At 42.1% G+C, this 72,089-nt stretch overlaps 2 protein-coding genes and 1 long non-coding RNA gene across 6 annotated transcripts; 1 reads left to right on the top strand and 2 right to left on the bottom strand.

The window, feature by feature from the left end:
* Positions 1-33,906: 33,906 nt before the first annotated feature.
* Positions 33,907-34,841, bottom strand: LOC308645236. The gene is made up of 2 exons (XR_014021170.1): positions 34,711-34,841; positions 33,907-34,032 (listed from the first exon to the last, which is right to left on the bottom strand). It is a non-coding gene; the product is annotated as an uncharacterized lncRNA (long non-coding RNA).
* Positions 34,066-41,286, top strand: MTIF3 (mitochondrial translational initiation factor 3; the record flags this gene model as incomplete). Of its 4 annotated transcripts, none has more annotated exons than XM_081287292.1 (4): positions 34,066-34,450; positions 37,542-38,002; positions 39,837-39,994; positions 41,030-41,286. In XM_081287292.1, 3 exons carry the CDS (start codon positions 37,543-37,545, stop codon positions 41,246-41,248), a joined length of 837 nt encoding a protein of 278 aa, XP_081143418.1. In that variant the 3' UTR covers positions 41,249-41,286. The 4 variants fall into 4 exon arrangements, with proteins under 4 accessions (XP_081143418.1, XP_081143420.1, XP_081143419.1 ...); XM_081287294.1 differs by having other exon boundaries at positions 34,382-34,462; XM_081287293.1 differs by lacking the exon at positions 34,066-34,450 and adding an exon at positions 34,972-35,111.
* Positions 41,228-53,254, bottom strand: GTF3A (general transcription factor IIIA; the record flags this gene model as incomplete). Its single annotated transcript, XM_081300635.1, has 9 exons — positions 41,228-41,488; positions 41,705-41,764; positions 42,783-43,012; positions 43,757-43,837; positions 44,913-44,986; positions 46,066-46,154; positions 46,565-46,661; positions 50,728-50,828; positions 52,946-53,254. Coding segments are annotated over 9 exons (1,206 nt in total), but the record flags the coding sequence as incomplete, so codon positions are not given.
* Between the last annotated feature and the right edge of the window lie 18,835 nt (positions 53,255-72,089).

Here is a 72,089-nt window from a genome sequence, read left to right as displayed (position 1 = left end):
GGACTTCTGCTGCCCTAGGACACAAGCACTAAGTCACTCATTGCTGAGCAAAGGTCCCCTGGTGCTGTTGATGGCTTACCCAATAACTAACCATCTCTACTTTTTCTTGTTCTTAGAATCCAGATTCAGTCTGGTCAATAGTATGCTTGGTCTCGTGAGTTGACATGTGATTGGTCTTGACAGTCTCTTCCTAGCCATTGTTTAATCTGAGGTTGGGCTGTGGTCCAGTTGTGGCAATGAGAAAAATAGGGATATAGAGTGGGGACTTCTTCTCTAAAAGAGGAAGATGGAGGAAGAGACAGCCTTTGAAACCCATCTCTTTCCTTCATGTGCTGGGCTTCATAATGGGAAGCTGATGCTCGTCCATGAAAGAGAAAAACACTGAAGCTATTGAAGCTCTTATCAGAAGCAAAAGTCTCATCCTTGAGGGTATTGTTGAGGTGCCAAGTCAACCCCTGGGCTGACCACTTCCCAAAGTTCTTGTTAAGTAAACAATGTGTCTTAGTTCATTTTCTGTTGCTATAACAAAATACCAGAGACTGGGTGATTTATAAAGAAAGAAGTTTATTTTGATTCATGGTTCTATAGGCTGGGAAGTCCAAGAATATGGTGTTGGCATCCACTTAGCTTCTAGTGAGGGCCTCATGCTACTTTAATTCATGGTGAAAAATAGAAGGCAAATAGGTAATGGTAGAAGAGATAAAAAGGATCCAAATTCCTGAGATGAAGGCATTGATCCTTTCATGAGGACTTCACCTCCATGACCTAAACACCTCCCACTAGGCCCCACCTCCCAATGCTGCTGGTGGAAGTATCAAGTTTCCAGCACATGAATTTATGGGGACACACCCCAAACATTTCATACTACATAACCTTTCACTTAAGGAACATGTGGCAAAATTTTCTGTTCTTTACAGCCAGAGGCAAATGTGGTGTGAAGAATGGGGGAGTGGGTCTGGAATGAAGCTTCAGTTATGGCAAAGGCAGTTCTGGGGTCATGGGCTCCTCCCACCATAGCTGTGTCTCAACCACAAAGACTGAACAGCAGCAAAGAGCACAGGAGTTGAGCACATACACAAAACAAGGGGGTCTAGAGGGCCCAGGGAAAGACAAAAGCTGGGCCTGAGCAAAGGAACGCTTTCAGGTTTGGAAGTATTTTTAAAATATTCACATTGATCCAAAAATTTGGAGCTTTGTGGTTTGGGCCAGTGCTGGGTGTCTTGGCCCCAGTCACAGCTGCACATAGGATGCAAAAAGAAGCCCATGTTCTTGGTGAAGAAACTACAGCTTCGAGTGTCAACTCCTACTTCCTGGTAAGCACCAGAATCCGAGTGTTAACACGCTGCTGAAAGACACTTTAAGACTCTGTTTACGAAGGCTTTTGCAGTTAACATTTGGAGGAGGTATTGGGTTAAAACGAGGTTTTCTCTGTGGCTGGGAGTTTTCACTGCACAAGCTCCGGGGTGTGTGCAGGTGGCAGCCACCTGCTCTGTCCTGTGGAGCTTCTTCTCTCTGTTGCTTGCCAATCTTCATTTGCAGATTGGTTCCAGGTGTGACTGAGACCTTGATCCCTTCTTCCCCTGAGGCACCCAGGTGGGACTTAAGCCAGCCATTGCCCCTGGGCCTGCTTGTCTGATCTTTGATAGCATCAAACACATACCCCTATATGCTACCCAAATGTTATCCTTTTCTTTTTATTTTTTGGTACTGGGGGTTAAACCCAGAAGCACTTAACCACACTGACCTAATTCCCCAGTAAACCCCCATTTAAAAAAAATTTGAGACAGGCTTTTGCTAAACTGCCTAGGGCCTTGCAAAGTTGCTGAGGCTGGCCTTCAACTTGCCTCAGCCTCCCAAGTCACTGAGATTACAGGTGTGCACCAAAACGTCAGCTATTAGCATTTTCCACAGTAAGATGTTGCACAAATATTTGGGAAGCCTGCTAACTGACTTTTGGTCTTCCAGCTGCCTTTGTAGCTAGGGACAGTCAAATGGCACAGCTCTGGCTAATGGTCTCAAGTTGATGTCACCCAGCACTGACTCCTGTCCTCCTTCCTTCTCCAATTTGAATACAGAGACTGGCCAACTGGTCTGTAGGTCACATTCCACTGGCTGCCTGTTTTTGTAAATAGGTTGTTTTGCAACACAGCTAGCCCCTGTGTGTATGTATGTCCACAGCCGCTCTTGTGCTACAATGGCAGAGTTGATTAGCTCTAAGACCTGTGACCCATATGCCAATGCCTGACCCCTTCAAAAAAGTTTGCTGACCTCCGACGTAAAAGATGTACGTTATGGTCATGAGGACAAAAGCACACACTGAAGACAGTAGAGCAGGGTAAGAAGGGAGCCAGAGTCCTTCATAACACCACTGTATCCATCCTAGGCCACCCAAGTCAAGACTGCCTGGAGCACATAGCTAAAGAATACTTTCTCAAAAAAAATGAAAAGGTCTTTATTTTGCTGAGATTTAAAAATTATATTTTCCAGTGAGCATGTATTACTTTTATAATTAATAACCCATTAAATCTTTAAAAAATACATATTTTTTTGTGCCAGGGATTTAACCCAGAGGCACTTAACCACTGAGACACATCCCCAGTCTTTTTAATTTATTTATCTTTATTTTGAGATAGGCTCTTGCTAAATTGCTTAGAGCCTGGCTAAATTGCCAAGGCTGGTCTCAAACTTGTGATCCTCCTGTCTCAGTCTCCTGAAACACTGGGATTGCAGGTGTGTACCATCACACCCAGCTATAAGAATCATAAGAGAGCAAGAGAAAAAAAAAACTATTGTTTCAGGAATAATACAGTTCATTGTAAATAATTATTTAAATATGGTAAAAATCTGTATTCTTTTTTTTTACTTCTTGGAAGGGTTTTTTTGTCCTGTTTCTATTTTAATGAATATATTGAAAAATGTAATTTTCATCAATGTCAAGAATTACATAATATGCATAATTTCCCCAACTTCAAAAAAAGTGTGCTAGTTAGCAATGTTTTACTTCTTCTCTGCTTCCTTCCTCTGAGTATTTCAACCTCTGTTGAAATCATCTAAATATTTAGACTTACATTGTTATTAATTTTTACATTCATGCCTGTTCTATTTTAAGAATACTTTTAAAATATGCCACACTTAACCATGCTATTGATAATTACTTGAACTTAACTTCAGGATTTATTGTTTATCTCTGATTCTTGTCTCCTTTTCTGAATTATTTATTTGGGTGAATTTTTTTATTACTCTCTTGAGGTTTTTGTTGTTCGTTTTTAGCAGAGGAGAGATGTGGTAGGAAGTCACAATCCCTTCCTTGACCCTCACCCACAGCAGGTGAGTTGAGCAGATATCGCATCCCTCTCTCAGTTCCCTGGGGACAGTGTTTCACAATCTTAGTTTTTGATGTTGTGAGTCACAAATCTGATTCTCTTTTCTCTGAAGATATATTTTTTCCTGCCTTGAAATTTTATACATTTTCCTCCTTCACCTTGGAATTGAGAGCTTTCCTCGGTCTATGCCTAGCTAATTTTTAAAAATTCCTACTTGGCATTCTAGGGTCCCTTTACCACTCAGAAATGATTACATATTTTCAATGATTTTTTTCTTCAATTCCTCTATTCTTTCCTCACCAAGTTTTCATTGTATAAGTGTTGGTTACTCTACATTTTTTTTTTGTTTTTGTTTTTTAGTTGTCAATGGACCTTTATTTTTCTTATTTATATGCAGTGCTGAGAATCGAACCTAGTGTCTCACACATGCTAGGCAAGCGCTCTACCACTGAGCCCCAGCCCCACCCTGCCCTAGGTTTTTGTTTCATCATTTCTCATGATTTCCATCTGCCAAAGCCTGGCTGGCTGGGCAAAATAACTGGGGGGTGACGAACAACTTGTGTACGTTGATACAGCAGGAGTGGGAGCCGTTTATTGTAGGACAGGAGGGGTATATATACATTCCACACAGCTTATCTAATTAACATAAACTAGATATAGCAGTCAACCAATAAGGAATCTCCACACTTAATGGCTCGCTGGCATTACTTCACAAACCACTCCCTCTGGCAAAATGCCAGGCGCCATCCAGACTTGTTTACAGACTCTAACATCCATCCCCCCATCCCTTCCCCCCCATCCCTCTCCCCTCCCTGCCCCACTAATTTTTTTGACTGCATTTTCAGCTGAATTACAAATTGGTGTCCATTAGGATATTTTTTTTGTGTGTTGTTTATAAGAGGGGAGTCAGTTCATTTGGTCTTTGTATACTTTTTAAATTACTGTATAATAGTCATACAAAAAATTATACAAATGTGTGGGTGCAGTGGCCTTCGCCTGTAATCCCAGCTCTTCTGGAGGCTGAAGGAGGAGGATCACAAGCTTGAAGCCAGCTTCAGCAATTTAGCAAAACCCAGTCTCAAAATTTTATAAAAGGGCTGAGGACGTAGCTTAGGGGTGAAGTGCCACTGAGTTCTCTCTCTAATACCAAACAATTAAAAAAAAAATTACACAAATTTCAAATATATAGTTCAAGGAAAACAAGTGCATACCTATAGCCATATAAGCCACCTGATTGAGAAAGTATTCCCACCACCTCAGAAAATTCTTCTGACCTTTTCCTGTCAATTCATGATGCTTCCCCAGAAATAACTAATGATTTGTGTCACCACAGATTAATTTTACCTATTTTAGAGTTTCATGCAAATGAAACCACGAAACATGTATTCTTTTGTGTCTGGCTTCTTTAGCTCAACACCTTATCTGTAGGTGCCTCACTTGGAGAGGGGTCTCTAGAAGTGGCCTTGGCACATTTGCCCTTCAACCATCCCCCCACATTCATGATATCCTGTGACCAGCCTAAGCTTGGGTCCACTAGGGAAACGTACCCAGCCATTTCCCAGGACGGCCCTCCACTTCTTATCCCCTGGGAAACAGAAGGCTGAGGGCTGTGTGGCTTCCCTGCAGACTGGTTCCATCTGCTGTAGAGCTTTCATTTCTGCTATGGTTTTGATCTGGTTTGTTCCCCAGGGGTGCATACATTTGGAAGCTTTGTCCCCAGTGGGGTGATGTCAATAGGCAGTCGGAACTGAAAGGTGGAGCCTGGTGGAAGGTTGTTAGCTCACTGGGAGTGTTGCCTTCAGAAAAGATTAAAGTTGCTCTACGGGACCCTGCTTAGTTCTCTGAAGGGGGTTGTATATAAAACAGCAAGACTGGCCCCTCTCTCCTCCCTGGCTTCCTGTCTTGGCTACGTGATTTCTCCTTCTTTCTGCACTTCCATCATGAAGCTATGTATCATGATGTGACAGGCTAAGGGACCCTCACAGGAGCTGACACCTCGATTTTTGGACTTTCCACGCCCAAATTTGTAAGCTAAATAAAACTCTTTTTATTATATATTACTTTGCCTCAGGTACTTTGCTATATAGCAACAGAAAACAGGCTCCTACAACCTACTATTTATCTCACAGGGTTGCCAAGCATATTAAATGACATGATACCTGCCAAGACATTGCACAATGTGCATAGTAAATCCACATAGCTATTGTCATTATGTCAGAATGTCTTTTCTATCCATGGTGTGCTTTCCAAATATCTATCTCTGGCTTAGATTCTTCCCATCTGGTCTCTTGGGATACTTGATTCTTTCTCAGTCCCAAGAGAAAAGATATCAAGATAACAAAACTGGGGTTCTCACTCTCTCCTACTGTTTACATTCCTTCATTGTTTACTTTAAAATTTTATTTCAGTGAAGATGTTGGGAAGGATGTAGAGATAAACACATGGAAATTCGTCAATTTTAAGCAAGAAGTCAGCATTATTTATTATAGTTTTCAAAACATGACAACAGCTTATAGTCCAGTAATAGGACCACAGTTGGGTCATGGGGTACTTGAAGGATGAGATTTTTATGTAGAAAGGAGTTTTAGAATAAGTACAGAAAATCACAACTGAAGTAGCTCTTCTTCAGACTGCAAAGAATTATGTCAACGAAAGGATGACACAAAGCATGTCATACTTCTAAACAAATCAGCAGAATCTTACACACTCAATTTGTAGAGTTGCTGGCTGGAAATGAAGTAGACTGATCTGCCTAAGAAGTCCAGGGTTCTCCAAATCAATCAATGATTCCTTTAAATTTAAACTTAGAAAGCCTGATCAGGTACAAAGGTGAGAGTGGGGGGCTTAAATCTAGCTGCAGGTAAGTGAACAAGATCTTGAAATAAAGTTATTCTGAGAAAAGAGAAGTCTCAAGTCCCAAGTTCGTAGGAGGGATCTAAGAATTGGGGGTGAAACTGGTTTCAGAGCAGAATATGGCTGATCTTGGAAGCACCTCAGACCCTAAATGTTGCCAGTGACTGTGGCTTAGAGGGAAATGGCCGAGCGTGAAACAGTGAACTACAAAGACATCCTGGGAAGGACATCCGGGTTGGGTGGTCTTTGCTGTTGAGAGGGTACAGGACTACTCTTCAACAGTGACACCATGTGGCATCCAGGAGGAACTTCAGGGCCGGAGCTCAGGCGCGCAGTTTCACTAGTTGGTTATCAGGAGTCCTCTTGAGACTGAGGAGGGATCCAGCGTTCTTGAACAACCTGGCAGAAGGGTTGGTGGGAAGGGAATTTTGACAGGGAAAACAATGGACTTTCTACTCAAAGGACATGGGCTGCTCCATCAATCAATTCTTAAAAAAGAACATAGCACAGGTATGACCATGTTTTTTTTTTTTTTTTTACACTGTGCTTATGAAACAAGCCTCAAGATTCACATCGAAATTTTTAAACAACCATTAAAGGGACTGCTATAAGCCTATTAATATAATGCTTTAGATCAATAATTAAAGCTTTAAACCATTTATAATATAATGTCAAATTTTAAAAGCAGAATACATTTGTATTTTATTACATTATCTATCAAAAACAGGACCATATGAGGAAGTACATGTAAACAAGAAGCTGATCAGAGATGAGCCCTCCGTTGCAGGATGAGGGGCTCATTTTCTCCTGCTCCACACTAACAGAACTGGCTTTCCTTTTCCCCAGGATTTCAACTTCAACGCTGAAGCAGCTCTCCTAAGAACACAAGTGTGGGGTGGATGTGGGTATGAGAGAAGACCTCCCTCTTTCTTTTATTTAATTATTGCTTGATTCAAAACAAAGGTCCTTTTACCTACGTTTTTATCACATAGGGGAGTATCATAAAGAGAACTTCAGATTCTGCACTTCAGATTTCCCCCTCTCTCCATAAGAAAATAATGGAAATTTGATTGGCAAGACCCCTCCAGCTATTGCACCCCAACAGCAGCAGGTAAGGTCGTTAGGTCACAAAAGCAACACAGCACAACACCAGGCCTCAGTGTCATCTCTTGCTCCTTAGGTCTGTTTGCTCTCGGGGACGCATCCTTCCGTCTTGGTCTCTTGCCCTACTCACCCTGAGCCCCTGAGTTAGAGCACGCCCTTCTTCTGCTCTACCGGCTGCTAAGCAGAAACCTTTAGTTTGGGACCTTGGGAAAGAAAGGAGAAAGCCCTATCTTGTCCAAGGTACATTCATTTTCAAACCAGTTTTGTTGCTTTGAAACTGACCCTCTGCTCCCATCTGACTGGAAGCTATTCCTAGTTGGCAGAACTTGAAACCTTGGCCCTGAGTGGCTGGCAACCTGAAAACACAGCACCCTCATTTAAAACAACAACAACAAATCTACATGGTCCTTTTGAAGTAATGTCACATTTTCATCTTTGCACTTTGGCAACTTGTATACACCAGGAAAAAAAAAATCACCTGACTTTATTTGAGTACATCCAGGTAACAAGCACGGACATGGGACAGGGAGGGAGGGGGTGAGCTCATAGCACATAGTCCCTTTGGCCCAGGGACAGAGAGCAACTTATCTGCCCTCTGATCCATTGTTCCTCTCTGCTCTGCTCAGTGTCACTGTCACTGCAGGCTTCAGGGCGGATTGCTGCCTGCCAGGTGTGGCATGGGAGGCACTGGTGCTGGTGCAGAGGGAGAAAGACAGGACCCCAGTTTCCTTCCCTCCTTCAGGGCCTGGATCCACAGGAAGGCCCACGGGCTCCCCACAGCCATTGGCTCCCTTTGTCCCTGCAGCCTAGAGTCACGGTCCCTTCCTGTTCGCTTATTTCTCAGTGGCTTCATGGTGCCCTGTTGGTCTCTCAGCTCTTGCTTCACCCGTGAAGCTGATTTCTTCTATTTATTTCTTCCTTCCTTAAATACTTGGAGACATTTCCATTTCCTTGGTTGGACTTTGATCATATCTGCTTTGTTCTGAACGTGTCCCCCAAATGCACGAGTTGGCAGCTCAGTCTCCCAGGCAACAGTGTTGGGAGGTGGGACTTTGAGGGAGGCGTTTGGGTGAATGGATTATGAAAGGGCTTCATGGAGGGAGTTTGGCCCTTTCTGCCCTTCTGCCTTTACCACGTGGGGATATGGCAAGGCCTTCACCAGATGCCAGCACCTTGATGTGGAATTTCCCATCCTCCAGGACGGTGAGGGATAAGCTGGTTTTTAAAATAAATTTCCCAGTCTCAGGTATTCTATTACAGCCACACAAAATGAATTAAGGCAGTGAAATTGTCATCTTAAAGCCTAAGCATGGAGGTTCTCCAACTGCGGGACTGAGGGCTGCCCACAGTTCCTACTGTCATGGGATATGTGGAGATGGAGGACAGGTATCTATATGAGACCCGGAAAAGCATCACTAGGAATGCCATGATGTTGGTGAGGTTACCCTGTCACTGCTCTTGGTCTCTTCTCCAGCCTCAGGTATTAATTGGCATGTTTTATTTCTCCATTACCTGGTCTAATCTGGCTGTTAATTAAGTCCTCTGAAAATGTTGCCAGATGACTACTGAAGAGTTAACCAGTTTCAAGGGTATCTTTGAGGAGGAAATAAAATGTTTATTTCTTTTGGGATTACAAAAGTAATATAGGCTCCTATAGACACTTTGATTAAAATGTAAAAAAGGAAACTAAAAGCCAATTATAATCTCAACCACCTAGAGATAACCTCTTTTAACATTATGGCTGTGAAGTTTTATTAATTTTTAAATGCACATGTGCATGTATGTGTGTGTGTGCGCGATTGCGCATATGCATGCATGCACTGAGTGTGTGAATGTATTCATAGCTGAGCTTATATCTTATATATAGTTCAGTTTTCTCATTTTTATTATTTAAGAATCAAAGGCTTATCAAAACCAGAAACTCTCTACCTCCCACCCCAGAGCAAGAAATTAATTCATGTTAACACACGCTGATCCAGTGTTCTCCTGTCTGCCTACTAAGTGCTGGGACATATTAGCACAAAGAAAGGATGAAATTGGAGACAGGCTGACAAGTACCCCACACAGCATGTAAAAGAGTGGCCCTGAGTATAGTTAGTGTGCAAACAAATTAAGGGACAAACTGTGACAATGTGGCAATCAGGGTAAGTGGGCAGGAGCAGAATAGGTGTGGAAGTATCTTCTCTTTGTCTCTACCCCAAAGAGAAATAAAACATACTTTCCCAAAGAGGAGGTGGTGTAAACCTCTCCTCTAACACCTCCTGCACACAACAGATTCTCCACTCCAAGGGGATGGGTCCTTGGTAATGTGTCTTTGCAATGAGAACATCCCCTGCACAATTTATACTCATGTCCTACCTAGCATCTAGATACAAGCATGGTATCATGGGGGGGAGGGTGCAAACAGGTCGAATTTCAAACCCCTTGGTGATTCTGAGGCGTCTGAATCCAGGAATAGTTAATCTCAGCTTTATTTTGTTCTTCATTTTAAAAAAAGAGAGCATTTTGGATTTGGATGAAGCATCCAATCACATGTACCAGGCAGGGGAGAAGGAATAAAGACCCTACCTCCTTAACAAAGATGAGATCTCTCCCCTTCTCCTTGCTGAACTCTTCTGTTTGTGGCATGTTCTGATCAGGGTGATGGCCCAGGAGATATCCTATTAATGAAAATCAGAATAAATGCCAAAAATGATTTACTTAGAGGAGACTGTCCCTACTGATATTTGAAGAGGAAGTCCCAGGGGAGGTGCCCCACATAATGGACCTTCCTTTGTCACCTTGAATTTGAAAGAAGCAAGTCTAGAAAAACTAGTTGCCAGTTTCCCTCTCAACCAGGGAGCATTGGCAAGACTCCCTCCTGTTTCCAATTGGAAAAATCATTCTGCAAGTCATTCCACAAGTGTGTGTGAATTTGTACTCCTCTTTGCTCTAGGAATGCCCAATAATACCCCCAGGGCCTGCCCCAGGGGGACCAGGAATGGAGCTGCTGCCAGATGTGCAGATGCTGGGCTCTGAGCTCAGCCAATTTAGGATAAGGAAGGGGAAATGAAAACACTGTCCTGAGCCACTGGTGATGATACACAACCATGTTGAGCCCTCCTCCTGGTGGCAAGAGCTCCATCACCAAGTTTCCAAATTCTAGGAAGGATTCCATGCTTCCCGCATCTTCCATAACCACCAGGGTCTATGGCTGAGATGGAGTTCAGGTGTTGGTATTGCTGAGAAACAAAGGAGATGTTCAGGTCTTGCAAGATGTCTCTAGACCTTTTAAGGTGCCCAGGGCTCCAGAACCTTCCATCATCTTCTCTCTAAGACAAATTTCACCTCACCTGGGAGCTAGTGATTTGGGGGTGATTATGGAACCAAATGTGTTATGATTCATAGTTAACTTCAGACTGGATTTGGGGTAAGAGGAAGAAGGACAGTGACATTACTAGGTAACTACTATGTGCCAGGCACTGTGCTGGTACTTTGTTCTCTAAATTCTCCCAACAAATTTACAAGATGGGTATGATTATCCCCTAATGCAGATAGGGACACTGAAGCCCAGTAAAACTAGAAGCCTCACTTAAGGTCATCTGAGCCAAAGTCCAAATCTAAGTCAGCCTGGTTCAGTCTGAGAACCTTCTGACATTCATTCTTCCATCTCATTCCTCTTGGTTGAGGGCTACTGAAATTGGAGACAGGCTGATCTCACAAAGCAGATGTATGAAGACAGGTCTGTGCCATGCAGTGAGGAGACATCAAGGTGCCCGAGAGAGAAAGCTGTACTACTGACTAGGATGAGATCTCAGATCTGGGTTGTGCTGCAGGGTGGGTCAACCAGGTAGAGACAGGTGAGAAAGCTACCTGGGCTGAGGCTCTGAGGGGTTGAGAGGACAACAGGGAGTCTGGAGGGCAGTGCCCCAGGGATGGAGGGAAAGTGATGAAGTCGTTCTGCACAGGAGGCACAAATAGCTGGGCAAAGATTTATGCCACCTGCAGGGATCTAATTGGATTCCAACTTAACATTCTGAAATGATCCAAGTGTCCATCAATAAATGGATGGTTTAACAAAATGTGGAATGTTATTCAACCTTAAAAGGAAGGAAATCCTGTCACATGCTGCCGCTGAGTGAACCCTGAGGACATTATGCTAAGTGACTATGACAGTCATATAACAACAAATGTTGTATGATTCTACCTACAGGAGGTACCCAGAGAAGTCAAAATCACAGGGACACAGAGTAGAATGGCAGATGTCAGAGGCTGGAGAGAGGGGAGAATAGGAAGCCGTTATTTAATGAGGAAAGAGTTTTCATCTGGCAAGATGAAAAGAGTTCTGGAGATGGGTGGTAATGCTGGTTGCACAACAGCATGCCTGTACTTATGTCACTGGGAAATAGTTACAAGGATAAATTTTATGTGCATTTTACCACCCCGACAACAAACAAGCAAAACCCCTCCTAACTGCCAGGTGGAGAGCAAGTGGGAAGGAAGGTTAGTTAGGGAAGAGCAGAACTAGACATGATACTTTTCAGGAGACCAGGTGAGAGATGGCACTATACTCATCTCCTCAATGGAAATATCTACTATCTGGTTGGTGTTCATCCAAATGAAGACTGTATTTTTAAGAATGAACTCCTATTAAAACACACACACACACACACACACACACACACACACACACACACACATCAGAGGGTTCCCTGTGGCATGAAGCCCTGCAGACAGTGCAATTTGATCTTTCAGCTGCAGGCAGCGGGCTGTCTTTACATGACAGTAGGGTGGGTCTGGGCCTGGCCATGTCTGTCATCATAGACCTTTGAGGATGAAAGCAAAAGATTCCAGGTAGCATTCCAGTGAATCACTTGGCACAAGTGTCTTCTACAGTTTGGGGGCTTTGGCTATTTAAATATAAAAAGGACTAAGTGATGCCAATCCTGGGCAGGAACCCAGCACCTAGTGGGAATGTGGGAGGTTTAGCTTCCCCAACTCTGCCAGACTTCTTGGGTTTCCATTCCACGATGAAGGGATCCTCTCCAGGCAAGATCCCTTTCCCTCCTCTGTGTTGCTGACTTCCTGGACTGAGGCTACAGTGTGTCCTGGTGCTGCACTCTCCCTGGTGTGCTGGCCAAGATGTCCAAGACTGGTCTCCCATAGTGAGGCAGTGCACAAGTAGGAAGAAGCACTGGTCTTAAAATACATATACAATAGTTCCCCCTTATCTGCAGTATTAATTTCCACAGTTTCAGCTTCAGTTATCCCCAGTCAACTGTGGTATGAAAATATCCAATGTAAAATTCCAGAAATAACTAATTCATTAATTCAAAACACTTCAACTCTAATGGTAGAATTACTCTACTTTATTATTAGTTAATGTTGTTAATCTGTTACTGTGCCTAACTTACCAATCAAACTTTATAATAGGTAGGTATGCATAGGAAAAAACACATTTTGTGTGTGTGTGTGTCTATGATTCCATGCTATCCACAGTTCCAGACACCTACTAGGCATCTTAGAACTTGTCCCCCATGGTTAAGGTGGGGGCTGGCATATGAGGCCTGTTCTCATGGACAGATCAAGTTCTGACACATGGCATGCGTGCTTCTTGGTCTTGGTGATTCCTTTCAACCCTGCCTCCCTTTCCCATTACGACAGCAACCTCAGGCTCTCTGTTCAGGGATGGAGGAAGCAGCAGGAAAGCAGAGGCCTATGGTGCCTGTGCCTGCCGTTCCACTCCAGTAGCCAGAGCTTTTGTGCATCAAATGCCCAGTTTGTGAAGACATCACATTCAGGAGAAAATGAAGCAGTCAGACTCAGTTTCCCATGCTCTGGAAGATATAAGAATTTATTTTGCTGAAAAAAAGAGGAGAGGCTGACCATTTGAGTCTACCACCAACTAGTTCTGTGATCATGGGTAAGTCACATTACCTTTCTGGGTCTCGGTTTCTTCATTGCTCACAAAACCAGAGAGTTGCATGCCATTCCCCCAATTCAGGAGATCACACACCATCCTCAAGCAGAGAACGTGCATCACCCTCAAATCCAACAGATCATACACTAGCCACTCAAATGAGCTGACTGCCCATGGATCCTGACATCGGAAAAGCCTCAATTCAATCATTTTATCCAGCTGTGGCAGTCCGAGTCTATCTCCAAAACAACTTCACTTCCTGCACATTTTGAGCCAGTTCTTGCCTCCATACAGATGCTGCTTCTGCCACGGGACAGTGAGGTATAGGGGATGAACGTGACCGTGGCACAGGAGTCAGACAGAGATAGGTTTAGAAATCTGAGCCAAACTCTTGTTAGCTGTGTGACATCAATATAAACTATTAATTTCTGATCCCTCATTTGTAAAATAAGGTTAAAACAATATATTTCGGGGTCATCGTAAGGATGAGAAATAACACAGCCACCACCCTACAGTCAGTGGCAGCATGATAGCATAAAGGTCAAAAGCTCCCAGTTTTGAGTTTGGAAGATTTGAAATAAGTTCACTTCCATCACTCCTGGCTGAGAAGTAATTGGCAAACACTAAATAAGATTAACTATTTATTATTTGTTATTATTGGGGGAAGTTTCTAGCAAAGTGTACAGGTTAGAAGAACTTCTTGTTTCCATGTAGCATTTGAGGACACAAATCACAATGTGCGACGGTGCTCCGAGTTGCAAAACTAGGGCACAGGAAACTTAATCTAAAGGAGAGTAGCATATGATTCCGACAAGCCTGCTTCTGATAAAATCAAAAGTTTCTTTCAGCCCAATAATCTCAGTGTCTTTTTAAAAATTATTTTTTAAAAATTTACTTTATTTTTTATGTTTTTGTTCTTTTTAGTTAGTAGAGTGTATTTTGACATGTCATAGATATATGAAGTATAACTTCCCATTCTTGTGGTTGTACATGATGTGGAGTTACGCTGGTCATGTATTCACATATATCTCTTCTTTAGGGTCGGGATTATTTCAGCTCTTGGGGTCTTGCCTACAAAACCACCTGAAAAGAAGTGTTTTCGATAAAGAAGTCAGTGTTGAAATCCAGGACCTTTGCCATTGATGGTGTGGCCATCCCCAGGGGCTGGAGCTGCCACAGGGACACCTAGTGGTCAATACCCTTGGTCACTGGGGCCTATATGGATGGGTGCCCCAGGTACATAGCATGGAGATGTGGCTCCAGGCTACACCTGCAGGCTTCTGCTTTGTTTCCCAGAAGCAACAGTGTGTAGGTCTGGTCCAGCCTCAGCAGAGGTGGATCATCAGCAAATCTTCCCTGTTAATGCACTTTCTTTTTTTTAATATTTATTTATTTATTTTAGTTTTCGGCGGACACAACATCTTTGTATGTGGTGCTGAGGATCAAACCCGGGCCGCACGCATGCCAGGCAAGCGCGCTACCGCTTGAGCCACATCCCCGGCCCTGTTAATGCTCGCTCTTCCTTCCTTCCTTCCTTCCTTCCTTCCTTCCTTCCTTCCTTCCTTCCTTCCTTCCTTCCTTCCTTCCTTCCTTTCCTCCTTCCTTCCTTCCTTCCTTCCTTCCTTCCTTTCCTCCTTCCTTCCTTCCTTCCTTCCTTCCTTTCCTCCTTCCTTCCTTCCTTCCTTCCTTCCTTCCTTCCTTCCTTTCCTCCTTCCTTCCTTCCTTCCTTCCTTTCTTTCTTTATTTATTTTAGTACCAGGGATTGAACTCAGGGGTACTTGACCACTGAGTCCCACCCCAGCCCTATTTTGTGTTTCATTTAGAGCGAGGGTCTCACTGAGTTGCTTAGTGCCTTACCTTGGAACTCGGGATTCTCTTGTCTCAGCCTCCCCAGCTGCTGGGATTACAGGTGTGCAACCCCACACCCGGCTGTTAATGGACTTTCTGTATTAGCTCTGTGGCGGGCCTGAAAGCTCGTCTTTCCAGCTCCCAGGTCATGTCTACAGGCCCAGAGACTGAGACTGTCCTTGAGACTGTCCCAGGCAAGACCAAGGCAATCCAGGCGGAAGGGAAGCCTAGGAATTGCCTCTGCTGTTCTCAGAGAGCACGGAGTCTGCATATCAGCATCAGCACATGGACCTTCTTTACTGGAAGGTGAAAAAGAAATCCCAATGGATTTAAGGGAATGGATGGGTTTTGAAGGATATGATAAAATTGTTTTGTAAGAGATTCTCTCCCCAAAGCATCTTAAAAGATGACCCATTTATTTATTTAAAAAGAAAGAAAGCAGAATCCCATCCATTTCTGGTTTGTTAATCCTCTTGGGAGACAAAACTGAAAGATAAAAATTTTCAAGTTCTTCTGTGGTCCCTCCATCATACGGCAAGGGGTGGGGTTGTGATGGGCTCTGTATCCAGACTGACTACTGTTAGTTCTTTCTTGGCAGCAGGGGTGGGTGCAGAGCTGAATTCACATCCACGTGAGTCCACAGAGCTTGGTTGTGTTCCTTCTAAACCCTCTGTCTTATTTTCTCTTCTTGAGTATTGACTTTTGTTTATTAATCATTCTGGGGACTTCCATATGTAATACATAAGCAAATATAAATAATAAACTCAGAAGACACCAACCAATTATTAAAATAGATTAAAAGAAGTTAATTATAATCAAACTCTTCAGGTTTTTTTTTTAAGATAGTCATTATATTTAAGAGCAGTTTTAGGTTCAAAGCAAAATTGAGCAGAAGGTACAGAGTTCCCACGTATCCTCTACCTCCACACATGGCCAGTGTCCCCCACTGTCAACATCCTCAGCAGAGGGGGACATTTGCCACCATCTGTGAACCTACAGTGACACATGGTGATCACCCAGAGTCTACACTTCTCACTCTTGGTGCTGTATATTTGGTGGGTTTGGACACTGTATGATGATGTGCATCCACCATGAGAGCATCACACAGAAGAGTTTTACTGCCATAAAAAAAAAAAATTCCTCTGTGCTCCACCTACTCATCCTCTTCTCCCCCAAGCCCTGACGACCACTAATCCCTTTGCTGTCTCCATAATTTTGTCTTTCCAGAATGATGTATACTTGGAATCAGCTCTGCTCTGTTTGCCAACTCAATAAAAGTCAGGAATCAAGATTAAAAGGCAAGTTCAAGCTCACCCTCCTCATGCTTCAGTTTCTTTGTCCATAAAATGAGAGGGGTGCATGGCTAAACCCTGACACAGCCTCAGCGTTCGAGGGTGGTACGAATTTGTTTGAATGTAGGAGTCCCTTGAAGGCGGGGCTCGTGACATTCTTCTACACGATGTGCCCAGCTGCTAGAACAATGCCAGAAACAGTGAGCACTCATGAACCGAGTGCCGAATAAATTTTATTTACATGATTTGATTTGATTAATCAAATGGTCTTGAATTATTTAAACAATAAAGAAAGTGATATTAAAACATAATACCTTTCCAAGCCAAGCTATAAATTTCATCATGACTCTTTTCTTCTCAAATAATTTCAACTCTATTAAATTTCTCTTCTCTACCAAAAAAGGTAAAAATGGTCAAAATTACAAGTGCATCACAAGACTCATTCGAATGACTAATACTTCACATGACTGGATGTCAGAAAAGAGTTATAAATTTTATTTAGGGGGGGTGACTGCATGGTTACCATTTTACAAATACAGAAGACTGGAAAAAACTCAATCTGGTCCCTTGGACTGCAGACAGAGTTATAAAAATAAATCCACAGCATTGTTGCTTCATCCAATAAAGACTGACTACAAAGTACTTTCTTACCCCTTCATGATTTACTTTTATAAGTTTCTAACAGGCTTGGTGAGCAAAGTTATTCCTTAGTCCTGCCTAAATATCTCCTGTGTCCTCAACCAAGAAGTGAATTTAACATAGATGAGTGAGGGACCTCAGGCTTGAAGGTGTGTTTGGATGGCACTACTAACAGTCCTCACTTGGTGGTGATTAGAATTGTTTTTGTTTTATTTTGTACCAGGAATTGAACTCAGGGGTGCTTTAACACTGAGCTACATCCCCAGTCCTTTTTTTTTAAATATTTTTTTTCTGTTGTAGATGGATCAAATACCTTTATTTTATTTATTTATCTTTATGTGGTGCTGAGGATCGAACCCAGGGCCTCACATGTGCAAGGCAAGTGTTCTGCCACTGAGCTACAATCCCAGCCCTCCCCAGTCCTTTTTATTTATTTATTTATTTTTATTTTGAGACAAGATCTCATTAAGTTACTCGAGGCCTTGCTAAATTGCTGGCCTGGAACTTGAGATTCTCCTGCCTCAGCCTCTCAAGTCTCTGGGATGACAGGTATGTACCCCCTCATTATGCTGGAACTGTTTTTTGGAGATAATCATCAGTCTTTGCATCTTGACATGTCTTATTCCTTTCTGCCTTCATCACCGTTCTGCATTCTGTGTTTATTCATTTAACATTAAAACATGATGTTTCTATATCATAGTAGTGTTCATGTTTAGAACAGACCACCTTTTTACTGCCCTCCCCTCAACCATCCATACACGGCACCCACAGGTCTCTTTGGCCTTGACTGAGTACACTACTTGATGACCCAGAGTCAGGGACATTCTGAGCATTGGAGACTGATCTATGCACACCTGCACACTTCTGCTGTCACCTGTTGGATAGTCCTCTGATCAAAAGTCCATTTTCCCCCCGAATCTGTTCTTGTCAATATTATAATCACATGATTTAATTAAATACAGTCATGCACTGAAAATAACATCTCAGGCAATGGCAGACCACATACATAGTGATCCTGTAAGAACACATAGCCCAGGTGTGTAGTAGCCTAGGTATGTAGTAGGCCATACCACTTAGGTTTGTGTGAGTGTACCCTAGCATGGTTGAACAATGACAAAGTTACCTAATACCCATTTCTCAGAACAGTCTCTCTGTGGTTGATACACAACAGTATTACATAATTCATTTAATTGTGAGCATAGAAAGAATCATAAAAACTTAAGTTGCAAATCTCAATAAAAATGAGTCACTAAAAAATAAAGATTTTTGTCATAGGTATAGTGAGAAAACTAAAAACCTTGGGAAGGGGAGATCTAGACCTTTCTGTATTCAAATAGATTCTCAAATGTCTTCAATTTTTACACACAGTAGTGTATAGACATAATTATGCAAAAGACAGTGTGGAACTCCAGGCAGCAAAAAAAAAAAACAAAAAAAAACTGGCTTTGGCTCTGCATCAGAGGCAGGCATGTAAATGTAACTTTGTATTCTTTAAGTAAAAATAAGTATTTAAATAAGGATTCATTTTTTTTAATCTTTGGTTTCAGTTGAGTTCATAAGAGGGATTCTATTGTATCATTTTAAAAGACAGAAATTACCATTCCTATGCATTGATGTATCACAATTTAGTGAACCTATAATTAATTTCTGCTCCATTAGATTAATTGTAAGTTTTTAAAATAATAATGCCAAAATGAACACTTTTCATGTTTCTGTTTCTGTTTGTTTTGGCTTGTTGGATCAATTTTTAGGGTCCTATTAGAAGACGAGCATATAAATACCTTTCTGGATTTGCTAAGTAGTACCTTTCTGATTTCCCAAAAAGTAATTTTTCCATGTTTTAATATTAGTTTAGTGGATTATGTTTTATCTGTTACTAGTAACATCATGGCTTAGACCAACCACCATGCATTATTACTCATGGCTCTTAAAACTTGCCTTTAAGATCAAACATTTCAATCTACATTTTTTCCTTCCCACCCCCAGCCCCTACCCCAGTTCTGTGGGACAGTTGTAAGTTCAAACAACACAGTGCAAAAGTCAGAATGTGGCCCTGGTGAGCCAGTGTGGATGGATTTCAAAGGCAAGGGAGTCCTTAATTTATTTCAAGAACCTGCTTCGAGAACCGGCTTTAGCTTGACATGATGAGGGTTCCAGAACCCCCTGAAGCAGTGGGAGTTGGAGGCTCATGTGGAAGCTTTTGTTCTGTGCTCATCCTCATCCCCGCATCTGGGTGTACAGTTCATAATTACTACTTTCTTTTTTAAACACTACTTCAGCGAAGCTAGAGTGCCACCAGTATCGGAGGCGACTCTGAAAGGAAGACCAAAATGTGGAACAGCCCCTCTCAGAGCACAACAAAAGCTGGGCTGTGACCTTCACAGGGGAACCAATACTTCAGAGGAGCCTGTGCACTTCTGGGAACATAATTCTATCTAGACGCCCGGGTCCCATCTCCACCCTCTTCTGCAGTTTTCTCCACATGCCACACCTCCTCCTCACCAGCATCCTCCCCACTCCCCACCTCCAAATAACAGTGCAAAAAAGCTCAGCTGTCGCTGAATAAGATCTCCAGTAGCATCGCCATGACACAACTCTCAGATGAGAACTTCTGGAAGGAATAGGGACCTTGGTGGAGGGCTGTGGCATCCGCCATACCTTAAATTGGCAATGACTTAGAAGAGTTTCAAACTATCAACCCATCAAAATAAATAAATAAACAAACAAACAAATAAATAAATAAAACTGTCTTCCCCTAATGCAGACCTGAAATTCTCCTGAGTGTAGAGTGCAGAAGGAAAAGAAGGAGGGCTGTGGGTGAGTGGCAGCATCCTGATGTGGGAGAGGAAACAGAGTCCTTCACAGGGAGGCGATTTCAGGGGCCATCAGACATGAACTTGCCCAGCTGGTTCTGGCTCCCGGTGCCGTCCTGCTGAAGCTCTTCCTACTGGTCAGATGCAGTAGTGGTTCTTTTGTAGTGTTCCCAGTTCCAAAACTGAGCTTTCTGGAGGCAGTACTCTTACGGGGATGTTGTTTACCTCAGTTTCCTCCTTCTGTGGCCCTGATTCTGGATGGCAGTCACCAGAGGAGAACTGTCAATTTCAGTTATTAATTATTACCACTACCGAGCAGAGATCCTGAACCTTTCTCTTACGAAATAAGGAAAGGGATAGTTGAACATGATTGCATCTGCACTGTAGATTGAGAACCTTATGCTGCTTACTATATAGACCACTTAAATAAAAATTTTGTACCAGGAACTTCAGTGATAAGAATTTTGATATTCATTGTCATTTCTCTTCTCTGGAAAGCTGAGTTGAAACCTTATGCTACCTGGACTCAGGAAATAGCCCCTCTTTGGAATTTCTTTCACTTTCTTTTTTTTTTTAGATTCTTTTTTTTTATTGGTTGTTCAAAACATTACAAAGCTCTTGACATATCATATTTCATACATTAGATTCAAGTGGGTTATCAACTCCCATTTTTACCCCAAATACAGATTGCAGAATCACATCGGTTACACATCCACATTTTTACATACTGCCATATTAGTGACTGTTGTATTCTGCTACCTTTTCTATCCTCTAATATCCCCCCTCCCCTCCCCTCCCATCTTCTCTCTCTACCCCATCTACTGTAGTTCATTTCTCTCCTTGTTTGTTTTCCCATTCCCCTCACAACCTCTTATATGTAATTTTGTATAACAATGAGGGTCTCTTTCCATTTCCATGCAATTTCCCTCTTCTCTCCCTTTCCCTCCCACCTCATGTCTCTGTTTAATGTTAATCTTTTTCCTCCTGCTCTTCCTCCCTGCTCTGTTCTTAGTTGCTCTCTTCTTTCACTTTCTGTTAGGGTCTGTAAACAAGTCGGGATGGCGCCTGGCATTTTGCCAGAGGGAGTGGTTTGTGAAGTAACGCCAGCGAGCCATTAAGTGTGGAGATTCCTTATTGGTTGACTGCTGTATCTAGTTTATGCTAATTAAGATAAGCTGCATGTAATGTATATAAATGTATATATACCCCTCCTGTCCTACAATAAACAGCTCCCACTCCTGCTGTATCAATGTACACAAGTTGCTCGTCACCCACCCCACCCCCACCCCCGGTTATTTTGCTGCAGCCGGACTGCCTTAACTTTCCTTCTTCATCCAAGTTTTGGGACCCTGCTCTCCTGACCCTGCCTATCTGTTGCTGTGGGATTTTTTTTTTTTTTTTGAGTCTGCCCTCTCCCCGGTGAAGTAGTGGCCACCACTTCTAACACAGGAACTTGAAGTTGGAGGGGTCTTTCTCTCTGCCAGATTAAGAGTTGCCTAAAGGCAAGGAGGAGGTCTTGTTCACAGCATCTGAGTCGCCATACACAGGATAGATGGGAAGTAAATATTCAATGAGTTTAGCATTTGCAGATAATTGCTATAGCAAGAACAGTCTCTTCTACCCAAAAAGACAAAATTCATCCTGTTTGCAACTCAACAAATGAGCAGAGCTGATGCCTAACAAAGGGAGAGAGAGAGAGAGAGAGAGAGAGAGAGAGAGAGAGAAATTCCAGCACATCACCACATTCTATCAATACCCTCCCACACTCTCTCCCTCGTCCCCTTTCATTCTTACTTCATTCTTCTTCATTCTTGTCTTTCATCAGTGCACATTCAAGAGCCCTATCCATCTAAGTATTGAGCTCTTGGGCTGGGGCCATGGCTCAGTGGTAGAGTGCTTGCCTAGCATGCATGAGGCACTAGGTTCAATCCTTAGTACCACATAAGAATAAAATAATAAAATAAGGATATTGTACCCATCTATAACTAAAAAAAAAGATAAATAAAAGCATTGAGCTCTGAAAAGAAGCAAAAGAAAAGAAAAAGCAGGCTAGTTTAGGAGTAAAACCAAACATAAAACATTTTACCATCCAATCTGAGAGGTAAATAATAGAGGTACCAACAAAATGCTGAGAGGTAACCTCCCATGTGGAGGGGAAAGTCTTCATCTGAGATGTCTTGAAGGATGCCTAGGGGAGATGTAGGAAGGCTTGCAAGCAGAGAGGTCAACGGGCACAAAAGCATCATGGCCAGAGAGAACATTTTGGAAGAGCATTTTGGAATGATTGGAAGATAATGGTGGTTGGGAACAGAGCAGAGCTGAAAATGCAGGTAGGCACCTGTGTCCTGCTGCAAGGGGTGTGGACCACGGTCTGGTCCACTGTGGCAGTGCTGTGCCTGAGTTGGCACTGGAACACTATCTCAAAGGGTGAAAAGGAGTTCATTAAGAATATACTGTCACTGAGGATAGCAACTACGTCTTGTCTTCCCAACAGTGACTGGCCTTTTCTAGAGACAGCCCATAAGTATTTATCGAATGAGTGGATGAACCCCATGTTGGTACCTCTGAAACTGCAGCACACATCCAAATCACTGCTCCATGCTCATGGTTTTAGAATCAGTATGTCTGAGAAGTTGCTTTTCTAATGAGCTTCCCAGTAATGCTGATGTAGCTGTTCTGTGGACCACATTTTGAGGAGCACTGATTTTACATAGTATATCTCCCCTTCAGTTTACATTCAGAAGTTAGAAAATACTCTGAATGAATATTTTAAGAAGATTTTACATTTTTCTTATAGTTTTCCAAGTAGTCTCTCTCTCTCTTATCTCTCTCTCTCTCTCTCTGTCTCTCTCTCTCTCTCGACCCTTGCAATTCATTCTTTCTTCTTCTTTTTTTGTTAAATATTTATTTTTTAATTATAGGTGGACACAATGTCTTTATGTTATTTGTATGTGGTGCTGAGGATCGACCCCAGTGCCTCACGCATGGTAAGCGAGCGCTCTACTTCTGAGCCACAGCCTCAGCCCCCCTCCTTGCATTTCGGAGACACTGTTGTCTGATGTTACAGAAGACATCCAGAGAGTCAAAATTACTTGTGAAAGGACCCACCACAGGTAAAATATGGAGCTTGGAAATAAATACAGTTTCTCTAATTCCTACTATAAAGCCTTTTTCTCCATACTGAACACAAATAAATTGGAGAATAAAGGAAATACCAATAAAATATTCCTTCATAGTAGATGATTTTCAGTATTATTCTCCTAACAGTATTTTTGAGAAGTTAAGGAAGTTCTGGAACTCTAACGTACTTTACGATAGACCTAATGCAAATGTATAACTTCAGTTTAATAATAATATATTATAATTACATAAATAGCATAGAACAGTCTTAGCTGTGCTATCATTTGTAGTGCAGTAGCTAAGAGCATGGGCTCTGGAGACAGACTTCCTAGGTTTAATCCCAGCTCTGCCATCTATTAGTTGTATGAACTTAGACAAGGACAAACTTTCTTCCTCAGTTTCCTTATCAATGAAAATTAAAACAATAATAGTAATTGTTCACAAAGTTTTTAAAAGAGAGCTAAATGAGTCAATTTTTGTGAAGTGCTTGTAAGAGTGCCTGACACACATAATCAGCTACGTACATATGTATGTGTGTGAATAAGTAAGTCATGTTATTATTTTAACATGTGCCCTAGAGTCATTTTGTCTTCAATTTGGGGGCCAGGGATCTGTAGGAGGCCAGAATCTGTTGAGCACCAGGACTCCTGAGTGTTGAGGCTGTTTCCTGATCCTGAGTTCCCTTTCTCAAAAACAAGGTATAATATTCCTTTTTTTTTTTTTTTTTTTGGTCAGTGCCCATGAAAGTTTTCCATTTAGAGTGACTATTATTTTATGCATTTGTTGCTCTTCAAAAAATAACTTGAACAATTTTTAGGTAATCTTATTTCAAACAATAAATATGTACATGTCACTGGAGAGTCATTAAAATAGATAAATAAATGACTGAAATTTAAAGGAAAATAAAAGGTAGAATTCCTCCATCCAAAATGACAGGGAGGAATGCACACAGCATGTCTGCCTGGCCCTTGTTGTGGAGGCAGGAAAAGCCCAAAGGCTCCGGGGAGGCAGATCTGGGGCAGCTAGACGGCCGGCACAGGATGGGCAGTGCCAGCAGTGCTTGCTGGCTGAGTACCACAATCTGCCGCCACTCACCGCCCCACCCCCCGCCTGTATGTGTGCACATTGCTGGGTCATTGGAGGTGAGTGGCCAAGTTACAGTATCATTTCCAAGAAGGCACTGAAGCAGAAAATTAGACAGCTGGAGAGGGCAGCACTGCGCATCCGATGCTACCACCTAGAGCATCCCTGAGGCAAGCCAGGGTGTGCACCAACAGGAGGCTCAGAGGGTTGCTCCCTAGGTTTATTTAACTCCTGTGTCCTATGTCCCAGGGCCTTTTTCTAACTGTGAGTGCCTCCCTCACTAGTCCTCTGGGTTGGCAATTCCTCTCCAGCCTGTATTCCTCCTTAGTAGTTTTCCTTTGGCTGTGTGTGCTGCCCCCTTCAGGAATCCCATGTCATTCATTTGTCATGGAATTAGGGACAAAACTCACCAATGTAGTTTTTGTCCTCAGAAGACTGATTCCCATTCAGGACAATATCTGTGAGACACATAGAAATTATTCCACAGCAGGACCGTGGAAACCCGTCAACCTCTCGGTTTGGATTTCTTCTAGAAAGCTTGAAGAAAGACTAGAAAGCCTAGTGGAATATAGGACTAATACCCAAACCAGAGCACTGTAGACACCTGAAGCCTTTGCAGAGGAGCCATTTAAATACAAAGTGTCAGCTCTAGTCCAGCCCAACTCATGAGAATATTTTAGACAATTATTGGTAAAAACAAGAAATCTGCCTTTTTGTGAGATCATATGCTCTCTCCCATTTACAAAGAGTCTATACATTAACCATTTTTATGGGTTAATTTAGAGAAGAAATTCCATCTACATACAGGCTGAATTTATAAAATCTCTCCTATAAAACTGATTTCTACACAATCTAATTGCAAAAATATAGTTGTGTTTTAATTTTCATTTTACATAATATTCTATCAACATTAACCAAAATATTTTACAATAATGACATCTTCGAAACATAAACATCATGAATATTCTGCTGTAAATTTTTTGTAATTGCTAAGGCCACAGCGTAAAACCTAAGCAGTCTCAAAACCCCTATGAATGTAGACTCCCTGGGGAAAGAAAGCATGCAGCAGTCAAGCCAGTGATGCCTGGACCCAAGTCACCTGAGTGCCAGGTCTGCAACTTTGTGCAGTGTTGGCAGCCGGCGGGCTGTCATTACTCTTTAGACCTTTTCTGTATATTGTCCTTAGAATGCTCTGTTTTCCTCTTCAAGTTTGTTACATAACAATATTAATGTGTGCCTCAGCCACTGTTTTGTTCTTTGACCCACAGAATTGCCACTGCAGGAAAGCAGGGAAGCAGGCAGTAGCCTTGCCTAACCTGGTGTTGGGTAGGATGCCGCTCCTGTGAGGTCAAGTGCAACTCAGCAGATTTCCTTCCCATTCAAGGAGCAAGTGAGTTACTGGCCAGAACTTCAAATCATTCTAACTTATTCAAAAAACCAAACCAAACCAGCAAAACCAGTGGCAACTTCTATGACAGACTATTATTTATCCCCAGGACTCATACACCCTGGTATATCGGATGTGATGACTGAATATGAAAAGGGAATCAGTGATTTGCCAATGCTTATCAATTATAGCCTGACCATGATACATCAGAGACAAATGTACTCTTTTTCAAGAGCCCACATTATTCAGTGGCATGCTGTCCTGGTAATAATTTAAAGTTGCACTTATAATTTCACATGGATCAGTTTTACAATGTCTGTTGTTCACAGTGAGCATCAATACCCAAACATTTGTCCAAGTCAGTCATAAAATTTGTCAATTATACACAGAAAATTAAAGAGGTGGTTACATGTTGTGAACTAGATCTAATCTTCCTGACTTGGGTACAGCAACCATCAACTCAATGTTACTTACGTTACTTATTTAATAATCTGACAATTATGTTGATAATGATACTGGATGTAGGTTGCAGATAACAGAATCCATAATGTAGTGGTAATTAATGCAAGGAAATCTAGAGATCTCCTTATTACCCCTTTCTGAGACAGGCTTTCTCTGTGACTTTTTCATACATTGTTTAGACTTTCTGTGCTTCTACTGTGGTCATAAGCATACTTAGTATAGAAGTGTGCTTCCACAAAAGGTCCCTGTCTCAGCAGAGCTTCCCATGGTGACTGTGTTACTCAGCTTTTTGTCACTGTGACAAAATATCTGAGAAAATTAACTTAGAGGAGGAAACTTATTTTGGCTTTTGGTTTCAATCCAAGGTCAACTGACTTCATTGTTTTGGGCCTGAGGTGAAGCAGAATTTAATGGGGGTGGGGAGAATATCGTGGGGCAAAGCTGCTCATCTCATAGTGTCCTGGAAGGAGAGAAAGAGGCAGAAGGGAGGAAAAGACCAGAGGGACAAGATAGAGTGTACGAAGGCATAGTGCCAAGGACTCACTCCTTTCAACTAGGTCCCACCTCTGATATTTCCACCACCTCCCAATAGTCCCTTCAGCTATGAATCAGAGCCCTCATGATCCATTTGCTTTCCAAAGCTCCACCTCTGATCTTTGCTGCATTGGGGACCAAGCCTCCAACGTAAGAGCCTTTGGGGGACATTCCAGATCCAATTTAAAACAGTGACCTAGAAAGTTTCCTCCCAATAACTGCTATGAAATACCTCATGGTTTCTTATTAAGCACCTTCAACTCAAATCCACCTTCAACTGACACAAAGGCTTACACCAAAGCACATATACCTTACTCAGTGAGAACCTGCTCTTAGTTCAGGGACCATTTGGAAAGGCTTTGTTATGAATTGACAGCCCACACTGTTTGATGAATATGCACTCTACACTGATGAGACACAGACCAGTCTGCTGGGTGATATACATGACACAAAACTTATAAAAATACAATCCCTGCCTCCAAAGAGCCAACAATACCAAGGGCAGGATGTTAGGATGTTCAACTATGTTAGGAGATGGAAAAAAAATAAATGTCACAGGATGGGCCTGTACGAAATGACAGGGGGTAAGAAAGTAGAAATCCACTCAGTTGGGCTGAGAGATGGCTTCACGAAGAGGTGGTCCTGGGCAGGGCTGAAAGAGTCATATTCCAGGCAGAGGAGAGATCACAAACAACACAGAGGCAGGAAAGTACGAAGCGTGAAAGTATGAAGCTGGTTAGGGAACAGCAAGTCGCCCTTGACTGTTCAGCAGTGTTGGATAAAGAGAGTGAAAGCTCTAAGTATATCTGCTTGAAATGAACAGGAAGTTATCTACCTAGAGACAGGGCATGGAAGAAGAGGAGCCCACTGGGACTGGAATTTGAATGTAGAAATAAAGCCCCGTCCTCCTTTATCATGGGGTTCGAGAGTCTCAGGTCTTTTTTTTTTTTTTTTTCATTCTCTCTGCAGAATAACTCACCTGCTTGAAGGTCTTCAGCATGCACGTGACATTGGCTTGTACAGTAACAGGAACACTTTTCAAGGTGTCTTAGTTCAAGTACTGCATTGGTTACAAGTAGGTTCAACAGCAATATGAAAGCATATTTCTTGCTCATATTTCAGAAGCCCAGGAGTCCTAACCCTCAGGCTGGCATGATGTGTCATGGTGTCAGGACCCACTCCTTCCATATCATTACTCTGTTATGCATGGTTTCCATTCTGTGACCTCATCCCTTAAAGTGACACTGAAGCTCAGCAGTTATGTCCACATTCCAGCCAGCAGGAAGGAAGGAAGGGAGCAAGAAGAGCACTCTGTCTCTTTCAGAGAACTTTCTGAAAGTTGCACATTCCATATCTGATGATTTAGGTTGACTATATAATATGCTATCCAAACTTGAATCCTTGTGACAGTGATTCTACCAGAACAAAAGGGATAGGTTAGGGCTATCCCAGGACTTAATGATTATCTCACTTTATAAATTCCATTGGTCAGAATGCAGGTATATGGCCACAACTTTCTATACGGAATTATTCTGGGCAGCCTGTGCCTGCTCAAGCTTGGGAAAGAGAACAGATATCCAGTTAGTGCTTCTGACACAAGTACCCTTTGACACCAACTCATCTGCCAGTTCAAACTGGCAAGCCATCACTGTCTGTGGACTAATTTCCTACAGGTAAGGCTTCTATCCTGCCCTAAATGTCTATGACAGGACATTTAGGTATCGGCAGCTCTTTCAGAAGCAGGAGTAAAGGCCTGAGAAAGGGGCCTGGGCAGAGCAGGCAAATGGACTGACTCCTTTACTACAAAAGGCTGTAGATATGTTACAGAGGGTGATAAATGCCAAAGTGTAAAATCATCATTCAATTAAGCAGGCAGGTGTGGGAAACCACCAGAAGTGTTTTGAGTTTTGTTTATCTTGGTTTTTGTTTTGTTTTGCAAGGAAATGTTACAAAATGAAGCTTTGGTATGACAAGCTTATACTGGCAATGGTGCGTGGGCTGATTTGGAATAAGATGAAATGAAGACCTAGAGATCCCTCAGGTGATGCCTGCATTAGACCAGATGAGACTGAATTTGACATTGAGTAGAACTTAAGAAAGGGAGGACTATTAAGACTAGCTAGGCAATTAGAGCAGCAAGAAGAGGTAACTTTCAGTATAATGGTAAGAGTAAGAAAAATGATAAGGAGTAGGATTACAAACTCAAAAACTCATGACAGCTTGAGCCATGTAGTACACTGGCATTTAATACAAATCTGACTGTATTATATACCACCATATAATAATGTACAATAGTAATGATACCAGTTCTTTAAAAAAAATTATGCCACATTTCAGAAAGTGAGAAAATTCTCATAATTTATTAGATAAAATACTTTTATTCAAACTGATAAGAATAAGAAAGTTTTGTATTAATTCAAGAAATATGCTTAGCTGTCTAGAAATTCTTTTATACAAGAGATATAATTTCCCAAATAGTAATTAAATGATTCTCACCCTACCTGAAACAAAGATATTTTCAAACACATAGTATAGTTTGGCACTCAGATGTGTACAACACATTTACCTTGTTGACCAGTGGGTAGACAGCAAGTCTCAAAATCCCAAGTTCAGCATGCTAACACATAACCTAAATGAACATGTAAAACTCATTTAAAAAGCCAAGCCTCTTGTTTATAAGAGAAGTACATCTAAATAACACATAAGGCCTTAGTGTGAGGAAGAACACTCAGCCTGAGTCCTAGATAACTATACATTTCCAATTGAAAGGCTGGAGTGTACATGACTCTTTTTTGAGAGAACCATTTTCATAACATATCAATCCTTCAACAGAAAATGTTGAGTAACTGATTTATAGAGAGAGCATAAAGGATGTATCCAGAAATCTATAACCATCTTTTTTGTTTACATAAACAAGTTGTTCTGCCCAGAATAATGCTCTAAATTTAGACACCTACATCCAGGGAAACTAAGAGAAGGCCTCTTTGGTAATTTTGAACAACTTGGAAATCTATGCTAGGACAGCTGAGAGAAAAATACAAAGAATCTTCTAGAAGTTTGAGCCTCTGCATCTGATTGCTGAAGCGTTCCTCCATTTCTAATGGGGATTTTTTTCAACATCCCTCACAGATTATTTTTGACTTAGCCAAGCAGGGAGCCTATTTTAAAGCTCCCAATTTGAAAATCATGGAAGCTTTATAAAGCCCTCCACCTGCATCTCTTTTAGGAACACAGTTCTTTATTCTTTAAAGGATGAAAACCTCCAGCATGTAAAAACTTTGTTAAGCTGTCACATCAATAGGGTTAAAAAAAATAACAGTGGACAAAGAAGAAACAAATTGCATCTTCGAATAAGTTTTCTTGAAGCTCTTGTTAAAAGCTATAACCTCTGATGTTAACTAAATTTAACCCATCATGACCCTAGTGGTGACCTTCACCTCTCCTTTCTTCTGCTTCCTGAGGCTGCTGGAGAAAACTGGCCTTGTCATTGGAAAAGCGTTCTCTGTAGCACACAAAGACCCAGCCTTCCTGCTACCCTGTCAGGAGGCCCCGCATCGACCGAGGGGTCAGCACCTGTGCTGAGAAGCAGGTGACAGTGGCCTGCCTGCATCCTTCTAGAGCAAGTTGTAAGAGTGTCTACCCTTCAAATATCACACTGCAGTTTCAGGCATTCAAGCCAATGAAGTTCAGGTTTCCTTTGTGAATGCAGACTTTACACAAATTAATCCATTGCTGTTCAACTGACTGTAAAATTAGTAGATTTACTGTTGCAAAAGGGGGAAAAAAAGAGGACAGAAAGAAAGAAGAAAAACTGAGAGCTTTCATTTCCACTTTGATAAGGTCACGGATGCATCCTAGCTTGCCTGCCAACAAAGCATCCTTTAAAATCTTTGCAGCAGAACCTAGCAACTTTCAGGGGAAAAGCAGCAAAACAATGACTCCCAAAGACAGTGGAAAGTCTTCCCGTACAGTAAACATATAAAACTCCACACTGGAGGAACTGTCCCAAATGGAATTATTTGCCTTTAATTTTGTTTGCCTCAAAGGTGGGAAACAGTGAGAGTACAACTTTGTTCTATCACCAACGTTGTATTTTCCATCAGTCCTGCTTTCTTCAAGTTGCTATAAACTAGAAGATCTCAGATGTGCACTTAAAAATAGTATTCAGTTCTATTTTAAATGTAAAATTCTAATGAATAACTTGGTTCTGTTTTGCTTTGATTTCCATAGGTAGTTAATACTGAACATCTTGCAAGGTTTCATATACTAGCTCTTTAGTTCTACATGACATCCTACAAAAGCAATGAGAATTATTTTCATTAAATATTTCAAAAATGACCAAAGGTAACAGAATCACCCCAAACTCAATACTTTTGAAACAGAAATACACAGCTCTGCTGTTTTTCTTCTCACTCATTTGCACTAAGAGTTTTCACATAAATGAAACTTTCATATATAAACACTTTTTAACAGACACGAAAGCTTTTAAAAATATTCATTGCAATATGTCATTTTAGACATATTCCTTTTGCTCAATCACAACCACTACTGTTTTTTAATAATTGGTTTCATCATTTTTTTCACAAGATAAATAATTAATCTGATATGTAATGTTATGGGAAATTTTACACATGACAGAGAAATTTATTCTGAATCTAATAATAGTTTGGGAGCACACAAAGGGTTATAACACAGATGTGGCCACCAGATGTTCTCCAGCTCTACTGGGAAACCAGCCACAGTAGGAATGAAATGAATTTAGGTTACACACAGGAAAAGATTCCTGAATCTTATAAACATTGAAACAAGAAGCTAAAATACCCTTGCCTGGAGGTTTCTGGGGTTTGTTTTTGTTGTTGTTCTTTTTTTTAATTGTATGGCTGTTTACATGTTTTAAGCAGATTAACCACAGTCCTGCAGAAGGTGAATGATAGAGATTCCTTATGAAGGTTTCCAGACCATAGTTTATGATAATAAACACATGGTATCAGGCTGTGAATCTTCAGGAGTTTTAATTTCGTTTCCTAATACTGAGTTAAAGCCCCTGATCCCATTTCTTGCTTTCTATGTCCTTTTACGAGTTGGTAAACAAAAGCTACGGCAAACATGGATCCTCTCAGTGATTAAACTGGCACTGTAACGGCAGAGTTGGCTGCCATTTACGACAATGAATCTCAGCAAGATTTAGTTGACACTGTAGAGGATCTCACACACAACAGACTTCAATTCCCCTATTCAACAAAACTGCACTAATAAAAGCTTATAATCATATGGGGGAGTATATGAAGTAACTGTAGTCCCAGAACAACTACTTGTTAAGAAACACACTGAATGTATAAACCCACACAAGCTAGTAGCATCTATGTAACTTAAAAAAAAAAAACTATCTCAGGATTTTTACTAGATTTTTAAAAGATTTGCTTTTAAAATTAATTCTTTCTATCATTGTAGCATCATGGCCTAGTGTTAATAAATTTTTAGAGAAGCCACCATAGAATAATTTCTCTGCAAGACTGATATTATTTCAAGGACCTTGGGATAAGAACTGAATCTTACATGTCTCCTGGTGTCAGTGGAAAGAGAAGGATTGTGAAAGCTAATAAGCAAGGAGAGGGACAGAATATTTTCATTAATCCTTTGCCAGAGCAAAACAGGAATATAACCATTGAGAAAAATCCATGGAATTGCCATGGGATTTACTATTGATAGAAAATGTCCTTTTAGTTGCAAGGATGAGTCTTATTGGGTTACTTGGGTTTTATTTGTAAATTAGGGACAGAAATAATGACAACTGGGAAAGCTCTATGGATGTCCCAGTCCTTTTTTATGCACGCAATGGATCAGTTTACAGATTTGTGGCATAGTAATCACTTCCCCAACCCAGAAAGTGTGCCTTAGCAAGTAGAGACCATAAATGTAGGAGCTTGGAGGAGCCAGAGATTGCTTTATGCACTCTTTATTCAAAGGTCTTCGAAATCTGCCACCACCAAGCTGAGTCCAAGGCTCTCAATGACTCTTTAAAGGCCTCCACATCTCATTTCAACTAAAGGTTAAAAGAGTTCAAGAAAAAAAATGGGTTCTCTCCACCTGACAGCATGTCTGTAATATCCATCTCTTTTCTGCTATGTCCTCTCAGGAGAACTAAACAACCATCTTATAGGTGTTGGATACACCTGACAACAGCAGAAAGCTGCCCAAATCATTCTAGACACGTGACCCTTCAAAGAGGGGCTCCAAACAGGAGGACTTTTTTTTTTTTTTTTTTTTTAAGAGAGAGTGAGAGAGGGGGGGAGAGAGAGAGAGAGAATTTTTAATATTTATTATTTTTTAGTTCTCGTCGGACACAACATCTTTGTTGGTATGTGGTGCTGAGGATCGAACCCGGGCCGCACGCATGCCAGGCGAGCGCGCTACCGCTTGAGCCACATCCCCAGCCCAGGAGGACTTTTAAGTCCACACTTCAATCACTACTCTAGTGCAGCAGCATAAGGAGTATTTAGGGTTAAGAGCACACAGCTGTTCAAGTTTTTTCTAACTTTTTTTTAAACCTTTATTTATTTGATGTGGTGCTGAGGATTGAACTCAGTGCCTCACACATGCTAGTCAAGTGAGCCACAACTGCAGCCCCACTGAGTTTTTTCTTTTTAAAAAATGTTTGATTCTTCTACTGATTGTGTAAACTTGGGCAAATTACTTAATTTCTTCATGTTTTAGTTATCTGTGAAATGGGTAGTAATAGTAATTAGCTCATGCTGTTGCCCTGAGGATTAAATTAATTTGACATAATGTCAAGTGTTTAGAACAGTGACTGGCTGGTAAGTAAATGTTATCATAAATGTGGGCATTTACCGATGTAGAGCACCTACTACTTCCCAAGGCATTGCCCTATTCACTCTATGTCTATATATACTTTTTTTTTTTTAAATGTCTTAGTACTAAGGAATAATTTCAGTAGAATAAAATGAATCCCTAACTTGGAAATGGCGAACATGCAGCCACTAACCCTCAACTTGGTCACACACGAGTTGCCTCAAGGTTTATGTCACAAATTATCAGTGCCTAAAGTGCCAGATGCTGTTATTTGATGAAGAACAGGAGACATAGTCTTTGCTCTCATGTAGCTATTTAAGGCTGACCTAGATTCCTCACTTACAAGAGGTAATAACTGATTCAAAGAATTATTTAATGACCATTAAAAGACAAGGTATTCCAGCAGACTATAAGTAGCCAGTAAACGATAGTTCAACTTTATAGGAGGAATGGAACGATTAAGTTGGCTTCATTAAGCCCAGCCTGCAGATTCTCACTCTGACACTAAGCTTTTTTTTTTTTTTTTTTTTTTTTTTTTTTAACTAATGATCAGAGGGGAAGGTGATTAACACCAACACTAAAACGGAGCCAGAAGCCTGGTGGTACAGGGTGGGCCCCCACAGACCGGAGGAGAGAAACCACGGGGTTCATACAACAGCAGGGTTCCGGACTGGCTCTTCGCTGACTCTGGGCAAGTCAATTAAACACGCTGCGTTGACGACCGCTTAGAACAACTCGCAATTCGAACAGCACTTTAATCTGACTTGCTCTTTATCCATCACCGGTTTCTTCGGGAAGCCTCAGTTAGGAACCCAGAAACTGCAAGTGGTGGTCGGAGGCGGGGTTCCAGCTTGCCCGGTGTTATCTGGGAATTAAGAGAATGTTTTTACTTCCTGAGTCTGTCTTTCACCTGTAAATCGAGGACAATGTTTCCTAACTCACAAAGATTGTGAGACGTTTATAAAACATTGTATTAAGTATCTCACTAAATAAAAACATTGGCATTAAAGTAATGTAACTAGTGAAAGTGATCAGTTACTGCTGCAAAACCTCGATGTGACTGATCTTCATCTCGCATCTGGAGCGGGAGAAGAGTAGCAATCTCCCTGCAATTAGTTACCCATGCCCTCAGCATTTTTTGTCGGGGAAAATTTTCCCAAGTCACCTTTCCTTTAAAGGACAAGAGAAGCCCTGCCCACTACGGAAAGCGAAAGGGTCCTGACGCCGAGCTCGTTAACTGGCTCTTTTTGTCAGACATTACCAATCGCCGACCCCAGTTACAGGTAATGCTAAAGGTAAAGGGGGCCGAGCGGTGAGGGGACCTGTGGAGGGAGGACGTGGTCTTGGAGGATGTGCGTGTAGAGCCAGAGGCCTTGCATTGGCCCGAGAACAAGGAAGGTCAGGCTTAACGTCCTGCCGGGCGGAGGGTGGCGAGCCCTCCGCATCCCCGAAGCACCGAGTGGGAGGCCGGGGGTTTTGTGAGATTACAAAGCCGAAGATTTCAGGTCCAGGTCACAGCCCAAGCTTCCCAGTAACCACCGACCTAGACCCGGCAATCGTCCTACTGGGTGCTGCCGGTTCCACCCTGCCATTTCCGGCCCGCCAGCACGCACGCACGCACGCAGCACGTCCCCACGTCCTTTCTCGTCCTGGCGCGTCGCGAGCACTCTGCCGGGTGGGCGTGGCAAGCGCTGGGCACGTGACTAAGTCAGCTCCGCCCGGAAGCGCTCGCTTCCTGGGCTAGAGCCTGATCGCAGTTCGGCTGATCCAGACTAGCGGAGAGCGCTTGCGTTTAGCAAGGTTGAGCTAAGCAAATACATTTCTTTTGCTGCCTGCTGTCGCCGGGGGAGGTCTTAGTAGGAAGTTCATGAAGTGACTGTGGGGTCCCCCCTCCTATTTATCGCTTAGTAGGTGCCATGGTTTAAGACTCTCACGAGACGTAAAGTAAGTTTTCTTACTGAGAAGCCACAATTCCAAGTACAGAAGTTACAGAAGATGTCAATCTAAGAAAAATACAGAGGGTGGATGGGAGATTATGGAAGATCAACTATGGTGCCAGTCTCATCGTTAATGAATAAACCACATTTGTTCCCTGCTTCAGAGTTTATGGTCTAGTGAGGGAGCGCAATAGTATTAAGATAATTGCAAAGTCATAATTGTAATAAGCGCTATAAGGGAAGAATAAGTCGGACTGTGGAAATATTTTATGTTGAGCCCAACAGACAAATGGGGGAAAGAAGGTGAAATTTCTGGCTTACTTGTGGAGGTAATAGAAATGATGCCCTGAGAAAGAGCAGAGGCATTAATTGGCCTCTGACATATTTCCCTTAGTTTCCTATATTGAAGCAAAGAGTACTTTAAAAAGTGAAAAGGCCATGTGGTTTAGGCATAAAAAAGTGAGAAGCTTCTTTCGGCCTACTGAAGATTGATATCTTTAATCTCCAGCCAGTTAGTTTTAAACTGGGGTGGGGAGAAGGGCTGGTGTGGTTTGGACAGCAGTATGGTGACTAAAATTGGTTGCAGGGACCAACAAGAGATGGACAATCTTTTTTTTTTTTTTTTTTAAAGAGAGAGAAGAGAGAGATAATTTTTTTAATATTTATTTTTCAGTTTTCGGTGGACACAACATCTTTTTATTTTATTTTTATAAAATAAAAAGTGCTGAGGATCGAACCCAGAGCCCCGCACTTGTTACCCCTTGAGCCACATCCCCAGCCCAAAATGGACAATCATAAGCAAGAGTGGTGGCAGTGAATGTAGGAAAAAGTGGATAAATCTGAGTGGGACTTAGGAAGGTAAAGTTGCTGAGACTTGGTAATGGATTGGATTGAAAGGGAGAGTGGAGATGTCATTTGCCTCCAAAGGGCTAGGCATGCAGGTCACTGAGCTAGGGAATTCGGGAAGAGGACATGGCCATTTTGAAGATTAACAAACAGGAATAAGTTCAAGTTTTAGTGCTGACTCTTCTGAGTTTACAGGGTTCTTAAATATTTTCTGAATGGTTATTAAGTCGTTTCAATTTAATAGCTAAAAAATGGTTAAATAATTGGCCAAAGATATATGGGGACTTTTTCCAGTGTTGTAAGTTGGAGTTCTAGCTCTTAAACAGCTCAGCCTCGTTATGGAGAGCAATTTGTGCTTCTTATGAAGAACAAAACCAGAGCCATTTCTTTTTCCAGGTCATTCATCAACATGAGGAGTAAGGGATCATGCTGGGATAGGACATGGATCATAACCAGGGCCGGAGGGAGTTTACAGTTTTTCAGTGATTCTCATGTAGGCTGTGCAGTGAGCATTCTTTGGGAGGAGGCACTTCCTCCTGTCCTCTTTGAATTCTTGAATTCTGAATTCTTGTTTCTTTATGGTTTCTCAGTAGACCCTAAATAAGATGAATGGGGCCTCCTGTCACTCCTTTAGCCTGTGTGTCTAAGATTTACCAAACCTGTGAGAGAGGCATTTTGATAGCAGAGAAACATAAAATCAATGTGTCATTTTAAAGCATTTCAAATTCAGTCTTACACTATAAAGTAAATCCAATGTCATATATGCCTAATGCTTAGTTAGTTAACACTTGCTAGTAATGCCTACCTTACCTGGGTAGTGATCTTTATAGGTTATGAGGCTAGCACTTCAATTTATGTCAGGGAGTATTTTTTGTGACAGTCTGTTCTTCCAGTAGGTCAGTATTCTTCTTGAAGGGTTCCCCTTCCCATAATACTTTTCTTAACTTTTATATACCATCAGATATACAGATAAATGGTTAGCAGTTTATGAACTGGTATTTATAAATCAGCCGGCATTTTATATACTGCATCCTCATAAATAAGCCCTCAGTATGATCTTTGCTCTTAGTGTTGACACTATAAGTTCCTGGCAAAAATAGTTAAATGAGTATAGGAGAGCATAGGAGAAAAAAATGTGCAGTCCTGGGTTGTTCTGATAACTATTTGTACTAGGAACAGTACCACCATGAATTAATCTGGCCGGGGTTACCCAATGGTCCATCTTACTGGTGCAAACTTCCATGCATGGATTTAGTCATTCTGAGAACAACATTTCCATAACACTTACAGAAGGCAGCCTGTGGCCCAATATATATCACATAGCAGACTATGGGAATGATTAATGTTAATTTTTGGGGTGGTATTGAAATTTGAACCTAGGGCCTTGTGTATGTTAGGCAAGGGTTCTACCACTGAACTAGATCCCCATCCCCTTTTTATTTTGAAACAGGGTCTCACTGAGTTGTCAAGACTGGCCTTGAACTTGTAATCCTCCTTGCCTCAGTCTTCCTTGTAGCTGGGACTACAGGTGTGTACCATAATTCCTGGAAAATGATTGAATCTTAATGAACTTTTCTTATTACTTTCTTAGGATGGCTGCTCTTCTGAAGAGGTTAATGCTACAAACCTTAAGGACTGAAAATAATTGCATTGGAAGGTGTTTTGATAAACACATTGTACAAAAGACAGTCCCAGTACAGTTGTCCCTGGTTGCTTCTGCCCCAAGACTGCCCTACCTAATTCATGCAAAAAGATTTAGTACAGTTGAGGACAGCCAGGATGAGAGGAAAACGAAAAAAAAGAATGATACGACTTTCAGTAATATTGGAAGGAAAATTGGTGAGCGAATTATTCGTGTCCTTGATGAGAAGGGCAATGATTTGGGAAACATGCACCGAGCAGATGCGATTAGACTCATGGAAGAGCGAGACCTGAGGCTGGTGAGGAGGAACGCCAGCACAGAGCCCCCGGAATACCAGCTCATGACAGGAACACAGATTCACCAGGAACGGCTACGGCTCAGAGACATGGAAAAGGCCAAACTAAAACCTGGTAGGTATTTTGCTGTTTGTTCCTTGAATCCTTTAGGACCAAAAATTGGCAATTTAAACTTTGACATCTGCCATGGTGCCTGTGACAGTGGGAAACTAGAAAGTAGAAAATTCAAAATATTCATGGCTTTACCAGCATTCCCAGTGTCTTTGACTCCTCCTCCATCCCTTAGTTCTGTTCCTCTCTTCGTTTTTACTTGATACCCTGTATCTATTGTCCCTTTCTTTGAGCCTTTGTAAAATGGAGGGTGAAACAAGGCAAACCAACCAAAACAATGGAAATACCCTGCCTCTGTCCTGTAGCCTTGTCTCTGAGTGATGCAATGAAATTCAGAAGAGGTGGAATCAGACCTGTCCTAGGCAATTCACTTAACTCCTTCCTTTTGTTTTGCTTTTCTCATCTCTTAACTAGAAGTGTTTGGTTAATTATTTGGAAGCACCTTTTAAATTTTGAAGGGGTCCAAATTGTACCTCATACCAAAGCATCTTATTAGAATATCAGTATCCATGCTCATTTGCATATGTGGCCAGTCACCATTCCAGGCACTTATCTGTGAAGCCTCACAGAAGCCATGAGCTGGATATTAAGTGAAGATATCCTTGTTTTTCATGGTTCCTAAAAAGTGCTGATTGTTATGGAAGATTGTTCACTGGGAAGCACCCTGGGACAATTGTCAGAAGACTGGTACCTGGGCAGCCATCCTGAGGTTTTGTGCTTTGAGAAAAGCACATGTTGACTGTGGCTCAGTTTTGTACCACCACAGTTAACAAGGATGATGATTGGAAAATAGATATTCAGAAGAGATCAACCAGAGGGGAAAGGACATCAAACTATGTCATTGAAAAAAGTTGAACAACAACAAAAACTGAACAGACTGGAGAAGTTGAAGGGCTAATATATGGAAGGCATTACTAATGGAGACCCAGGACCAACTGTAGGAACTGCCAGGAAGCAAGGAGGTGTTAAAAACTCTTTTTAAAAGGTTTTCTTTATTTAAAAGATTACAGAAAAAATAGATAATAAACCTTGTTACCCAACATCCAAAATGAACAAGTGTTAACATGGTTATACTTCACATATTTAGTAGAAATCACTACAGAAAAGTTGAAGCCCCTTCCCCAGAGTTGTCCTTGCTCACTCTTAGTGTGTAGATCCACTTGCTAAACTCATTACATAGATACACCCATAAACACTAAATTTTAATAGTAAGAAAGTATAAATGGCATTATTGTTTCTAATATCTGTTCATATTTACGTAATAGCTATAGCTAGTTTATTATAATTACCATATTTTAAGAACATATCAAATTTGTTAATCCATTTTCATGACATTGGGTTTATTACCAGTTTTTCATTATGAACACTTGTTCATACTATAAATTCAATGAAGTCACATAGTTGCACTTGCTCTCATCAGCAACATATGAAAATTCTCTACTTTCTCACCTACACTTAGTACTGTCATGCTATAATTTTTGCATGCTAATAGGTGAGAAATCATTACTTACTGTTCTGTTTCCTGCCACTATTTGAGCTTTTTTGAGTTGCCTATTCATGTTCATTTTTTCTTGGTTATTTTTCTTCCTGATTTATAGTGTTCTGTTATATATAATGCAAAAACCCTATCAAATTTGAACTGGCAGGTAAAATATTGGTACTTTATGTCTATCTCCCCAATTTAAAAGAGCAGTTACTGGTCTGTGAAGCTACAAGTCAGATGAGGACCACTGAGGCCTCTGTGGCAACTTAAGATCTTCAAGTTGTGCGTGCAAGTTCGGGTTTCAAAGGAGACTAGTAAGTAGTTCTAGCATCAAATCTCACTGTTTCAAACCAGGACCAGCTGTGACAAAGGAACTAACTTTTTCTTCAAATATTGAACAACATGATTTGGACACAAAGAGTAAACAGATTCAGCAGTGGATTGAGAAAAAATACCAAGTTCAAATTACTATAAAGAAGGGCAAAAATGCAGATGAGCAAGAAAATAAGATGGTAAGTAAAAGCTGGAATAAGTAACCACTTGTGTTTTTTGTTTTCTGATATAAAAATACATTTGTAGAAAATCTGGGAAAATTAAAGGCAAAGAAAAGTGAGTGTAATTCTTCTTCCCAGTAATGACAAGAGCTTTCCAGTTTGTTTCTTCTCAAAGCACAAGCACATTGTATTTCCATTGTAACATATCTTGCCATATGAAATATGTGTGAGCTAATATACTGTTCTATTTTACAGATTGCTGACTGTGTAGCCTTTAAAATAGGAAAACTAGAAACTTCATATTCTTCTTCTTTTAGGTTGTCCTAAGTTTTATGAGAAGAATTCTATAGCTGAAATGTGTTGATTTACAATGCCAGGACAAGTTTATGTGCTGTTTGTTCCACTTTTTAAAAAATATTTTAGTTGTTGATGTACCTTTATTATTTATTTATTTATATGTGGTGCTGAGGATCTAACCAAATGCCTCACACATGCAAGGCAAGCACTCTGCCACTGAGCTGTCAGCTCCAGCCCTGTCTGTTCCACTTTTAAGTTGGGTAACTTTATCACCCACTAAAAGCAGCATTGGTAAACTGGCTTCAACCCTAATTCCATATTAGGATCATTTAGGCCTGGATTATAGCCCAATTGGTTGAGGATTTCTGGAGTCCAGGGTCTCCATGATTTTATTTTTTTAACAAGTGATTCTGTGATAGTGAGCATCAGTGTTAGGAACTGCACTGAGCTAAAAATTTTGGGGATAAAGAGGTATGTTGCCAAAGTAGTTTTTGGTACTTATTTTTAGGAGAGGCTAGTCTGGGGCCAAATATGACCCCTTAGTGCTGTGACAGAGTGGAGACTCAAGACTGTCAGGCCTTCGGTGTGTTCCTTTAGTCACATAGAATTACCCTGCAGATTTCAGTCACTTAACCAGATATATGAGCTAATCAGCTAGTTATTTAAATAAGTCACTAGTACACTGATTTTTTGTGTGTATTCATCACACATTTTTGTGTGATTTTAAATTATTCTTGAACTGTTTTCCTGTTTTAGGAAGAGATACTTAATCAAATAGTTCAGACTATGCCTGGAATAGCTACCTTCTTATCCAAGCCACAACCTGTTAAAGGAGGAAAAGGCTTAATGTGTGTTCTTCGTCATCTGACCAAGAAAGAAGAGAAGGCACAAGGAGACTTGCAAGAGGCCCAGAAAAGAGACATTGTGAACAAAGAAAATGGAAATGACAAGGAATCAAATGTTCTGCATCAGTGATTTTAATAAAGAAAAACAGGCTTCTGAGCAAGTGAAAATTCAGTTGTTAGTCCTTCAACAAGGTCCAGTAGTTGCCTAGTGGAGGGTAAGTACTGCGACTGTGGAGAGCACCGTGTTTTCCACGCAGCTCCCCAACCCTCCGTTTTTAGGCAAAGATGTGTCTTGCTCTGGTTTCCTTTTGGGAGGGATGTAGCCACTGAGTCGAGAGGCCAAACTCCGTTTTTCACGAGATGGTTTTACCTTTGGGAATAAGGAAGACAGACAACTAGAAATCGAAGTCAGAATTATCTGGGTTAGTTTTACAGTAGTTGTGTGCTCTCCCAGAGAAAAACGCCTACAGAGAGGCAGGTCCTCAACAGTGGGGCAGGCCCCACAGTGGGGCCAGAGGAACACACACCAGGCTTCAGGCACTGCAGGTTTTAGAACCAAGAACTTCCCTAAGCACCTTCAACTTACTTTAAGCTTCATTTTCTTCTTGTCAGGATCATGCACAACAGCATGCCTCATGAGGCTTTGCTATAGTGAAGAAAAAAAGAAACCTTGTATTTTAAAAACCTTAACACTGGAGAATCCATGAACATGAAAGCTGCAGAAGTTATTTACCCTGTTAGTCTTCTTTCTGTTCAGGGATAGGATTTAAATCCACCCCCCCATACCTGCCCCTGGGGTAAGGGAAGAATTCTTCACTCCAGGACTAGTGATTTTCACTGTCCTTCCAAGGACCACTTTAGGAATGTATACAACCCCAACCACTGTGGCTTTTTAGTTCTTCCTGAAGAGGGGGAAATCTATTGTAAACGAGTCATTTATTGTTTCAAACTGAATTTTCCCAAACTATATTCCTGACCACTAGTGGGAAACCTGACCAATGTCCTGCTGATACTGGCGACAGTGCTGGCCACCCTCAGCTTCCTGGGGGTTTTCTAGCAGGGTTGACTGTGCTGAGTGAACCTCAGTTCTCTCTTCAGTCTCTATTATAATTGTGGGTAAGAATCTGTAAGACACCAACCAGAAAGAACACAGACTGCATAGGCCCCTCCCAAGTGTCACATTCTCACTGACCCCATGCACGCTGCTCAGACCTAGATGAAATCCCCAAAGTTCTGTGGCCCCTCATCTCCTTGTTGCTCATTTCCCCTTCCAAGTCCTTAAGTGATGGTATCTAGAAGAACCCAAAGCACCAACACACTCTAAGTAAGCATAGATACCAAGGTCATTGGCTCCCCAACTTAGTACATGATTCCTGGGCCCCACCTACAGGGCTTCTGACTCAGCAGGGTTAAAGTGGGCCCGAGAACCTTAATTTTTAACAAGTTCCCTGTTGATGCCAATGCTTCTGGTGGAGGGCACACTCTGAGACTTGGTGAAGCCAGTGGATTCTGCAGATCTGAAGAACCACCCAGCTGAAGCAAAAGTGGGAGGTGTGTCATGCCTGCTCAGCAGTTCTTCCCATTTGCAGACCCCAGGAGGCCAATCCAAAGCCCATGTATAAGCACAGAGAGAAAGGGGGCTGTTCACATTTGGGAGAACTTACTTTCATTGCAAATGTTTTGCCACAGCCAGAGTGTTCACACACAAACGGGCGCTGTTCCTCATGGAAAGAGAGAATATGGCTCTGGAGATTAAACACAGTTGTGTAGGTCCTACCACAGCCTTCTCTTGGGCATCGACACATATGCCGTTCTGGGGCATGAGTTTTCATGTGCTGCTTCAGGTAATCTTTGCGTTTAAATGTTTTCTGGCATACTTCACATGATATTTCCTCTGTGAAGCAGACAAATTTAACCATCTTTCTTAGTCCCACACAGAAAAAATGAATGCTGAATGCATAAATAACATACTCGATGTCCCAAACCTATGACTATACAGAAATTTCCAAGGAAACTCAGGATTTTTTTTGCAGGGGGATGGAGGGTACCAGGGATTGAACCCAGGGGCACTTAACTACTAAGCCACATCCCTAGTCCCAAGTTGCTTAGGATCTTGCTAAGTTGCTGAGGTTGGCTTTGAACTTGGGATCCTCCTGCCTAATCCTCCCAAGTTGCTGGGATTACAGGCATGTGTCGCCATGCTTGGCCTAACCCCAACTTTTACTGCTAGGATGTTTGTCTCAATTCTTTTAATTTCTTATGTCACTCTCAAGCCCCTTGGGTGTTCATCATCTAGAAGCAGAGGTTCTCAGCATGGTAACTGGACAGGTGGAGAAAACAAAATATTGCCTAAACCGTGTCCTTCAATATGAGGCACTGTTTTCCCAAGTGCCTCACAGAGCACTGGTGCCTTCAAGACTGTTCACTGGAGACTTCAAGAACCTTTGGGCATGTTAAGTCATGGCATGCTAGTTCCAGGAGACCTGGCCCAGCTCTGCTAACCTGGCAAACAGCTGAGGGAGCCAGCATTTCACAAAACATATCTTTATTGTATATATTTAACATTCCACTCTTTAAATGCACTACATCAATTCTGCAGTGGCAAATATTTATACCATGTCTTTCATGTGTGCCTTACCTCTGTGGGTTTCTCTCATGTGTTTTAAAAGTTCTGTCCAAGTTTTTGCCATAAAGGAACATCCCTTTTGACATATATAGCCTGTTAAAAAAAGAAAACAGAAAAAAAAAGAGTGGTGCTCTGACTGTTTAGAATATTCAGGGTAAACACTGATAATTAGAAAGGAAACTTATATGCCTGAAAATCTTTCTCCTCTCTCCCAATAACGTTCAATTCTGTTGGGGTAACATTATAGTGAAATTGTCTGAAATTGTATACAAGGTGCTTCGTGTTAGGACTTTACCCTAGCAGATACCCCAGGAAGGGTGCCTCTATCTCGTTAGGTAAGCCATGTACATATTTCACCTGCTAATTAACCCCACCCCCAACACACACACAGGTTCATGTTCCCTTTCCCTGCCTCTCTAAGCATGCTTCTTTTTTCCATCAGCAAAAGTGTTACCCAGCCCTTTGTCCTTGGCAGACCATCAGCACCAAGACTCAGGAGTTACACTGCCCATTCCCTAGCTACCTCTAGTCTTGGATCTTTGTAAGTTTCATACTGCAAAAACAAGTAAGGTATAGCTATGGAAGAAAATAAACCAGGAGAATCCAGAGAAAAACACTGTGATCCGAAATATATATTGTGCAAAGCACAATAACTGGATTATCAGCCATGTGAAACAGGCTGAGTTTCTCCCACTACAAACCAAAAAGGAATGTGGCTGTCTTGCACTCTTGCTCACTAATTCATTTAAAAACAAAATTCATAAATTCTAGGACCTGGAAAACAAGAGTATAGACACCATAAAGCCTTCCTGGTAACAAGACAACAAAGTAGTTAATGGAATCAAGCAGTTTTTGTTAAGTTACAGTCTCATGACTGTGAAAACTTCACCCTATTATCCTAGCCTTCTGAATAGCCAATAAGGAAGAGAGTAGCACAGGTAGTAAACAGAAGGGTTCAGACTGATGTAAAGAAGCAAAGCCTTGGCTGGATACAAACGGCTTCTGTGCAGAGCAGGAGCAGGCACTGGGGAAGAACAAGACCTGAATAAGCAGAAGGGCATCCCTCTTGCTCCTCAGCACAACCATGGAATAAAATAGAAAGCACCAAGTAGTCAATTAAACACACCCAACTATCCATGTGAGGGCACACAGGGCCATCCATACATACCCTCGTGGACCTTTCCATGTCGTTTTAGGCTACTGGGTGAGGCAAAGTGCTTCCCACATCCTTCCTGGGGACACCTGAGTTACAACACATGAAATGTTAACAATCCACTTCCACAAGGAACTCCACTTAGAGCAAATGGTACTTAATCCTACTTCTTCCAACATCTTGCCTCTCCCTACAACCAGTCACCAAAGTAAGATTAAAATGCAGATCTAATCACAGATGAAATTCCAGTCACTTAATTAGTCTTGGAGCAAAAATTAACTACTTAGAGAAAAAAGCCACATTACTTCTTTGTTTATATGATCATATAAACAGTCTTCATCATCATACCACTGAAAAATATTCTGCTTTCATGGCTACAAAGATACCTCAAGAGGTGTCAGACTTGGCTTAGGTAAATAACTGAACAATCCTGAGGAATTTGTGACAAAGGATGTGGGTTGTGTGATAAGAAAACACAGCAGCAGATGCAGGAGCCCCTGATGAGCCATAAAAAGCACATGCTCGATCCCCGGCACCACCAAAAACCAAACAAAACAAAACACACTACTTTGGTGTTAAAGGAACTGACAGCACAGGAATAAGCTGCAGACCTGCATGCAATGACAGCACTGTCACTGCAGCAACTCCAGGGCACAGGGCAGCCAGCGTGAGCCAGAAGGAAGACTACACAGGGAGCTCCACTACACAGGGAGCACCAGCATGAGGCGCAGTTCTCGTCCCTCGGCGCCCTTTGTAGCTCTATCTGACATGTCCAGCCACCCTTCTGTGTTCCTCAGGAAACCCTCTCTAACTGCAGGTTGAGGCCACTTCTGTCTTGTTCTACAGGAAAATAATGTCATAATGACATTTCATGGAGTTGCACACCCTCTACATGAACAGATAGGCCACTCCTGAGCCTTCCCTTCAAGCCTGACTACAACTGTACCATCTCATAGCCTACTCTGAAACACACTAAATATTTATTTTAAAGAAACAAAACAGAATTTACCTTTTAAAATGCCCTCATTTATAAACAGGTATATATGATGCATATTAACAGAAAAACATTGGTTAGGAAGCTGTTCCAGAACATCGGCTCCCAATCTTTGCATTTCAATCTTATTCACACCTAGAATTTCAGAGACCACCAGCCCCGTGCAACACACACCTGAATGGAGGCTCATTGGTATGTTCGCACTGATGAACTTTCAGCTGCTGATGTTTTTTAAAGGCCTTCTTGCAACCTTCGAAATTACACTGTTAATAAATGTTTGTTAGTCTTGAGAAAAACCAAAAAATCAACAGTTCATAACAGTCCTTTAAAGGTAAAACTATTTTAGAGACTACACATTTGCTCCTTTCACTTATTTAGTTACCTTAAAATTCTACTTTATGTCAAGCAGCTTTAAAGATTAATGACATTTGAAAAAGCAAAAATATTTTGGTTGAGGTAGTTACCCAATTATATACTTTAAATGTGCAGAGTGTTTGCTTACAAAATAAAACCTTTATGATTAGGATAGCCAGTACCAGACTAAATTTAGATATTTGAGAGACAAAATTTGGTTAATGGAAACTTTAGAACATCAGCAATAAGTGTAAAAATATTCAGAAAATTTAAACATATGAAAATTATACTACACAAAAGCATATACAATCATACTTACAACATACTGTTTTTGCTGATTTTCATGTTTGTGTTCAAAATGTTTCTTCAAGTTTGATTTTGTGTTGAATTTCTGATCACAACCATTAGCTGTACAACTGTAAGAAATTTTATAAACCAATATATTAACAAACCAAGGGAAGAGAAATTTTAATGTATATCCTCCTATTTTTAAAATTTTTCTTTTTTTGGTGCTGAAGATGGAACCTACAGGCCCTTTACCACTGAGCTACATCCCAGCCCATTTTTAAAATTTTGAGACAGGGTCTCACTAAGTTGCTAAGGCTGGTCTCAAAACTGCAATCCTCCTGCCTCAGCTTCTTAGGTTACTGAGATTACAGGCATGTGCCACCATGCCCAGCTTACCTTCCTATTTATAAAAAATATTCCAAATGAAAGTATAAAATAGTAAATTTCAAAGTGTTGAGCTGGGGATACAGCTCAGTGGAAGAACATATGCTTGGCATGTACAAGACCCTGGTTTTATCCCCAGCACCATCAAAAAAAAAGGAAAAAATTCCAAAGTGTTAAGCCATATGATACAGGCCTTTCAACTTTGATGTGACCACCACATAACAAGAGGCTTTTTCGTGTTTGACTTTTAACATAAAGCATACTACATGAGACATTCTCCATACACCAGCAGAAGAGAAGGTGAAAACACTAGTCCCAAGGCCTAAATCCTGCTCAGGTTCTAATCAGGCTCACATCAGTCTCAGGTTAGAATCTGATAACCTCAATTTTACATGAATTGTCACTATAAACTGCATTTTCAGAAAGGTCTCAAAAAAAAAAAAACTTGGTTTCAGCTTATAATTAAAGGTAAAACAGATACCTGGAGCAGAACCATAAACCATATGCTCTCGGGCATATCACCAAGCCATTCTAGTTTCCCATAAGTTGGCATCCTGGCCTTGAATGATCTAAATCCTTGTGCAGCTTAAAATCAGAAAGAAAAGAAAAGAAAGAAAGAAAAGAAAGAAAGAGAAAAAGTGCCTCTTGTGAAGAGCATTCATAAGGCTGGCTGATGAAGCAGGACTTCCTTTCCAAGTCTCAGTCTTAGCTACCATTCAACTCTGATGCTCAGCAATTACTCCTAGCAGGCACTGAGGGTCCCCAGGGCCAAGTGAGGAAAGACAGTGACCAGCAGTTGCTGAGGCAGTGAAAACTCCAGAGCCAAGGCCCACGGAAGCTCAAGGGAGAAGTGCTGTGCCAGAGAACACCAGAGGCCCTTGACCGCAGGATCAGAATGCTGAGGGTCGACTGAGCAGGTGGCCAATAGAAAGCTTTGTCCAGCCTCCCCTGCATTAGAAGTGGCCAGGTGGCAAAGTTCCACCAAGTTGTTCAACTCTCACAGTGGTTAAAATGGGGGCACACCTTTGCCCCTTCCTCCTCCTTGCCTGCTCATATGCTGATGCAGCAGCCAGAACTCCAACAGGCACCTTGGAACACAAGGATGAAGCCCCAAGATGAAGACCACAGAGAAAGCAGGCAGAAGCAGCTCCGAAACTTCCACAACTGTCCTGCCAGACAAACAGCCATGCTGTCTAAGCCTCTTTCTTCACTCTAAACCTGACACAGGCATCTAACTCAACATGTGTGTGGGGCAGGAGGTCGGAGGCAGGAAATCCTGACAGGAACCAAACAGCAGGTGCAGAGACAGGAAGGACCCGGGCAGACTGGGGGTGAAGGGTATTGGTTAGTTAAGCATAGCTGGACCACAATTCCATGTCTGAGAATCAAGCAAACGGTGCAAGACAAGCAGCAAAGGGCTAAATCACACTGGCCATTTGTGTGACACACTAGGAACCTGGACTTCATCATGTAAGCAGAGGTCAAAACTGCTTCAGTGTTAAGAAGGGAAGCCATCTGGAGGTGACAAGGGAGAGGGCCAGGTGAGGCAGAGAAAACACCTCTGGCACTAAGGAGTGAGGGCCTGGACAGGACAGCTGCAGAGTGAACAGGAGGACCCAGAGGATAGTCAGGGACCTCAGCTGCAGGGGGTGGGGGAGAAGGATGAGGGAGCTGCCTTATCTTTACATAGGTGACCAAACAGTGCTGTCCCCTACCCAAATAAGAAAAAGAGCAGGAGTCCAAGGAGAGGAGAGCTCAGTTTGGACTGTGAGCAAATTCAGCCACGAAGAATTAACCCCAGAGACAGCCAAGCAGTACTGTCCAGTGAGCCAATGACCTGGAGCTACAGAGAGGGAGGGCTGGGCTGGAGCAAGCTCAAGGACCACCACCAAGTGTTTTTCCACTGAGTGGCAATGACCCTGCGCTTTCCATGTTGTCTGTGCAGGTGGGCTGAGCCCTATTTCCCCTTTAAGATTTAACGGAGCACACAGTCACTTTGCACAGAAATCATGATGCATAAAAAAGGAGCGTGGCTGCAGTGTTCCCTCTCATGCCCATGCCTACCCCACCAGCACTCTCCTGCCACTTCCAAAATGGATATTTTTAGTATTGCTATGTGACTTTTAGGGTTTCTCAATATAAACAAAAGCAAATACAAATCGTTTCTTCCCGTCCCACCCCTGCATTTTTTACACACAAAAAGGTAGCCCTGTATATAGGACGTTAATACATTTGTTTTTTGATTAATATGCCTTGATGATTTTTTTCCAATGGTTTCTCAGAAAATGTCTTCATTCATTTTTCTAGCTGTATAGTATTCCTTCAGGTTCATATACCTTGCCCTGTTCTTACTGATGAGCATTTGGATTGATTCCAACGTTTTGCTACTAACAACAGTGTGCATGCAACTTGTATGAACCTTTACTACATTTGTAAATTCACAAAGTAAATCTTCCAGGTCAGAGACCATCCCTGTAGTACTTCACAGACCTCTTTAGTTGTTCTGGTCTGGTCTAGGTGGACTATATTTTGAAATAAATTAAGCTGTGCTTAGGTTCACTGATTTTGACAATACCCTATGCACATGAACAGGGACTGAAATGAAAGCCATTCTCAGTACTCTGCCCCATTCCTGCAGGCTAGCATGCTGTTAGGACAGAGCCTCAGCTGACCTGTCTGTCACAGAGGAGACAGTGAAGTCTGTCCCATGTCATGATTTCACCTTTCTCAGATCATCTGAGTAATTCAGACAAGAAACAATTCACGTTAGCTTCATCTTAAAACTCAAAGAAATTCAACTCAGGCCATTAGGAAATCATCTTGAACAAAGAAATGTGTCACAGAACAAAATTATGATATTAAATTCTAGTATCTGAAAAAGTTGCTAAGCAGCTATTTCCTGTCATAGTCTCTGCATATAGCTCTGGACAGCTATTATGGTTATTTTGTTTTGCTTTCTTCTTTGAAAACTATTTTGTTTTCATGATAAATAATCTGGTTAATGGTTCTCAGAGTGTGGGAGCCAGATTGGCAGATAGCATCATTTGGGAACTTGCTAGAAATACCAATTCTCAGGCTCCATCCTGCACTTACTAAAGTCAAACTCAAGTGGATCCTGAAGTCTGTGGCTTTCCTGGTCTTTGTTGTGGTGCCCAGGATAGAGCTCAGGGCCTCACAAATGCTAAGCACACATACTACCCCTGAGCCACACCCCTAGCCCTCTGAAATCTGTTTTAACAAGCTCTTTGAGTGATCTGATGTGCCCTAAATTTGAGTTCCACTGGTATGAAACAGCAGATAGGAAGGCAGTATTTCCACCCTTCCAGAAGAATAAAATTAAAACTTAAACAGTAGTAGTGGCAAAAGCCTGATTCTAGGAAACACCAGACCAGACAGTAAGAGCCCTACTTCATCATGCTTTTATCACTTATCCTAGCAACTTACAAAGACTACACTGTTCACAAAGACCTTGACAACACCAACCCAAGAATTTTCCAGGTGACTGTTTTCTATTCAGTGATTTCCAAATTGTTTTTCAAGATTGATTTCTAATTCATTACATGTTTTAAAGGGAGATGAGAGATTTCAAACCAAGGGAACTTCATATCAACTCATTCCTAAATTTATTATACAAATAACCTGCAATAACCCCTTCTCTCTTCCACACATTCAAAACCTGTTCTCCTCTCATATAAGAAGATGAAAGCAACTTCACATTCATGATCTTGTGAGTTTAGGATCAATCCTCTTAGCAGGTGTATATGCCAAACACTTCCTACCTCAAAGCCCTAAAACCAGTTCTGTACTTACACAAATGATTTTTCTCCAGTATGAATCAGGATGTGGCGACTCAGATGGTAGTCCCTGACAAAGGCTTTGCCACAGCCTTCATAGTCACAAGCAAATGGTCTCTAGCAGGAAGAAAAAAACATGTCAATCTTGCCCTAGTTAGAGATTAACTGGTATTTATTTAAAAGTCTAAAGTGTTTACTAGGCAAAGTCACAGACTCCCTATCCAGAGATGATTTCCATTCAGAAAGCAAGTTGAACACTTGCTATACTCAAGCAAGACCAGGTTTTCCTACCTGAAATTACACAGCATAAATGCCACAACTTCTCACATCACTGCAGATTTTTTCTCTGTGGCTATCACCTGGAATAAGCAGGTAGCCTTTCCAGTAATGGCACAGCACTGCTAACCTGTTTCTAACTGGTGTCTGTGGTAAGAGAATGAATGCCAAGCACAGTTACAGGAAAATGTGTCACACCTGAAAAAGCTCATAGGTGCCAGGGCCAAGCAAAGACAACAGCTCGAGGCCCTGATTACAACCATTATTTGGGACCCAGGAGGTGGGAAGGGCCCCAGATGAGATTGAGGGAGGCCAACAAATTTTCCCAGTTTCGGTAGAGCCAGAATAGGTGATGTCTCAGCAGAAGGCCCTTAATTTCTTAAGCTAAGGCCTGCATCCCTGTGTTTGCTCCCTGCATCTACCCTAACTTACAGGCTACCTCCTCCATGTGTTCTCATGGTCCCAATTCTCACCCTCTCCAGCCTTTGAAGGCTGACTGCCTCTAGTTCTTTTGCTTTTCCTCACTGGCCCAGAATTCCATTCTGAATCTACAGGGAAAATCAAAACACATCCCCAATCAGTTTCATGTGTCTAACTATGGAAAGCACACCTCCATGACATCCAAGAGGGAGGTACTAAGAACTTGATGAGTGGATTGGGAGCAAAATCAGTGGGCAGGAAGGCACAAGTGAGCTGCATTACCTACCAAGGGCAGAGCCACAGAACCTTGCTCAGCTTACCAAGGAGCAGGCTCAATGAGTATCTGTCAGTTAATCAGAGTGTGAGATGTGGGACAACACAGATGACTTCATGTTTTCCAACTGTATAACAAAGCTGACAACACTGATATCCAAAATACAACACACAGGTCTAAAAGGAAAGGCAAGCTCTAACTTGGACACACTGGTTACATGGATACCAAAATTTGGGACAAGGACAGTCATCAGTCTTCAAAGACAGTGGACCCTGAGAATGCTTGACTGCACTGCATGATGGAGGTGGCCTGTAAGTTAGGGTAGGTGCAACAAGCAAAGACAGGGATGCAGGGATGTGGGCAGTGCATGGTCTGTGGCATTCCTCTGAGGCACTGCCAATCCCAGCTCTGCCTCAAACTGGCAAACGGGGCGGATTCCATAGCCTCCTTGAGTCTTGTTTTCCTCACCTGCAACCCAGAATGCCACATCACATAACTTTATCTAACATCCTCCAAAGGCTTACACTGCCCTAAAATAAACTCCTACCCTGAACTACAAGCAATTCCACCCGGCCTCTCAGACCTCACCTCTTAAAGATCCCCTCACCTAATCACACCGCTCTGCTTTCCACCCCAGGTCTCCTATGCCATTCTTTCTACCTGACTCAAATGTCTGTCCAGCTAGATCCTTCTCATTCAGCTCACACAGTAAGGTCTTTCCTGACCACTCTTCACTGTTCTTCATTCCTGCCTAGTCCTTTGCCTGATCCGCTAAAACATAAGGTCCGTGGCAGCAAAAGCCTGGTCTGTTCTGTCCAGTACTCTCCTCCTACTTATGAAAGAACGAACACGTGCTGCTTGCACAATCCCGGGTTCTGGGAAGCTTTCCTCTGTACCAGCACTAGGAGTGCAGAGGGTGGCGGTCTGGGAGGGTAGTGGGCTGTCTCGCCGTGCAGTATTACAGATCACCGGAAGGTGCTTGAATAGCAGACTCAAGATCCAAGGAGAAAGGACTGAGAAGGAAGCCACGAGCCGTGGCAAAGATACCGCGGCCCCAGGACTTCTTGTCACTTCCTCAGCTCCTTTCCTAACTTAAGACCAGGATGCCAAGGCTGAACACGTCTAGCAAACCTGGCCCTTGGCACCCGCAGGACACAGCGGCCGCTCTGTGGCCACGCCCCGTCCTAGGAGGAGGGGAACAGCCCACCAGTCAAGTCACCGCGCGCTCAAGGGCTGGGCACCACGCCCTCCGCAGTTCCGTTACCTCCCCCGTGTGCTTGCACAGGTGCGCGTCTAGCTTCCAGGCCTTGTTGTAACTGGCGCTGCAGTCGGGGAAGGAGCAGATGAACTGCCTGGGGAGTGCGCGGGGCGGCGCGGGCGGCGCTGGGCTGTCGCCAGCGGCTATGAACGCGTCGGCAATGGTCAACGACGACACCGCCTCGGCAACCAAGGCCGGCTGCTCCAGGGCGCCCGGGTCCCCGCCCACGGGGCCAGGCGCGCGGCCAAGCGCCGCGAACCGGCGAGAGCGGCAGAACGCTCCGGGGACACTTCCGGGAGCGCGGCGCGGCGGGCATCAGGCTCCGCCTCACGCGCACGTTCTGCAAGTCCCCGCGGAGTGTCCGGGCCGCGCATGCGCCGGGAGCCCGGGCCGCGACCGGAACCCCAGCGGTTTACCCATCTGCAGCTAAAGGGTCCCAGGCAGCACAAACGCCTAAGCACTGCTTAATTGCCACTTGTTTCCCATCCGCCACTATCCTCTAGAAACTGCTAACCTTATGTACTTTAACCCGTTCGTTAACTTTATGGCATTGCACGCTTTGTGGATTCGTTTCCTTGCGTACGGTCCAGGTTTTTCTGCTGCAAACCCAGAATAGTGGATCCCAAGCTTGTCTGCTCATTAGAACAACGTAGAGATCTTTCAAAACTTCCAAAGCTCAGAATCTGAACCATTTAAGCCACAATTTGGGGAATCAGGGAGGGTAGAAACAGGCATCAGTATTTTTAAATGCCCAATTGATTACAATGTGCAAGAAGCATGCAAACCACAACTTTATGGCCTTACTGCTTATACTGGTCTTTGAACTTTTAGCATCACTAGAGACAGGAATCTCAAACCTACTTGAACCCGGGGAGATCTCCAAGTGATTTGATGCATGTGGAATCCGGGGAAGCATTGTTGAGAGGTTTAAATATGGGTAGCGTGGTTTATGAGAATCACACATGTAAAGTATAAGCCTGAATAGCAGGGACACTATGGATTGCCTGATGTTCCATCAGGTTCATCTTTTCATATCCTGCAGCGTTCCAAATCATTAGGTTAACATCTGTGTGAAAATGATGAACAGGTCTCTGGGCCAACAAGCCAGGGCTTTGATAATCCAAACTGGAATCCTCATATAGTACTTCTAAGAATCAGTCTCCTCATCTTGAAAATGGGGAAAATAGTACTAATGCCTGAGAGGTAACTTTTGTGAACAGGACTGAGAGAGGGTGTCTGTGATGTAGGCCTATATGTTGCTTTCCTGGTTTACCGCTCCACCTCTTTCCAGGAGAGAAGTCCACATATATCCTTCCTACAACTCTGGAAGTGTGACATGGTTGCCCAGTGCTGTTCCTAGCTTTCTCCTTCTGTTACTTTGTGAACATGGCCAGAGTACATGGTGAACCTCTGAGGTCCTTCTTTCTCTATTGGCCACTTGGCCCCATACAGCACACCGTGGCTCTTCTCATGCCTTCCTGACTGTTCCTGTCTCCTTGACCAATTGTTCTTCCACCTTCTTACTTTAACTCTCATGTGTTCATGCTCAGCAACAGCAGAACATGGGCTTTCAAGCTCAGTCACCTGGCTTTGGATTCTCAGTAAATTTATTAACGGTAGGACTATGGGTATGGGTCTCTGAATTTTTTTATCTTAAAACTGAAATTGTTATCTCACCCACCTTAAGGCCATTTTTAAAATTAAATGAGATCATTACCAAATCCAGGTCCAGAAGTACATCCCATGGGGAAACCAATATCAGAGGGATGAGTGTTGGGAAGAAAGAAAGGCTTTATTCAGGGGTCAAAGAATGGGGAGGTGGGAGCTCTGCTCCCAAACCAGCTTATCAACTCTTGGGTTTGAGGGTTTACAGATACAGGGTAGAAATTATAGGGGGAGGGGCTAATAAAAGGGAAGATACTCATATATTTTCTGAGAATATGCAGAAATCTTCCAGGAACTCAGGTATCACCTCTTCACTTCTTTCATAGTCTGGTGTTTCCTATCATGGTGGCTGGTGTGCCTTGAAGTGAGAGGAGAGTGGCTGGGAAAGCCTAGGTCAAGTTAACCCTGGATTATAATTTAAGAGCAAGCATTTCTCAAATGATCAACAAGTCTACATGCAGATTTGAGTAGAATATGACCCCAAAGTTAAGGCATCAAAGGAGATGCATGCAATATGGAGACAGTGACGTTGAGGGTTTTCACTCAATGTACATCTGCAGGTTCAGCAAAAGGGGCCTTCAAGTTTCTGAAAATTAACCTAGGCAACTTTAATCACCATAACTCACATGTCAGAAATATTATCTACAACAAAGCTAGTGAGAGACTAATAATGTATTTCCCAGCTTTTTGACCTCCAGAATTAGTGATTTTTAAGTTAATTAAGAACTAGTGAAGCTAGAGGGTTCATATAGATCTTTTTTCAATAATGATATTAATGATAAATATTATTAATGATATTAATGACAAATATTATTCTCTTTCTTTCCCTGAATTGAGTCATGGCCCTACCCCTTTCCTCTCTGTAGTTTACTCCCCAATATATTTTTCCAATGCCCCACATTTCTAAAGTGGATTTTTCTTGAATATTAAGCAGTCACCTCAAACTCAATATAATTTGTAGGTCAAGCAATATTGCCATCTGTCTACCTACATCATCCCCTGCCCTTTTTTTCTCCCTGTCAACAACACTAGAATTGTCCCAGTCATGAAAACAGTGGTTCTCAACCCTGATGGTACATTAAAGTCACTGGGAGCTTTTGAAAATGATAATTCTTGGCGCCTACCACAAGAGTGAAATGAGTCTCTGATTCAGGAATGAAAACCTTTGAAAGTACCATCAGCTCCTTCCTCTTCCCTTCCCTTACTGGCTTCTGCACATGTTCTGTCCATTCTCCCCTCCACAGGGTTTCCTGCGTTTACATTCTCCTACTTTTCATCTCTCCTGCATGTGCTGCCAGCATCTTCTCCCTACACCATCTGAGATTTTACATTAGTCGTAAGACTAATATTTGCAAAGCATTTTTATTTCTCAAAGTATTATTCCTATAATTCTGGTGACTACACTTAGGTGGGAAATGAGAGACCTGGGTTCAGACCTCCTCCAGGCTAGGATCAAGTCCAGCATCCTCTAGACAAGCATCACCTGCAATTCCCAGATTTACTGACTTTGAATTTTTGTGACCTTTTCTTTCTGTAGCACTGATTAGATGGTCCTCTGATGTGCTGGGCTATTTTTAACTGTCCAGGCATATAATTTCCAATTTGCTAGATCTTGGTTTAATCACCAAAAGGGCAGGCGTTGGTAGATATTCTTTTTGAATCCTCAGTAGCAAGGTGAAATTCATACAGGAAGGGCTGATTTATTTTTTGTTAGTTGAATGAACATAACCATGAATTCATGGTGTGAAATCTTAAAGGTTTTACACAAGTGTCTTCATTGAGGAGTCTTTGGTGTGCAAGGGAAGGAACATAATTCTACTCCTGATCCATGTGAAAGGAATTTAAAGGAAGGATGTGAGGACAGGAGGGGGCATTGAGCCAATTACTGAAAGCTCTTGGGATTTCTGAGTCATCTGCAGACAGTCCATTTCTCAGTCTACCACTATTGGGACCTGCTGTCCACCTTAGTCTTTCTCCTCCTTTGCTCTCTGGGCATTCATTTCTTTCTTTTTTTTTTAATTTTTAATATTTATTTATTTATTTTAGTTCTTGGCAGACACAACATCTTTGTTGGTATGTGGTGCTGAGGATCGAACCCGGGCCGCACACATGCCAGGCGAGCGCGCTACCGCTTGAGCCACATCCCCAGCCCCTCTGGGCATTCATTTCCCCACCCTCTCCCCTTGCTCTTCTCCCCCTCAATTCCTCTCCCCACTACCTGTCCCTATTCAGGCTTCAGGCCCTCCCAGGACCAGGTCTCTCCTCACCTCTGCCTGTTTCTTCACTCTCTTCTCTGCAAATCAGCTGCTTCTATGAGACTCAGAATTTCTACCCTCATGACTGTAGTTTTCCAAGGATTTTGTCTCTACCCATGCAGCTAGACCTTATGTAATCTGGTCTCTAAACTATTCATAGCTAATAACCCCTGCAGGAGAGTTTGGTCCAGTTAGGATTCCAGCTCTTCCTCCATCCCAAACAGCTTCAGCCCTGGAGGGGATATGGCTGTGCGTCATGAGGATCAAGCCCCAAAGTTACAAAAGACAGAAGAATCATGGCTTTCCTGTTGTAAGTGGTAAATTTCATTTACTAGCCACCCTTTGTAGTATGACTTTGTTCCACCCATAAAAGGAGCTGGAGATCTTTTCCCACCCCCGATTCTGTGCTCAGCTTTATAGTTTCTTTGACCCTGTAAGTTGGAAACAACAGTGTGTGGGTTCCAAGCCTAGGCCTCAAGAGACCTTGTCCATAGCTCCCTGTGCCTGTGACATGGCCACAAGGATGACATTTCTACATTAGCCTGGCCCAGGAAGCAGAAGGGACATATGGAACAAAGCTGAGCCTTCCCAGCTGACCCCAGACTGGCTCAGCCAGTCCACAGATTTGTGACAATAAATGACTTAAGCCATTGATTTGGTGGGTGATTTGTTATGCAGTTATTTTGTGGTAATAACAAAGGAATATATCCTCTTTGATGGTATAAATAATAAACATGCTTGGTAAATGAACATGCTCAAATCTGTACCTATCATCTTTCAAACAAATCCTTTTCAAGTCCCTGTGATCCCCCATCCACTGCCTGACCACACTCCCCTTCATCGCCAAGTTAACTAAAAGACTAGCATGTGCTCTTCTTCCTCTTTGCCTATTCACACTTTCCTCATCATCACAGAAATTTTAAGCATTCAGAAAAATAGAGCTAATAGTAGAAAGAACCCCTTTGGACCGGAACAACCACCATCAATCTTTTGCCATTCTGTATTCATTTCCCTGCCTCCATTCCCAAGCTAGGACCCACAGACCCAGAAACTCAGTGTGCCCAAAGCTACTCTCCCTCCCCTGTTCCCCTCCTATGGGATCACCTTGCCTCCGTGAGACATGCCACCATCCACCCAGCTGGCTGACCGCGGCTCCTTCCCTCTTGCCCCCTCCATGGTCCATCGCTATTGATTTTACTTCCTCCTTATCAGTAACACCCAAGGAAGACTCTGGTCTTCTAGCTCCCATAGTGAGTTGTGATTCTATCAGAAAAAGAGTTTTCAGGTCGATCAAATCAGCCCACCCCCAACCATGTGGAGAGATCTCTGCTGCTCAGGTGCTATTCTTCCCCCCAAACTGCTCCAGATCTGCCCAGATCCCCTGTTATTCTACCAAGCCTGAGACCTACCAACACCATCTCAGGTACTTTGATTTTATTATGGGCGTAGTATATTGAAAATCTGCTTCACCTCCCCTCTCACCATCCCCCAACCAGTAATTAAGGGAGGATTAATCTCAGAAAGAAGTTGCATAAAATGGAAACCCCTTCCAGCTCTAACATTCTATGGTTCTTTGGCAGAAAATGGAGAGATGACAAGGCTTTTTTGTTTTTTGTGGCTTTTTTTTAAATTAAAACTTGGCAAGACAAATGTGATAATTGCAGTTCTTAACATTCTATGATTCTGTTGTAAGAAAGGAAGAGAGCGATAATATTTTGAGCCAGCACTTGACAGGATAAATATGGTACTAAAGAAGAAGAGGGTATAGAGGAGGTTTGGAAGAGAGAGAGAGTCCTTAAGTAGAGGAGGCACACTAAGAAGCCATTGTCATCAGTAGAGTCGGAGCTTTGGACTTGAGGTGATCGTGGAAACAGAGAACATCTGAGGGTTCAGGTACGATGCCAGATCAGTAATGGTGGTGGTTAGAAGCATGGACTTTAGAGTTTGGCAGACCTAACTTTGAATCCTGGCTCTACTGTTTACTATTTGACCTTGAGACAGTAATTTAATGCCACTAAAGCTCATGTTTTTTATATAATGAAATTTAATATTATTATATAAAAATAACATGTGCCACACAGTGTACTGAGAATTACATGAGGCAATTCATTAAGATACAAGGTGCTTAACCCAGGATCCAGAAACATAGTAAATAAACAAAAATCACAGCCTATTTGTGTATGTGTGTGGAATCACAGAAGATTGGGACTTCCATCTTACTGGCAAAGTCTCCTCCTTGCCTTCTTGAGTTTTTTTGGTTGGCACACTTTAATGAAACAAACTACTGTGCTGGAGACATCTACATAGCAAGGAATTGAGAGTGGTCTCTGACCAGCTGCCAACTTGGCAGTGAGGCCCCCCGTCGGCAATCCTCAAGGAATGGAATCCTGCCAACAATCATGTGAACTTGGCATGGATACTGCCCCAGTCAGACCTGCAGATGAGACCTGAACCCTTACTGACTGCATCCTGAGAGAGACCCTGAAGCAGAGAAACCAGTTAAGCTGTGCCCAGATTTATGACCTACAGAAACTATGAGATAAGAAGTGTGTATTGGTTTAATGCCCTACGTTTCGGGGAGATTTGTTATGTGGCATAACTAAAACAGAGTCAAAGATCCTACTCCACAAAATCATTCTAGATCTGTTGGTTCTGAATCCACCCGAAGAAGAGATTCATGTGGGTTCAAAACCATCCACAAACAGTGGGGGGCGCTTCTGAACAAGAGGATTCTGGTAAGACGGGGGAGAGACTCTGATATCAAGTTCATCCATTTTACAAGTTTCTTCCTAACCCCCCCCAAAAAAAAAATCATACACATAATGTAAAAAGAAAGAGTGCATTTCTGGTGATAACTGGATAAAAATCTCTTGAATGTGGACTGTCCTGTGAAACCTTCAATATGGAATCCCTTTATCCTTATTTTCTTTTATTTTACAGTACTGGGAATTGACCTAGGGGCACTCTACCCCTGAGCAACATCCTTAGCCCTTTTCATTTTGAGACAGGTTCTCACTAAGTTGCCCACGCTAAATTGCTTGAACTTGCAAGCCTCCTGCCTCAGCACCCTCCAGTCATTGAGCATAGGTGTGTACCAACAGGCCCAGCTCCAATTTTATCTTTATATTCCAAAAGTAACTTCTCTCAGATTGGTCCAGCATAGTTGAAGTAGTTAGCATGGTCTATTATCTCTGTGGGTCAGGCAAGGAATCAAGACTCATCTCTAAAAATGGCTTTAGTTTAAAGAATCAGAACTACATGCTCTGCTGCTGCTTTTATGAACCACACAGTATGGTAGAAAGACCTTTGGGTTGGGCTCCAGTGAGTCTGACTCTGAGTAATTCTTCCCAATCTGGATTGCCTCATTTATAAAATGGCGGAGATCCTCTCCTAAATCCCTCACTAAGTTGTTATGAGCATCATGTGATATCTTGGGAAACAACTTAACCTCTCTCTACCTTAGTTTCCTCATCAGTCACTTGAGGACAAGAGAACCTACCTTACAGTCTGGGAGGATCAATCAACAAAACACATGGAGAGAAAAACACACGACCTTAGCTCTCGCCCTCATCATGACAGTGATCTATGTGGACACCTCTGCCAATCACGGAAGGTTATATGTCTATAAACTGTTGTTGGTGATGGGTTCTCAAATACTGGATCAGATAAAAGGTGACTGAATAAATAAGCCTTGCTCCATTGCCCTAGCTCAGCCCCAAGTGAATTTCCTTTGCCTCTGTATTGGGCAGGAGAGATTTTCACCTCTTGGCCACATTTTTCCCATGCTCCAGTGTCTCAGAAACCTTGAGGCATCACTGCCTGTCCAATCGCTGGGTTAGGACCTGACCCCCACGCTGTCACTTGTGTCTTTGTCCTTGTTCCCAGCCGTAGAGTGTCAGCAGATTCCTCACTCTCTCTCGGCATCTGTTCTTTGAATGCTCCCCACGACTTCCACGGGTCGTTTGCTTATCTGGAATCATCTAGTGGACAGTGTTTAGACACAGTTCCATTTTGTCTTCTTGATTATCAGCTCATCACATGATTCCTGCCCGGCTTCTGTAATTAGCCCCCTTCTCACTTGGTCAGATCATCACATTTTCCTGCAGCTATAATTGCCCCGTCAGGGTACTGCCACAAGCCTGTGCTTAATCACTCCCATCCACTTCAAATCCATTTTGGTCTGCAGTAGCCAGATTCTATCTAGCAAGTGAGGCTTAATTGCTCTCTGATTACCCACAGGGTCAGGTGCTTGAATGCACAGTTTCCATCCACAGCACATGCAAGATTTTTGTGTTTGCTAATTTCCTCTGACAGCTTTTTTCCACTGAGCCACCAGAAATGCACATGGCAGAGGTGAGCAGACACATTTAGAGAGTCCTTGCCCCTTTTCTGGATGTCTTCTGGGATTACTTTCAGGGTAGAATCCACCCATCTCCTTCCACCTCCGCTGCTGCCATTCAGATCCAGTCGGTCATGGTCCTCTCTGACCTCCAAGTGCAACCAGCATCTGACCTCCAAGTGCAACACTGTCCAATCCTTTCTTCACAGTGCTGCTAAGAGATCCCTCCCAAATGCCAGGGATTTCAGTGACACTCACAGCCTTTAGGATAGTCTCAATTCCTTTCTGGGATACTTGCAAGGCCTCCGAGGACCTGGCATTATTTCCAAGGCTTCATTTCTCACCACTTCCATGGTGGCCACACTCAGTGAACTGAGCTTTCTTGGTTACTCCCACTTGCCCCTCTCTCTCCCTTTGCTTTGGACCATCCCATATACAGCCAATATTAGAGGGCTCTCATTTAGTAATTCCACCAGCTTTGAATTGAAAAGAAGTTAAAAAAAAAAAGATGTGTCTTTATTGAAAATATACAGACTTTTTTTTTTATTCTCGTTTTATAAGCTATACAGTACAGCGACTATTTACATAGCACACATGTTATGCCAGGTGTTGTGAGTAACATAGTGAAGATAAAAGTAGATGGAAGGTTGACAAGGTCCTATGCAAATACAATGCCATTTCATATAAGGGACCTGAGCATCCTCGGATTTTGGTATCCTTGGCGATCCTGGAACCAGTCCTGGAATCCGTAGATTCCAAAGGACCACTTTACTGTCTTTTGGTCTTTACACTCTCTCCTTGCCTGCTGTTGTCCCTCACAATTTGCGAATGCCTACTCATCCATGGCGGGCAGCTCAGGGTGCAGCTCCTCAGGTTGGCCAGCTATCCTTGCTCCATGCCCCACAATACTCTTCACTTCCCATCTCACAGCACTCAATGCATTTTACTGCAATTATATGTTTAATTAATCTTCCCTGGCAGCATACAAAATCTGTAGAGACACTTCTGTATATCTTATTCACCAACATATCCCCAGCACCTAGCACGGCCTGGCACTTGGTAGGTCAGGGGATTTTCAAGCTATTGAGTTTGTCTTACTCCAAACTCTGTATTGAGGGGATTCTCAGCCTTCCCAGGCTGTGCTGATCAGCACTGTGAGACAAAGGAGATGATGACAGTACAAGGTGCTTTGGGTCCAATCCTTTCTAGCTGGTCTTTGAGTCAGCTTCAGAAATTGGAACCATCTCTCTTTACATGGAAGGTCGGGGCTCCTTGAGACATCGGGGAGCCCTGTTTGAGAAGGTGCAGGACTTCTGGAGAACCACTGTTGTCACTTGGGTGATAATACAAACTTGCCCCAGCATCTCAAAGGACTTCTACTAATATTCCTTTACCTATGAAGAAGAGAAAATAGCTGGTCTCAAACGTTCATCTTTTAAAAACAGGAATTTGAGCAGATGTAGGAAGAGTTGCTGGCTCTGCTGTCTGTGCCCTGCCCCTGCCCTTCCAGTGGGAAAAGAAACCTAAACAGATAAAATACCTTCATTTATTTGCAGTTGGAACAGAATGGGGGGAAATAGAATGATTCTGCGTGGCTTTTCCCTTTCTAGGTCTTCTGTCATTCTTTTATCTCGTGAAGGTAGGGTTAAACACGTAGATTCATACCAGTATTGCCTCTATCAGAAATGGAAAGGAAAGTAAATTCCACCACACACCAAAAGCTCTTTCTTTGCTGCCTTATGTACCTTCACACACACCCACAGAAAACAGGACCCCTTAATTCAAATGTATGAACACCTCTCAGAGAATAAGGCAGGAGAGCCAGCTGTCAGTCTCATGGGGTTAACAGCCAGACTAGAAAATTAGAGTTCAATGTGCTCCAGTTTTCAAGGCTGTGGGAGTGAGATCACATACCAAGAGACAAGAGGCTGGGAAAGTCAGCTCAACCTCCTGAGATTATGTGCTCAGCAGAAATGCCAACCAGAGCCAGACAAAACAGGGTCCCCCCTATTCTGAACATAATACCAGAGACATCCAGATGATAAGGGCAAATTCCCAGACAATGAAAGGCAAATGCATACATAGTCACCAAAGTGACCTACAGTTACCTTTACCTTACTAGCATAGTGACATGGCACACCCCAAGATGGAGACTTCAGATGGTAATGAGATGGAGAACACAATATAAAAGAGAACAAGAGCAATTAAAGCCCCACCTCCATGAGTTCCTGCCTACCGCTGACATGCCATAGAGCTATTCCCCCGTGTTCTTTGCTTGAACCAACCTGACATGCTTTCTGTCTGTGCTGGTCATCTCTTTTGGCTCTAGCAGAAACCCCTGAATAAACTCTTGCTCGTGCCTAAATTCTTTCTGGATCCCTTGTTCATTTTTTACAACTCTGAATTCAAGAACCCAAGTTCAGTCACAGACTACATCAATACAATTAGGAGCCCATTCCCAGAGTCCTCTCCCTGAAAAATACACACATAAGCAGAAAATATTGCACACAGTTTCATAGACTTCTGACCCATGTCTGCTCCAGAGGTGAGTAGAAATAGATTTTTCAAAAGTAACACTTATTAGAGCAACTGAGACCAAATAAAGCCAACAATTTGGTTTGAGATTTTAGATCTTTCTGTTGTTTTTGTTGTCACAATTTGAAATCCCAGAGCTAGTGACTATTCCCAACCAGGAGCTCAATGGCCTCCTCCAGCATCCCAGAGGGAGGAGTCATCCACAAGAGGTGCACTGTCATTCAGAAGGGAGCCTCTTTTCTTGTGGAATAGTTCATGACAATAAATTTTGTGCATAAGCAGATGGCTTACTTACTAGTTGCTTCACCTTCCACAGAGACTTACCATTTATTATGCATTCAGTGATTGTCACATAGAGACATATGTTTGTGGTATCAGTGATAATGGGAGTGAACCCGCACATAGAGTTGTCCCTCAGTGTCTAAGGCAGACGGGTTCCAGGTCAGTCATGAACATCAAAACCCACATACGCTCAAGTCCTTTATATAAAATGGTGTAGTATTTGCTTAGAACCTATGCATATCCTTGTGAATACTTTAAACATCTCTAGATTACTTGTAATACCTAATGCGATGTAAATGCTAGGTAAGTAGCTGTTATACTGTATTGTTTAGGAACTATTGACAAGAAGAAAAAAGGCTGTTTGCATTCAGAACAGATGCAACATCATCAATTTAACCACCTAGTACACAAGCAAGACTGGAGGCCAGCAATGCAAGGCTCCAGCGACTGCTGGAGAGAGATTGAGAAGGTGTGGGGAGCTCTAGTAGGTGTGCCTCCACATCACTTCATTTGCATGGATCCAGAATGGTACTTGATGTTCCACAAGTTCAAGTTTTGGTTTTTGGAAATTTCTGGAATTTTTTGGTACTAGAGATTGAACCCAGGGGTACTTAATCACTGATCCACATCCCCAGTCCTTTTTATTTTTAATTTTGAGACAGACTCTCACTAAGTTACCTAGGGCCTTGCTAAGTTGCTAAGGCTGGCTTTCAACTTGCAATCCTCCTGCCTCAGCCCCTCAAGTTGCTGGGATTACAGGTGTGAGCCACCATATCAGGCTTGGGATTTTTTTTTAAAGCATTTTTGATCATTGATTGGTTGAGTCAGTGGATTCTAAACCCATGACACGAAGGGCCAACTGTAAGGCTAAAGTTGGTCCTGTTGAATGTTTCCTGGGAATCTGTGTGAGATACTGTGGCAATCCTAAGGGCTGCCCAGGGGATGTACCATGGAGCCTTCCAGCTGCTCCCTGTTAGTAAAAGGCCCTCAGAAAACTGTGGCCGGGAGCACGTTAGTGGTAAAAAGTGTTGAAAGCATGAGAGTGTGCTCACACCTTGTTTACAGCAGGGTTGTGAAGAAAGGCTTCCTGCGAGGTCTACTCCTGTCCTCCCAAATGAACTTTCTACTAAGCTTCTGTTTAGCTTATGTTCTTTAATAAATGAAAGTATGTAAATCTAGGAGAAATTTAGAGTAGTGTTCCATGGGGAAAGTGAAAGGACAGGATTTTCTTTTTTTCAAAATTATTTTGAGCAACAAAGAATTGTTTGTTGCTGATTATATTTTCAAAAAAAGAGTACTTTTCGAGATTATAATTGTACTAAAATTGCCTTTACTTAAGCACTATTATTTTTACACAAAGAAACTGCATGAAGGGTGACAGTAAATAATTAGGATAAATTCCTTGAGTGTACCCTGCTCATAACAATAAGAGCCACCCCAAAGGAGATGCTGTCTCTGCAAAAAAGATTTCTGGGGTTCAAGAAAGAACTCCACCCTCAGTGGTCCCTCTACTTCAAGCCTGACGGTACACAAAGTAATTGGATATCTGGGAAGATAAACTCAGGACCCTCCATATGTTAGTACCCTACAGTCACGGTCCTCCAGGGAGGCTGAACAATTTATCACCCATCCCACTGTGTGTACAAATATGGAAAGAATCTGACCTGAGATGCAAAATCGAGAGTATTGAATGTATTTTTAGGATCTATGGGTATTTTTTTTCATTTTTAATTTTGATTTGTTATATATGCAGCAGAATGCATTATAATTCATAATACTCATCTAGAGCACAATTTTTCTGTCTCTGGTTGTATACAAAGTAGAGTCACACCATTCATGTCTTCATACATGTACTTAAGGTAATGATGTCCATCTCATTCCACCATCTTTCCTACCATTATGCTCCTTCTCTTCCCCTCCCGCCCTCCCCTTTCCCCCTTTTCCTGATCTAGAGTTCATCTAATCCTCCCATGCTCCCCTCTCCATTATGAATCAGCTGTCTTAAATCAGAGAAAACATTTGGCATTTGGTTTTTGGGATTGGCTAACTTCACTTAGCATTATATTCTCCAATTCCATTCATTTACCTGCAAATGCCATGATTTTATTCTCTTTTCATGCTGAATAATATTCCATTGTGTATATATACCACATTTTTTAATCCATTCATCTTCTGAAGGGCATCTAAGTTGGTTCCACAGTTTAGCTATTGTGAATTGTGCTGCTATAAACATTGATGTGGCTGTGTCCCTGTAATATGCTGTTTTTAAGTCCTTTGGGTATAGACCAAGGAGTGGGATAGCTGGATCAAATGGTGGTTCCATTCCCAATTTTCCAAGGATTCTCCATCCTGCTTTCCATATTGGCTGCACCAATTTGCAAGCTCACCAGCAGAGTATAAGTGTGCCTTTTTCCCCACATCCTCACCAACACTTATTGTTGTTTGTCTTCATAATAGCTGCCATTCTGATTGGAGTGAGATGAAATCTTAGAGAGGTTTTGATTAGCATTTCTCTAATTGCTAGAGATGTTTTCATATATTTATTGATTTATTGTATATCTTCTTCTGAGAAACGTCTGTTTAGTCTCTTGGCCCGTTTATTGATTGGTTATTTGGGGGTTTTTTTGATGTTAAGATTTTTGAGTTCTTTATATATCACTGATGGGTTTTTTTGCTCCGAAGAAGCTTTTTAGTTTGAATCCATCCCATTTATTGATTCTTGATATTAATTCTTGCACTATAGGAGTCTTATTAAGGAAGTTAGGAGCTAATCCAACATGATAAAGATTTGGGCCTACTTTTTCTTCTCTGGCTTAATTCCTAAGGACCTGTAGGTATTTAGAGGTCATCTTTCAGATCATCTCAGGGTATTTTACATTTCTGAGGCCTGATACCAACCTTCTTGCTATGCTGTCCCCCATGGCGTACCCTGGGGCTGCAGGAGCCTGTCCACCTGTGTATGGGTGTGGCAGGCTCTGAGGGGTAAAACTCAGTCATCTTGCCTGCAGCAAGTCTGGGCTGTGCTTTCCAATCTCTTACCAGTTCCTCTGGGCACATTTTATAAATCACTTGCACCCAAATTCACATTTCAAGGTATGCTTCTGGGAAATCTAGAGTCAAATCATTTTATAAGGTTTGATATGACTTCAAACAACGGGCCCCCTGGGTGCCCCCTGGACTTCCTCCAATTTCTTCTTCTCCAGAAGGAACAATTTATTTTATAACCATCTTAGCCCCTCTTAGTATGTGCCTTTATCTCTTTAAATAGCATTCCTGTAGTGCTGCTTCCTGGTTTTCCAGTGTTAGGCATTTCCTATTAATTTTCTTCTATCGAATATAAAGATTAAACCCCCACCCCTGCTCCCTTCTCTCCCTTCATTTTCCTGATCTGATTAATATGATTAGTGTTGTTATTAAATAACAACACTAGGCTGCTCTTATATATAATTTATTGTGTACACACATTATTCTAAGCATTTTTCATATATTAATTTACTTAATATTCTCCCAGATCCTATGCAATAAGTTTTGTTATGACTCCCATTTTACAGATAAGGAAATTGAGTTGCAGGGTGGTTAAGCACATAGCTTAGTCTCAGGAAGTAGTGGATACCCAGAATGGAACATGTACAGGCTAACTTTAGCATGTCTGCTCTTGAATTATGCTTCTGAGATTATGCCCCAATCAGTTAGATCAGTTTTCAGTATCTTTACTTATTTGATGACATTAAAACTATTAAAGCTGACTCATGGGATAATCTGTGACTTCTTTCCTTCTTGCAAAACATTGTGGTTCCTGATTTTTTTTCTATTGACATTGTTCTTCCTTGAGAGCTCTGGAAACTTCTAAAGTCTTCTTCTTTTAGTCTGAAATTTTACAATGATATATAATGTCATGTCTTGTTGGCAAATTTTCTTCCATTGTGCTGGGCACAAAGTGGGTTCTCACTATCTGGAAACCCATGGCCTTGTACAACTAGGAGATTTTCTTGTCTGTTTCTTGGATGGTGCCCGCTAATCCTCTCATGTTCTCATCTTTCCATTTCCTATTTTTCTTTTTTGTTCTATTTTTTTGAAAGATTTCCCCAAATTTGTCTTTTACCTTTTCTACTGAGTTTTTAAAAATCTATAATATTTTTATGTTTTCAAATTTCTTCTATTGTTTTAAATTTAAAACTTTTAAATTGGTTCTCTGGGTACTACTTTTTGATAACATTCTGTTCTTGTTCCATGTATATGCTATCATCTCTTATATATTGGAGGACATTAATAATAGTGGTTTTGAAATTTCTACCTCCAGCATAGTCTGTATCCTCTGCTTTCTCTTTTCATTTGTTGGTCCATGTTTTACAATAGAGTTTCTTTAACTATCTAGAGATCTTTGGCTGCTTTCTCACTTTTAACTTAAAACAAAAAGAAGTCCTGTACCTGTGGGATGTGACCAAGAACGGGGACATGTCACTGGGAACTATGGTGTTTTTAGCACTTTCCTGTTAGGCTGATCACATTCCCCTGGTTTGTGCAGATGGTTGCTTCTGGCGGCCAGAATTCCAGAAGCTTAGTGAAGGAAGAGAGTGGGAGTTGCCTTGTTCACTAGATAAACCTTCCCTCAGTCCCTTGCTCTCAACTCTACCACATTCTTATCAATTCAGATATGCTGTGCTTTATTCTCTCAATTGAGTATAACTCCAAGCTTCTACTGAAAAGAGGGAAGAAGAAATTTCCCACAGCAAGGAGTATATGTGTGTGTATGGGGGGTGTTGTGAATGTATACCATAAGAACTAAATTCCCTGTGTTGCATGACATCTTGGAACCTCAAAGGGCTCCAAAGACCTAACTGTGAGCTCCCCTGCTCTGGTCATAGACATCCCCAAGCAGGAACACCTCCCCAACTGTCTCGTTCTCTGTGCAGCCAGACAGCTGTACCCTAGGTCCTCAACAGCTTTCACCCCCTTGCCAGTCCACAACGTTGTTCAAACAAACCAACAGATCCTCCTGTGGGGGACCCAGTGGCACCCCACCCTCTTGTTACTTACAAAGCCTCCTCCCACAGCCCCTGCTGTGTCACTCTGCCCTGCCTGCTCCTCAGTGCCCCCCTCCCCCAGGCTGTGAGTATCTGTGGCTAATAAACAGCTGACACCTCATGTATGCAGTGTTGAGTGCCATGTGTTCAGCCACCCCTGTTGAAGGCAGGCACCCCACCCTCTCCAGGGAGGAAAACAGGGGGCAATCAGTGTCGTGTGTGTTTGCGAGTGCACCTGTGCGTGTGTAGAGCCCCCTGGGTTCTCACTGCTTCATAAAGAGACTTTCCATCAGTGTCTCTATTTCCTCTTCTGGAGGAAAGACATGATCATTGTTGGAGTCAGATTCTCAGGAATTACGTTCTAACTTCATGCTGCTTCCTGGCTGTGTGGACTTGAGCAAATTATTCAACTTCTCCATGCCTGAGTTTCCCTATCTGAAAAAATAGGGACGATGATAGTGTAAGGTTATCGTGATAAGCAAATGGCACCACATGCCAGGACTCATTGTGGGCATCTTACTAAAGTTGGTGGGTTGAACATAAACATTCACTTCTGCTTTTTTTCTGAAGTTCCAGTTAAATGACAGTAAGGACCTTGTCATCCCAGAAAGATAAAAGAATAAGAGACAGATTTGTTGCAACAGAATTGTGGATGCTAGAAAAATTCTATAATTGATTCAGCAGAGTCAAGAAGCCACGAGGGATTGATGTATGTACATTCCGTGTATGTATTATATATCAAAATGCATTCTACTGTCTTGTATGACTAAAAAAATTAAAAATAATAAATTAATTAATTAATTAAAATTTAAAAAAAGAAGCCACAAGGAAAATTAATTAAGATAATACATGTTAAGTACTCAGAGTAGTCAGAGGAGATGGTAGAAAAAGAAAACGCTTTAGAGAGAATGAGATAAATCCACAGACTTGCTGAAAAAGAATATTATTCAGCCATAAAAAAGAATGAAATCCAGCAACATGGTTGGAACTGGAGGACATTATGTTAAGTGAAATAAGCCAGGAACAGATGCTGTGTGATTTCATTCATTTGTAGAAGCAAAAAGTTGATCTCCCGGGAGAGAGTAGAATAGTGGTCACTAGAGGCTGAGAAGGACCGTGGGCAGTGGGCATTGAGAGGGTTTGGATAATGAATACCAATATTGCTAGACAGAAGGAATAAGTTCTAGTGTTCTACAGAACGGTAAGATAACTGTAGTCTACAATGCATTTCAAAATAAAATAGAGAAGACTCAGAAAATTCCTAACACAAAGAAATGATAATGTTTAAGGAGACAAAAATGTTAATTATCCCATTGGATCATTACATGTTGTATACATGTACCCAATTGTCATACAGTACCCCACAGGTATGTACAAATACAATGGGTCAATTTAAAAAAAGAGAGAGAGAGCACTGATAGCAGGTGGCACTGCTCAGGAATGGTAGGCATCCCAAGGAAGGGGTGTGAATGAGGCTTATTCCTCATCAAAATCCAGTTTTGAATGCTACGACTTTGCTGTGGACTGGAAAATGGATTATAAATCGCCAAAGATAATAAATTAAAATTATGTAAAACTTGACCATCGTTCCATGCAGAGAAATGCTTGAAATTTCCCCTGCATGGAACCTAAATGGAGGCCATCACCCCTAAATGGAGGCTGATACAGCCTGGGATGGACCCTGGTTCAGCCTGTGGTTTTATGACACCTGTGGCCGTGGGAGCCTCTACCACCCTGTAATGAAGCACACCCCAAATTTCCAAGTACACTTATATGTATAACTCTAAGTACTAGAAAGACAAAGTTCAGGTCCCTGCCAAAGCTGTAGGGTCCAGACCCTGCTTTAACCTTGGATGAAGGGGAGCCAAGGGTGCTGGGTGCTGGGGAGGTGGAGGGATGAGAGGGTTTTGCTCAGCAAGGGAGGGAGGCTGGAGTCACTAATTCAAGCCCACTGTCCAGTTTTGATACTACCATCACCTAGGGGTTTGTGGCTGTTTCCCAAAAATGAGTTTGCCTTAGAGCTGGTGTTGCTTCTCAGAAGAAACCATACAGAGCCATCTTGTGGTAGGAAAAAGATGTGCAGGTTCCAACCTGAATCTTTGACTGGATTTTATATGACATTAGCGGGTGTAAATAGATCTGCACGCTATTATACCCTTAATTCCTCCCATATGGTTGGGCAGCATTTTAAAGTGGTCAGCAAATGTTGACAGCAATCTATACTTGTCCCACTAACACATTTACCACAGGTAATTAACTTAACTACCTGATAAAAATGTAATTGGCATGTTGTAATGCTAGCTATTGTCTGAAAAGACTTTGACTGACAGTTACTTATGTTGGCTTCTTGGTTATCTTTATAACCAAGAATCAAATCCAAATTTGGTCATTATTTTGTGATTTGATTAAAGTAAACAGCCAAATTGGGTAATCAGGATCTGGAAAGATTTATTATTTGCTTCAATGATGAGGTTTGGGTTTTTATGTTGTTAGAACCTAATAAGAAATTAGTCTGAGTGGTCTCCAGTGCTGCCAAATGCTGTGTAGACACACCCTCCACATCAAGGATAAACGTAATTCGTCAGAGATGATTCCACGAGTCCACGCACCACCAGTCTGTATGCTGCAAGGATTCGTGCTGCCTCTCCTGGAAACATCCATCATTTCATGGAAGCCTTCTATCACGCTGCAAACAGGAATGACACACTCTGATTTCCACGAGACCATGGAGAGTGTGCCTGGCCGAGTCTGGGGACATACTTTCAGGATGTGGGTGGCAAAGCAGACTCAGTATAAATTGTTGCTTTTCTGAGCACTAGTGTCACCTGCAGTTTCAGGCTGATTAATCAACAGGATGAGTGAAAAGCTTCATCCTGTTATTCCAGCTAGAACTGGGGACGTACGTGTGTGTGTGTGTGTGTGTGTGTGTGTGTGTTTTCTACATATAAACCTCAGCCCTCGATGAAGCAAACAGCCTCCTGCATAAGCTTGGCAGACGCTTCCATCTTGAATACTCATTACAAGAGACACTTAAAAATGTGACGGCTTAT

Source organism: Spermophilus citellus (assembly GCF_964194105.1).
Source record: "Spermophilus citellus genome assembly, chromosome: 1".
Classification (NCBI taxonomy): domain Eukaryota; kingdom Metazoa; phylum Chordata; class Mammalia; order Rodentia; family Sciuridae; genus Spermophilus; species Spermophilus citellus.
The sequence above is the reverse complement of the archived record's forward strand: the minus strand, read 5'-3'. Positions and strand labels throughout refer to the sequence as shown.